The sequence below is a fragment of the Chenopodium album genome, chromosome 6 (assembly GCF_948465745.1).
Source record: "Chenopodium album chromosome 6, dcCheAlbu1.1, whole genome shotgun sequence".
NCBI classification, from domain to species: Eukaryota; Viridiplantae; Streptophyta; class Magnoliopsida; order Caryophyllales; family Amaranthaceae; genus Chenopodium; species Chenopodium album.
In genome coordinates, this window is record NC_137839.1 from 72,824,430 (window position 1) to 72,895,305 (window position 70,876).

General features: G+C 36.5%; 7 protein-coding genes and 1 pseudogene across 9 annotated transcripts; 2 read left to right on the forward strand and 6 right to left on the reverse strand.

The window, feature by feature from the left end:
- The first annotated feature begins 15,199 nt into the window (after positions 1-15,199).
- On the forward strand, positions 15,200-18,431 carry LOC145635210 (transcription initiation factor IIA subunit 2). The gene is made up of 4 exons (XM_081686498.1): positions 15,200-15,288; positions 15,735-15,877; positions 15,966-16,016; positions 18,072-18,431. Exons 2-4 carry the CDS (start codon positions 15,749-15,751, stop codon positions 18,210-18,212), a joined length of 321 nt encoding a protein of 106 aa, XP_081542624.1. The 5' UTR covers positions 15,200-15,288; positions 15,735-15,748; the 3' UTR covers positions 18,213-18,431.
- A 527-nt stretch (positions 18,432-18,958) lies between these two features.
- LOC145635211 (egg cell-secreted protein 1.2 pseudogene) lies at positions 18,959-19,644 on the reverse strand (annotated as a pseudogene).
- Positions 19,645-20,864: 1,220 nt separating this feature from the next.
- LOC145636263 (small ribosomal subunit protein uS5c) lies at positions 20,865-23,758 on the forward strand. The gene is made up of 3 exons (XM_081687774.1): positions 20,865-21,442; positions 21,996-22,198; positions 23,294-23,758. Exons 1-3 carry the CDS (start codon positions 20,978-20,980, stop codon positions 23,541-23,543), a joined length of 918 nt encoding a protein of 305 aa, XP_081543900.1. The 5' UTR covers positions 20,865-20,977; the 3' UTR covers positions 23,544-23,758.
- A 1,348-nt stretch (positions 23,759-25,106) lies between these two features.
- On the reverse strand, positions 25,107-27,479 carry LOC145635212 (uncharacterized). Its single transcript, XM_081686499.1, has 3 exons — positions 26,710-27,479; positions 26,537-26,607; positions 25,107-25,824 (listed from the first exon to the last, which is right to left on the reverse strand). Exons 1-3 carry the CDS (start codon positions 27,177-27,179, stop codon positions 25,424-25,426), a joined length of 942 nt encoding a protein of 313 aa, XP_081542625.1. The 5' UTR covers positions 27,180-27,479; the 3' UTR covers positions 25,107-25,423.
- Positions 27,480-28,793: 1,314 nt separating this feature from the next.
- LOC145635213 (uncharacterized) lies at positions 28,794-30,317 on the reverse strand. The gene is made up of 2 exons (XM_081686500.1): positions 30,045-30,317; positions 28,794-29,242 (listed from the first exon to the last, which is right to left on the reverse strand). Exons 1-2 carry the CDS (start codon positions 30,259-30,261, stop codon positions 28,794-28,796), a joined length of 666 nt encoding a protein of 221 aa, XP_081542626.1. The 5' UTR covers positions 30,262-30,317.
- Positions 30,318-42,005: 11,688 nt separating this feature from the next.
- LOC145635214 (ADP/ATP translocase-like) lies at positions 42,006-47,976 on the reverse strand. Of its 3 annotated transcripts, none has more exons than XR_014113812.1 (5): positions 46,373-47,968; positions 45,599-45,976; positions 42,978-44,942; positions 42,511-42,882; positions 42,006-42,409 (listed from the first exon to the last, which is right to left on the reverse strand). XR_014113812.1 is itself a non-coding variant. In XM_081686502.1 (5 exons), the coding sequence occupies exons 3-5, from the start codon at positions 43,329-43,331 to the stop codon at positions 42,134-42,136; spliced, it is 996 nt and encodes a 331-aa protein (XP_081542628.1). In that variant the 5' UTR covers positions 43,332-44,942; positions 45,599-45,976; positions 46,373-47,976; the 3' UTR covers positions 42,006-42,133. The 3 variants fall into 3 exon arrangements, 2 of the variants coding, with proteins under 2 accessions (XP_081542628.1, XP_081542627.1); XM_081686502.1 differs by having other exon boundaries at positions 42,006-42,403; positions 46,373-47,976; XM_081686501.1 differs by having other exon boundaries at positions 46,373-47,976.
- A 420-nt stretch (positions 47,977-48,396) lies between these two features.
- LOC145635215 (ADP/ATP translocase-like) lies at positions 48,397-50,132 on the reverse strand. Its single transcript, XM_081686503.1, has 2 exons — positions 49,306-50,132; positions 48,397-48,860 (listed from the first exon to the last, which is right to left on the reverse strand). Exons 1-2 carry the CDS (start codon positions 50,101-50,103, stop codon positions 48,579-48,581), a joined length of 1,080 nt encoding a protein of 359 aa, XP_081542629.1. The 5' UTR covers positions 50,104-50,132; the 3' UTR covers positions 48,397-48,578.
- A 4,223-nt stretch (positions 50,133-54,355) lies between these two features.
- Positions 54,356-59,891, reverse strand: LOC145637205 (transcriptional corepressor LEUNIG_HOMOLOG-like). The gene is made up of 9 exons (XM_081688682.1): positions 59,826-59,891; positions 58,944-59,165; positions 58,229-58,370; positions 57,463-57,572; positions 57,212-57,361; positions 56,232-56,387; positions 55,201-55,317; positions 54,862-55,062; positions 54,356-54,502 (listed from the first exon to the last, which is right to left on the reverse strand). The coding sequence occupies exons 1-9, from the start codon at positions 59,889-59,891 to the stop codon at positions 54,356-54,358; spliced, it is 1,311 nt and encodes a 436-aa protein (XP_081544808.1).
- Between the last annotated feature and the right edge of the window lie 10,985 nt (positions 59,892-70,876).

Sequence of the window (70,876 nt, forward strand, 5' to 3'; positions counted from 1 at the left end):
CTTTATTTTAACTTATATATTCTCTAACGTAAAAGTTTGACTAATAGTATATTTAATCATCAATAAATACATATAAAAAGTTGATATTCAAAAATTATATATTGAGAAGATTATAAACTGTATTAACAATTAACATAATAATTATTGTTTCGGGTGAAAACAATGGGACCTTGTCGAAGGTCCGATGAAGTGGTAAAGACTGGATTCGGTCCAAGTGATGTTGGGCCGAAGGTTTCCTGCACAGCAAACACACATAAACTAGCCTCGGGGGGGGGGGGGGGGTTGCCGAGGAAGGCCCCTCCGATGCTAAAGTCAGTACCGTGTCTAGAGAGAGAAAGCTATGCAAGAGATTTAATGCTTGAGGCTTTGTGTGTATGTCTGTACAAATGTAATATTGATGGCTTTTATACCTTTGCATATATGGAGAACTTGGGCCTTGGCCCAATTGACTTGCCTTGTGGACTGATCTTGACTTTAGCACAATTGGAGAGTTGAACCTTGACCTTGGGCTTTTAATTGGATCATTTAATGTCTAGGCCCAATTGGACTAAATTGGACCCAAACAACTTGCCCCCCAGACCCGATTTGGAAGGATGACGGGTCGGGTTTGATTAATCAGAAAAGGAGGGAAGTAAATGATTTAATTAATCCAAGAAATTTGGATTTAAACCGTAATTAATGAAATAACAACGGTTGGGCGAATAGTTGTAGAAGTTGGACGGATAATGGGCGGTTTAATCACGAGGTCGTGTGTTTAACGGTTACTTAGTGGGGTGTTTAAGAGAAATTAAAGCGCGGACTCCCAGAATTCCCATTTCTGGAGATATAATCAGAGGCGCGTCATCTCTCCTCACTTCTTCACCAACACAAACCCAGAATTCTCGAGAAAACCCAAGAACCCGCGTCAAAACTTCGCAAATTCCCCGAGCATTAAGCTTAGAAACTGAGACTCGTCACTACCAATTCGTAAATCGGCACTTTCGCTTCAGATTAAGGTAATTTCCTTTGATTTTAGTTTATTTTTCTTCGAATTTGAACTCTTTCCCCTTTTTTTCGACTTTTTTCTTCGAAACTCATCCATGGTGAGAGGAGTTAGAGGTAGGGCCCGTGCTCCAAGAAGAGCAAGGCCGATTCCCGATCCTAGGAACAGGACTGGGACCTGGAATGGACAGAGAGCAGAGTCTGACCCTGCTGAAGGGATTAGGGTGACTCCCATTTCTTCGGCTCCTCCTCAGGGAACGGAGGGGCCGAGCGTTTCTGGGCGAGATGATGAAGTTCCCGCCATCCTTTGGGATATCCTCCCTGGGTTTTCGGAGTGGGAGGATGCTGAAGTAGCTTCGGCTATGATAAAGAACCGCCCCTACTCGTGGTGGGTAGAGAATGCTGAACAGTATCGGTTTGCCGAGAAGATTGAGTTGCATTACGGCATCCTTGAAGCTGATGGGTATTGGTGCCGAATGCCTGTGGCATCCGATAGAATCCATCGTCCACCCCCGGGGTATGTGGGGGTGTACACAAGACAACTTCAGTATGGGCTGAGGTTCCCTTTGGACGTATTCGTCCGAGACTTGTTGATCCATTATAATATTTCCCTATGTCAGCTAACTCCCATTAGCATCCGAAGGGTGATGACATACTTATGGGTCTGCAAGTTCTTCAGGTATGTGCCGAACCTGCACTGCTTCAAAAAGCTCCATCGGCTAGTGCCAAATATTCAAAGTGGGCACGGAAATCACGGTTCTGGGTGGTACCGGATTGAGTCTCGGCCCCAGTACCTAACCATGTGGCCGAACGACTCTTCAGACAAGGACTGGAGAGGTCAATGGATTTGGGTTAGGGCGCCCACGGACCCGGACCACCCTTGCGTCTTCAGCGCTCCCAGGTATCTTGCCGAGCCTGATCCCGACATGGGAAGCCTAGGTCCCCCCGAAGATAATGGTTCAGATCCGAACCTTAATCAACAGAACATCTTCGGCAAGCTGCCGAACCCGGGGGGCAGCGGTCGAATGCAGCATATCCCGGAGACTTGGCTCCCCGATACGCACTATGTCTTCCAAGAGAACATGCTAGCAGCTGTCGGCCTCAGCCGAAAGTTTAGGGATGGTAAGCTTCTTCGGCTGGGGTCGAGGCCTTTTAATTATCTCTTTTTCTCCGCCTTCATTTCGCACTTTTCTGTTGTGCCAACCCAGCTGAACTGATCTCTTTCCTCTTCTTTTTCAGAGCGGGACGAGACCAACGTCGGCATTAACTACGCTCGTCTCGGCGTCAACCGAGAACGGGTTGTAACTGATCGGGCCCCTTCTATCACTGAATCGATGCATAGGGAAGTTCATCTAGACTCTTCCCATTTCCAAATTGAGGTTGTTGCTCTATATCAGAGGCAGAAGCCTTGGTGGAAGAAGAGGGATCCCTGGTTTCAGTTGTTAGACGAAGAAGCTGAAGCTGCCCGTACGGCCGAAGAGGTTGCACGGGTTATTGAAGCCTGTGAAGGAGGAGAAGGGTCCTCCAGGGGCTGCTGAAGAAGAAGCTGCAGCTAGGGCAGCTGAAGAAGACGAGGCTTTGTTGAAGACTTCGGTGAGCTTTTTAGACTTAGCTTTTCAGCTTTGTTGTTGCTTTTTTTTTTTTTTTTTTACTCACATTCTTCATCCCCCCTGTCTTTTACAGTCCGAAGAGAGTAATAGACAGAGAGAAGGGAAAGCCCCTGCTCGTCCCGAAGACCAGGTATAAGAAGAGTCTGAAGACTCAGACATGGATGAGCAGCCGCTTCAAAAAAGGCGACGAAGAATGGCCATCATCGGCCCGCATGACTTTCAGAGGAGGCCGATGACCATCGGCATCGAAATAAGGGAACCTGAGGAAGGCGGTGGATCGCCGAGGGTTCCCCGGCCGCCACCTCAATCACCTCCGAAGACCCCTCCGCCACCTCCCGAGATGGAGGTGGATCAGAAAACTCCCGATCCTAAGGGAGGGGTTCAAGAGGAAGTTCAAGAGAGTGCTGCTGAGCACAGAGATGAGGATGCTGTGATGCCCAACGCTGAGGGTTTCATAGCTGACATTGCAAGAGAGGTTGAGGCTTTCGTTCTCACACCTGAAGAAGAAGCAGAGGTCATAATAATTGACTCTGCTGAGAAGAAGGAGGATGCCGAGCCATCCAAGACTCAAGAAGCTCCATCGTCATCCTTCCCTTCCTTCCAGACGCTGCAGTCTGGAGAAATGGGTTTCTCGGCCCCCCGAATGCCAATCCCATATCACATCTGGGACCTCATATGGGGTCAGAACCGAGAAGGTGCTGCAGCCTACTTCGGCAACTTTGCTGGCATGTCCGAAGTAGATAGGGCAAGGATCTGGTCGCTGAAGGCCACTGCTGGGATGGGCGAATCCAGCAGATCAGTTCCAGACCCAGCCAGGTCTAACCAACTGCTGATGATGCAGGTGATTCTCCTTCCTTGCCTTTATCTCTTTTTCAATTCAGCTCTTCAGTTTTTTTTTTTTTTTTTTTTTTTTTGGCTGACTTTGTGCCCCTGTTTCCAGTTTTTGCACAATCAGACTCTTACCGTAGAGCTGATAGATACCCTACAGGATAGGGTAGACGCTGCTGAGTATGACAAGAAGGTAGCTGAGGAGGAGCTAAAGCTTGCTAAGCTGAAGCAGGTAGCGGCTGAAAAGAAGCAGCAGAAGGGTGAAGAGTATGAAAAGAAAGCTGCTGAAGCCCTTCAGACCTTCTGCGACGCTATGGAGAAGGAAGTTTTCCCCCCACTGATGGAAGGGGAAAAATTCCTTCAGGAGCACATGGGAGTGGATATTTCCAAATTCAAAGCTGCCATTGGGAGCCGAATCCAAGAAGGAACTGCTGCACAAGCTGAAGTGCAGCAGAAGTTGGAAGCCCTTGAAGCCAGCAGGATGGCTGCTGAAGAGGTGCTCCAGGCTCGGAATGTCCAACTCTCAGAAGCTGCTACTGCCGCTGAAGTTCAACTAGCTAAGCTCCAAGAGGCTGAGGATCAGCTGAAGGCCAAGGAAGAAAAGCTGACCCAAACTCAGACCGAGGCTTCCCATGTTCAGCAGGAGCTAAACGAGCAGAAAGAGTCTTCCTCCAAGCTCGTTGATGAGCTAAAGAAATCCAAGGAAGACTTGGAGGAGACGAAGAAGAAACTGGCTGACGCTGAGGCTCTACTCAAGGTCCGCGTCTATACCCAAGAAGAGTATGAAATGGGTTTCAGAAACGGGTTCAGAGTGTGCCGGAGAGTCTACCTGCATGCTGAGCCGAAGCTCGACTGGTCCAAATGTGCTGAATGGGTCCAGGATCCCGAAGACCCTCACATGAAGTATGCAACTCCAATCGAAGCTGAAATCCTTAAGGCTGAGGAAGCCGAAGAAGAAGCTGAGAGAAAGGAGTTGGAGGTTGAACAGAGGGAAAAGGAGGCTCAGCAGAGTGCAAAGCCTGCTTCTTCTGCTGCTGGGGCTGAGGCCACCATGGGGCCCAACAATGCTGATCAGTCTGATCCTTGGGCTGAAGCATAGGAACTCGGGCAGTCGTCTTAAGAATCTTGCGGTTCATCGTGCGCTCAACTTTAGACTTGCCGCTTTCTGAATTTTTTGCCTTGTTTTTTGCTTCAGCTTGCCTTGTCGTACAAACAGTTTATTTTTGTTTCTGTACGTATTTCGGCAGCTGTTATTTTCCGCTTGTGGGCGGCTGCCGATATAGTCTTTAATTTATTTGAACTTGTAGCTCACTTTCTGAGCATGAATCATTAATCTGATGTTCCTTTCTTCAACTGCTTTGTCTTATTTTGAATGCTTTGCTATTCCTGAACTTTGAAATTTTCGCAAAAATTCGCCAAGTACAAAGCTTTCGGCTTGAAGAATTCTGCTGAACATAAACTTGCACTGGTAGTGCCTCTTGCCCCCCCAGAAATCTAAAGATTCACATCTTTGGATTAGTTAGCTGGGTTTTGTTTCTTTAACTTTCAGATGAAGCTGACTCTTGTCTTTAGAGCACAAGTCTTACTGAAGTTTGACTTCAGCTGAAAGATCCGAGTTCCTTAAAAAGACGAGTATGTCAGCAATCTGAAACCCAGTTACCCGAAGGCGAAGGTTTCAGATGAGGCTGAATAAACAATTTCTCTATCTTTTAAAAATGGGTATCCGAAACACAGGGCCAACTGAAGGCAATGCTTCGGATAATGGCTCTCTGGGATACAAGGCTCGGTTGAGGCAATATCCCAGACTTGTCCATGGACTCATGTCTTTGGAGAACAAGTCTTACTGAAGTTTGACTTCAGCTGAAAGACCAGTGTTCTTTAAAAAGACGAGCTTGTCAACAATCTGAAACCCAGCTACCCGGAGGCGAAGGTTTCAGACGAGGCTGAATAAATAAAAAAAATTTCCAACAGTTGCTATTATCCTTGATTTTCTGTCTATCTTTAAAAAATGGATATCCGAAACACAGGGCCAACTGAAGGCAATGTTTCGGATAATGGCTCTCTGGGATACAAGGCTCAGCTAAAGAAATATCCCAGACTTGTCCATGGACTCATGTCTTTGGAGAACAAGTCTTACTGAAGTTTGACTTCAGCTGAAAGACCAGTGTTCTTTAAAAAGACGAGTTTGTCAGCAATCTGAAACCCAGTTACCCGGAGGCGAAGGTCTCAGACGAGGCTGAATGAAAACCCTTAAAGAGTAGATAGAATAAAGAAAACTTTGAAAGAATAAAAAGTTGCAAATATTTATATAAATGGTGGCTCCAAGGCCCTTCATTAATTCAAAATGTACTTACAAAGATTGTTCTGCCCCGAAGGGTTTACACATGATATTTCTTCAGTACATCAGCGTTCCAGTGATTTTTCAACTCAGTTCCATCCAACTGCCGAAGTCGGCATGTCCCTGGCTGAAGCTCGTCACAGATTTCATAGGGTCCCTCCCATGCGGCTGAGAGTTTCCCATGGATTTGGCCTTTTTGAACTGCAGCAGCATTCCGAAGGACAAGGTCTCCAATTTTAAGAGGCCTTGCATGGACCCTTCGGTTGTAAAATTTGCTGATTCTCTGCTTATAAGCAGCCATTCTGTCTCGGGCTGAGTCTCTTACTTCGTCGAGGAAATCGAGAGATTCCTTCATCTGTTGCTCATTCTCAGCTGAGAAGTGGTGCACTCGTAAACTCTCAGAGCCGATTTCCACTGGAAGAACGGCTTCGGCACCATACACCAGCTCAAAAGGTGAATAGCCCGTTGCCTCTTTTTCAGTTGTCTGAAGGGACCAAAGGGTTCCTGGGAGCTCCTCCAGCCACTTGGACTTTTGATCTTCCACCCTCTTTTTGAGGGCATTTAGGATCTGTTTATTTGCAGCTTCGGCTTGTCCGTTACTTTGCGGGTGGCATACCGCTAAATATGCCAGTTTGATGCCGAACTGATCTGTATACCGCTTCATCGGCAAGTTATCGAATTGCCTCCCATGATCGAAGATAAATACTCTCGGGATGCCGAAACGAGTGATGATATTCTGCCAGATAAATTTTCTGACAGTTTGCTCTGTAATGTTCGAGGCTGCTTCGGCCTCGATCCATTTACTGAAGTAGTCAACACCGACTATCAACCATTTTTTCTGGTACACAGCATCTGGAAATGGTCCCAGTATATCCAGTCCCCATTGGGCAAACGGGAGTGGATTAAGGATCGGCTGAAGATCCCTAGCTGGCTGATGGATAACTGGTGCGAATTTTTGACATTTTTCGTATTTCCGGACCAGCTCCTTAGCATCTGAGATCATGGTGGGCCAGTAATATCCGGCCCTCAATGCCTTGTGGGCTAAGGTCCTTCCCCCGATGTGGTTCCCGCAGATGCCGAGGTGAATCTCCCGTAGGATATAATCTGCATCTGTCGGTCCCACGCATTTCAGCAATGGGGCTGAGAAGGACTTTTTCAGAAGCTCCCCCCTGAAGACAATAAACCTTGAGCTGGTTCTCTTCAGCTTGGGGGCCAAAATTCTATCATCGGGAATCTCTCCCCGAAGCTTGAAAGCTAGGATGGGGTCCATCCAGCTAGGCTCTGGGTCAGCGCAGCACACTTCAGGTGCTTCGTCGACACTTCTTTCTCGACGCACTTCCACATATACAGATCTGTTCAGCTCAGTGAGAGTTGAACTGGCAAGTTTGGAGAGTGCATCGGCTTGAGTATTCTGACCCCTTGGGATCAGCTGAACCTCAAAAGTTCTCAGCTTTGCAATGACTGATTTGACCTTGGCAAGATAGGCTACCATGGAGGGCTCTTTGGCCTCGTAGCTGCCACTGATCTGATATGCAACTAGCTGAGAGTCTGTCTTCAGGCAGACATGCTCGGCTTCCAGAGAGATGCACAATTCTAGTCCAGCGATTGCTGCCTCATATTCAGCTTCGTTGTTCGAAGCCTTAAAAGAAAATTTTAGTGCATACTCAAAGGATTTGCCTTCAGGAGAGGTTATCAATACCCCTGCCCCCGAACCATTTACGGTGGAGGATCCATCCGTAAACACGGTCCAGACTTTCCTTTCATTGTCTAGCGTCTCTTGGTACGAGCATTCGGCTAAGAAATCCGCTAGAGCTTGAGCCTTGATGGCAGCCCTCGGCTGGTAGCTGATGCTGAATTCGGTGAGCTCAAAAGCCCACTTGGCCAGCCTACCAGATTTTTCAACTTTGCCGAGAACTTTTTCCAGCGGCTGATCAGTTAAGACCACTATCTGATGGCAATCAAAATAGGGCCTCAGCTTCCGAGCAGCTACCACTACCGCTGCGAGTCTCGGCATCCGTCAGCGTGTGGCTGACGAAGTAGATCGGTTGCTGAATTTTGTTTTCTTCCCTCAGCAGCACTGCACTGATGGTGGCTGGGCTGACAGCCACGTACAGATACAAAGCTTCTCCCTCTGCTGGGCTAGCCAGCGTTGGGAGTTGAGCCAGATGCTCCCGAAGCTGCTTGAAGGCCTCTTTTTGCTCTTCCTCCCAAACGAGCTCTTTTGTTTTCGGGAGTTTCAGGGCTTTGAAGAAAGGTAACCCCTTATCCGAAGCTCTGGAAATGAACCTCGAGAGGGCTGCCATTCTTCCGGTGAGCCGCTGAACATCCCGCTTTGTTTTCGGCTCAGGAAGGTCGAGCGCTGCTTTGACTTTGGAGGGATTTGCATCGATCCCCCTCTTGCTGACCATGAACCCAAGGAATTTTCCTGACTTCACGCCGAAGACACACTTCTTCGGATTCAGCTTCATTTGGTGCTTTCTTAAGGTGGCGAAGGTTTCAGCCAGGTCCTTAACATGGTCCTCAGATTTTTTGCTTTTGACGATCGAATCGTCAACATAGACTTCCATGTTTCGGCTCTTTTGATCGGCGAAAACTTGATCCACTAGCCTTTGATAGGTCGCCCCCGCATTTTTCAATCCGAAGGGCATCATTTTATAATTGTACACCTCGGCGTTCGTGACGAATGCCGTCTTTGCTCGATCGTCGGGGTGCATGAAGATCTGATGATACCCCGAGAATGCGTCCATGAAACTAAGCAAGGCATGGCCACTTGTCGAGTCGACTAGCTGATCGATCCTCGGCAAGGGATAGAAATCCTTCGGACAAGCCTTATTTAGGTCCGTGAAGTCAACGCACATCCTCTAGGTACCATTGGCCTTCTGAACCATCACCACATTCGCCAGCCATTCTGGATATTGACAAGGCTTGATGAAGCCTGCCTCCAGCAACTTTTTGACCTCGGCTGCGATGTCTCGGTTCTTATTAGCGGAGTAATTCCGCTTCTTTTGCTTAATTGGTCGACACGTTGGGTCAACATTAAGCTTATGGGAGATGAGGTCTGGACTTATCCCGGGCATATCAGCTGCCGAGAAAGCAAACACATCTTTGTTGTCTCGAAGGAGCTGAATAAGTTCACAACGGGTGTTCGGATCAAGGTCCATCCCGATTGTTACACATTTCTCAGCGTCTCCTTCGGCCAGCTCGACCGTTTCAGTCTGCTGGTCCATGTCCATTGCTGATGGACTGGACTCTTCACAATCTGGCCTGCTGTCTATGTCAGCAGGTGTCCCAGACTTTTTGTTCTTCGGCTGGCTCTCTGAGTCTTTCGGCCCAGATGAAGAGCTAGCCTTTTCCCTTTCTGGCCCTTTTTCTCTGGGCACAGATCCTTGGGCCGAAGCACTTAGGCCTTTCGGCTTTTTTGCGCTGGGCTCTCTTTCTTTTTCTTTCTCCTCTTCATCCTTGTCGTCGTCATCTGGGCGACTAGTGGATGGCTTGAGGTAGTTGCACCTTCGGGCGTCCTTTTGGCTGCCCTGGATCCTTTCGGGGAAGTCGGCGTCTGAGACGTAAATCATCAGCTGATGATAGGTTGAGACGACCCCTTGGATCTCGTGAATTATGGGTCTCCCCAAAATCACGTTGTACACTGAAGGAGCGTCAATGACCAAAAATTCGGTCATGACGTTCCTGGCTGCCTCATCGCAGCCGATGGTGACAGGAAGTGTCACCTTCCCATCTGGGTAAGTTGAAGCCCCGTTGAATCCGGATACCGGGTAGGGTACCGGCGTAAGGTGCTTGGGCTTCAGCTTGATCTGATTGTAGGCCTTTCGGAACAGAATGTTTGCTCCGCTGCCGCCGTCAACAAGAACCTTGCTGACGTCGTGGTTGGCCACCGTGGCGATGATCACCAACGGGTCCTCATGAGGGAATGTTACCCCCCTGCAGTCGGCGGCTGTGAACGTCATGTTCGGCACCGGCGACTGGGGAGGCTGAATGTCAGCGTTGTTCACCTGATGGGTCAGAGCCCTAAGGTGCCGCTTGTGCTCCCTCCGAGAGCATATTACTCCCGAGATGACATTGATTGGAGAGAATTTTCCCTCCGCACTTTTGCTGTTCTTCCGGGGGAAGTCGAGGTCCTGCCGAGAGTCCTTTGCTGACTTCTCGGCCTCTTTTTTCTCGCGGTAATCCGCGATGTATTTTTTCAAGTGTCCCCTCCGGACCATGTCCTCGATCTGGTCCTTCAGCTGGATACATTCATCGGTGTTATGTCCCGGTGATTCATGGAACTCGCACCACTGATTTTTATTCTTTCGCTGATACCACTCTGGGAGTGGTCTCGGCTTTCTGTAACTCTGCTCCTCCTTTGTCACGCTGTAAATTTTGGCGCGTGGAAGAGAGAGTGGAGTGTAGGATTCATATCTGCCTGTGAATGGGGCAGATTTTTCCTTCTTCGGCTCGTTCGCCGAAGATTGCTCCGAGGCTTTCGCCTTTCCCTTTGTCTTCTGGCCTTGGCCTTCAGACGAGGGTGTTTGTTTTTGCTTCCCTCCCCCAGATTGAGGTCGGGTTTTTGTTTTGTTCCACTCTTCGGCTCGGATGAATTTATCCGAGGCGTTCAGAGCTTCCTCCAAGGTCTGCGGGGTATGCATGACCATGAAGTCTAGGAACTTCCAAGGCTGAAGGCCATTCTGCATTGCAAAAACAGCTAGCCCTTGGTCCAGCTGAGAGACGCTGGATGACTCGTTGCTAAAACGGGTCAGATAGTCCCGGAGGCTTTCGGCCTCCCCTTGTTGCAGACCCATGAGTTCTGCAGTAGTCTTCTCTCGGCGGTTTGCCGTGGAAAACTTGCTCCTAAATTTGGAGGACAGATCGTCCCACCCTGTTATAGAGCCTTGCTTCACTCCCTTGGAGATCCACGCTTGCGCGACCCCCTTGAGAGTGGTTGGAAAATATTTGCACCAAGTCGCCTCGGACCTGGGGCAAAGATGCATATGAGCCTCATACGAGGCAATGTGGTCCTTCGGATCCGAAGTCCCATCATACGTGATGTGCGACGGTATTTTAACCGTGGGCACGTGCTCTTCCAGTATCCATTGCTCGAATGGGGAACTGGTGGGTAGCATAACGGCCTTGCCCTTGTTCCTGGCCGAAGGGACCGCGCTCTGCCCTCTTAGAGAGGTAGGAGTGGTTTTCGTCCCTGGCTGGGAAGTCTGGGCCTCGGCTGCGGGGAACGAGAGGCGACTGTGCACGCTCGGTTCCTTGCCGCTGAGTCGGTCGAGGACGCTTCGGCGAACAGTCTCAGGTTGTTCTCGGCGAGCAGATTTTGGCCGAGAAGCTGAGCTGCTGCTCTTATGCGTTTCTGGTCGGGAGGTTGAGGATCCTCTGAAAAATTGAGGGTTCTTTTTCCTCTCTCTTTCAGTTCTCCAGGTATCCTCTTCCCACTTTTCCAGTTCCCGGAAGGAAGAAGGTTCCCCACCATCATGGTCTAGCTTCCTCCACTGATGCCGGGTATGCGGAGGAGTTCGATCGCGAGGTGGAGGCATATTTTGTGCCCTCATTGCCTCCATGAGCACTGCCAGCGCTCTCGCCACCTCCTCCGAGCTGGGCCCCGTCAAAGGGGTCCTCGGCTGAGTGTGGGAATGAGAGCGGATGGTCGATGGTTGGCTTTGGGGCATTGAATGAGTCCTATGATCAGACTGACCTCTGCTAGACCGAGAGGGACTCGGCCTATGATGAGAGTTGTGAATTACGGGAGAAAGGGAATCCTCCCTGTATGATCCTCCCCCCGAGCTGGCACCCTTGGGAGAGTTCCGGTCCGGTGAGGGTGATGGTGTAGGAGTTTTAGGCTTTTCGCCTGCTCCTTGACGGAGGCTTTTGCTCTTGCGGTTCTTAGCCATTGCTACTAAGATGATTGCAAGATGATTTTGATGAGAGATTTGGCTTAAAGATTTTTGAAAGTCTTTCCCACAGACGGTGCCAAATTGTTTCGGGTGAAAACAATGGGACCTTGCCGAAGGTCCGATGAAGTGGTAAAGACTGGATTCGGTCCAAGTGATGTTGGGCCGAAGGTTTCCTGCACAGCAAACACACGTAAACTAGCCTCGGGGGGGGGGGGGGGGGTTGCCGAGGAAGGCCCCTCCGATGCTAAAGTCAGTACCGTGTCTAGAGAGAGAAAGCTATGCAAGAGATTTAATGCTTGAGGCTTTGTGTGTATGTCTGTACAAATGTAATATTGATGGCTTTTATACCTTTGCATATATGGAGAACTTGGGCCTTGGCCCAATTGACTTGCCTTGTGGACTGATCTTGACTTTAGCACAATTGGAGAGTTGAACCTTGACCTTGGGCTTTTAATTGGATCATTTAATGTCTAGGCCCAATTGGACTAAATTGGACCCAAACAATTATGTTTACTCATTGTAGGGAATAATTTCAAGCTTTAAATCCCACTAGCTTGAACCCCACTGTGATCATACACTAAAGTACGGTGGCGTCCAAAAGGGAAGAAGATAGAGCAAAAGAGTCGCCAACAAGTTTTAGGAACTTGTAAACCGTTCACGAGGTGAAGGTTACACCCCTTAACGATCCAAGAGATCGTCAACTCCATAAGGTCTAGAACCAAATAAGGGTTTGGGGATGAAGGTACAAATCCAACCTAAAAGAGATTGAACCTGCCCTAATAATAGGCCTCTACTTTATTCAGATCGTATTCATGTGCGCTTTCTGATTAACATGCAATCAATAAGATTAACCCTAAACCTGTTTATCTATGTTGGTTGAATTTAATGCACAAATAAATCTATTATTGGCGATCACTTGAATTATAATCACAATTAACCCTAAACAAGATTATTAATTATCTTATTAAGCGTGATTACAAGTACCAAATTCCCTTTAAACATGCAATAAAAGGCGTGATCAAGCAATAACAATAAAATATAATCAAGCAACATAATAATAATCAACATCACAACAATAAAATTATAATCATCATCAAGATAATAATAATAATAATAAAAATATTCATAATCATCATAAATTATAACAATTATAAACATAATCATATTCATGTTAATATTAAAGCATAATAATAGCAAGATCCTAGGCATGATACTAACAAGATTAATAACAAACCCTAGCATGTCACTAAGCAATAAAAATCAAATCTTTAGCCCTAACATGATACTAACAATCATAAATATTAGGAAGAACATAGGAAGCATCGCAACAATCATATTTAATATTAAAATTACCCTAGACATGATACTAGGAATATCATAATAACAATGTAAACATGATTTCTACATCAATATCAATTAAAACCATTAAAGTACTTACTTTGATGCCTCGTACCTCTTTTAAATAACAAAAATACACACGTTAATAACTTCAAGGAAAAAAATAATCAAACAATTAAATTAAATAATTGAAAGAGAGATTTGAGACCAAACCCTCAGAAATTAAACCTTTCACGTCTAGGGCGAAGGCAACTTCGAATATGGCTAGGTGTATCTAAGTCTTGCGAATGCGGAATTTTGTATTTGAGAAAAGGCTAGTTTAGAAAAAGAGAGAGAGAATAATCAAGAAAATCTTGATGAGAGTTGGTGAAAATTGGTGAATGAAAACGGAGTTTTTAATACGTTATTTATAGAGAAAATCAGCCAAAAAGATAGAATATCAAAACAGAGCACTTGGCGCACGTAAAACGAGATTGGCGCACCTAAAACAGATCTGGCGCCAGCACCAGCTTATTGGCTCCAGGCGCCAATGGCTAGCACCAGGCGCCAATGGCTGGCGCCAGGCGCCAGGCCTGGTTCTAGGCGCTGATTTCAGAAATTCACGCGTTTTTGTTTTTATCATATCTTTTGATCCGAAAGTCCAAATAAGGCATATAATATGTCGTTGGAAAGATCTTAAAGTCTACTTTCCAACCCAATTAGAATCAGATAAAAATATTTTGTAGATAAAAAAATATGGACAAAATAGTGGAAGGGTGTCAGTTTTGGATAGAGTTTCATGTCTCATTCATATCTTTTTCGTTATAACTCGGATTTAATATTATAATATATCATTGGAAAGATAATTTCAAGATCTATCCAACCATATAAAATTTGGATAAATATTATGAGGCACGAAAATAAAATCTGAATATATTCTACTTCGTACAAAACAAGGATTCTTAAAAGGAGTAGTTTTATTCAATTTCAAACTCTTTAAAGCATAATTATCAATCCTAACTCCATTAGGATTTAAAAGAACCTCCTAGAGTATTCTAAAAGACTATAATCAATCCTAATAGCTTTAGGAATGATAATTAATAATAGGCCCTCCTCTAGATCATTGGGCCGCATATAAAAACCAAATCGGGTCCAGTTTAGTATTTTGGCCATAACTTCCTCATTATTCATCGGAATTGGGCTTATAATATATCGTTGGAAAGTTCTTTTCAAACCCCATCCAACTACATTATTATTGGACCCATATCATGGACCAACCAAATTGAATTGACTGTTTTCTTAAAATAATTTTTCAAAAACAGAGAGAAGAGAAAAGAATTAAAACTATCTGCAACACTAGACTTTCCACACTTTTGCTTCATTCGATTATGATTCGATGTGAAAGGTACTCATCACCGGGTTTGGTTTTGGGGAGACACAAATGGGTGTCTACACTCATGGAGTCATAGATGGAGCCAAGGTGGGCTTGGTGGGGGCCATGGTCACGCCCCTTGGCTCAAGATAAAATTTTATTTTGCACTATTTATCAAATGTTTTAGTGTAGAGGAGTTGGTTATTGCCATGTATTACACAAGATGTCAAGAGTTCAAATCTTATAACTAACATTTTGGCCTCTTTTTTATTTTTGTTTTTTTATTTAAGGAAATATAATCAATTTAATAATATATAGTTATGAAATATACATACATAAATATGATTTTGGCCCCCCTACTTAAAAATTCTGGCTCCGCAATGGTGTTTACTCATACCAACTCCGTTACAGGTTATGTGCAACGATTAGACATTTTCCCTCTCTGCTTTATGTCAAATCAATGTACATAACCTGTAACGGAGGTAGTATATACAAAAACAATGATCAAAATGACGTATGTAGCGCACAAAAAAAAACCGAGGGGAATACCAAACAAAGTTAGAGACAAAGAGAATCAATCAAAGTTCCAAAAATGGCTAAAGGCTTAGACAACAAAATTTGACCCAAATATTATATTGATGAATACAAAATTTATTCTTTTCACTAAAAGGGAAAGAAGAAAATAAGCATTATGGCAATATGGCCCAATAAAAAACGAGGTTATTTCTTAAATGGGCTGACATCAATGGATCCAAAGATAACCGTGTCAAAACAGTAATTTATTAGAGCCCATCAAGGGTATTATTGTCCAATAATTACAAAGTCGGTCAGCGCTATATAAACACCAAATCCAGGAAATTCTAGGGTATAAAAACACCCAAATTTCTCCAATTTTCGTACCAACATCTCCAAACAACTTCAGAGCAAATTGCCTTATCTCATTCAATTGTACTTTTCTACTTCTCAATTCTCCAATTTTTGCCTTTTTTTATTCCCTAATTTCTTCATTTTGATGATTTTTGTGTATTTTTTCTCATATTTTAAGCTCTATTTTCGAATGATTCCGAATTTGTGAATGATTAAATCGTTTGAAATCGTTGGAATCAGATGAATGTAATTTCGAATTTCTCATTTTTCATGAATTTTTATGAATTTTTCTCTTATTCTCAGCTCAATTATCGCGAGATTCCGATTAAATTATTTGAAACTGTAAAAATCTCTTGAATTAGATTTCAAAATCTTTCATTACATAGTACCGAATTTCGTCTCACTGATCTTTTTCTCAGTTTTCTCATAATCTGAGCTTAATTTTCGCATGATTCGGCAATAATTTGTTTGAAAATGTTGAATTTGTTACTGATTGAAAGGTGATTAATTGGAGAATTTGATCGCAGATCTTCGTACAAAAATGGCAACATTCGAGCTTTATCGAAGGTCGACAATTGGAATGTGTTTAACAGAGACGTTAGATGAGATGGTTCAGAGTGGTACTCTTAGTCCGGAGCTTGCGATTCAAGTTCTTGTTCAATTTGATAAGGTAGTCAATTCAACGTTTTTGTCTTTTCTTTTCTTTTAATTTTTGTATTTTTTTCATTGACGTTTGATTGTGTTTTGTGTGATTGTAGTCAATGACCGAAGCTCTGGAGGCTCAAGTGAAGTCCAAAGTAACAATCAAGGTATTGGGTTTGATCAAATTATATCAAGCATTACCATTTGATTAGAGATATTCTTAGTAGTTTGTTTATGAGAATGATTTTTGAATGAAATTGCCTTCCAATTAATGAATAGGAAAAGAATGGCAACATTGTATATTGGATATGGAATTAAGTTGTTTTGTATTTGTTAAGATGGTGTCAACAAGTATGGTTAAATTTGTATGGTTTCGGAAGGCGGATTATGACAGCTTAAGTGGGGAAGATGTATAGTTTAGGATTAACTTTAGCTGAATACTGAATGTTAGTGTATGGCTGAGTTGACTTGTCAATTTTTAATGAACTTACTTACTAAGGTAATATTGGAAATACTGGAAATCAGAATGGTGGGTTTTTGATGATGGGTGATGTTAAAATGAGCAGATGATGGTATAAATTACATAAAAAAAATCATCCTCTGTGTATTTTGCTTGCGTGTTAGGGTCCGTGCCTTCGTGGAGGTTAATACCATACAAAATAGGAGTTGTCTTTTAGGTAATAGAGGGAATAGTGTTGAGATATGTACTCGCACATGTTTGGAAAGAAGTGGAGATGAGATGGTTGTAGCCCTTGTAGGATAATGCTACCTCAAATCCGACATAAGGATAATGCTACCTCAAATCCGACATAATGATAATTTGTTTTGGTTTTCCCTTTTTATTATTTTGGATACATATTAACTTAATTATCTTTCCTTATTCTACCAAAACAACATTTGTTAAGTTACTAGTATCTGCAAGAAATTTGATGACATTTTTGGTAGAATTGAGGGAGTATCGTAGCAAACATGTATGACTTATGACTTGCAGAAGGTATAATAATGCCTTAAAGTTGTACTCTCTTTACTCTCTCATAGTGGGAGTGTGGGAGTGCAATAGGTGTTTTTGGAGATTAAATATTATAGAATGGAAAGGATTTAAATAAACAGGGGAAAGGGTAGTGATAAACGTCACCTTTACTATATGTTTGATATCCTAATGTAATGAAAGCAATTTGAATAGATTGCGATTTGAGTAAGAAATGTATTGTATTTCCACTAATTTGTCAAGGGTAACAACTTGGGGGATTTTGTTACCCTCTGAAAACTGTATTTGTTACTATTAACTCATACCAAACAGCTAGAAATGGAAATACTTATTTGAATCCGTTTCATGCATCTAAAATTACTCTACCAAACGCCCCCAAGTCCCTAAGGTTTTTTGAATGGTGAATTTTAGACTATATAGCTTTTATAGAGGTGTGACTGATTTTTTTGTGTACATTTGTACAAGGAAAGTACTGCTAAATTTTGATATACATGTTTTGCGCAAGGGAATGGGTCAGTGATATACTGAGAATTGATCATATACCATGTGGATAATAATCTAGTTGATCCCATGTCGGGATTTTCTGAGTAATGTTGAAATTGAGTGGTTAAGTTTACCCCTAATTGAAGTAGATCCCAGGGTTTGAGATATTTAATCTTCAAATACATCTTTTGTAAAGATTAATCTCTCAAAATGCAGATGTGGATCTGTTCGTATGATTTATTCGATCTCTGAACGAGTTAATGCTCATTTGTAGATTAATCTAGCAAAATACAGATGTGGCTCTATTGAGTACTCAGTACTGCACTACTGCAGGTCTTCTTAGCTTTTGACTGGACATTGACTGCAGCTCTGTACAATATTTTGATTGATCTTAATGTTAATGTACTTTATTAATATTTATTATATATGTTAATGTGATGATAAATCAATAATATGAATTCACCTGCAAATTTGATAGAGCTACAATGGAGCAGTACATTTTAATCTCAACTAATCCTGTGAGTTTGGCTTTAATATATTGATAAAGGCTTTTCTTTATACATGATGTGTAACTTTTGGGCTGCAATATAGGAGGGGGTGGGAGCTTTATGTGGTCATTGAGTCTGGCATTTGCTGGTTGCGGACTAATAATCAGTTGACTGATACAAACCAATTAAGAATACTTGTCTAGATTTCTATTGCTGAAATTGCCAGTAAATATGTCTTATATTTTCTCAAACATATTTTGTAGGGACATTTGCATACCTACAGATTCTGCGACAATGTCTGGACGTTCATCTTACAGGATGCTCTGTTCAAAAGTGAGGAGTTGCAGGAGAATGTCAGCCGAGTTAAAATAGTAGCATGTGACTCAAAGCTTCTTACTCAGTAGAGTGGCAGACCGCAATAACCTTATGATATGGATAAGATCTTCAAATTATTGTGTTGTAGAGTAGTTTGTAGTACTTCTAATTTAATGTGTGAGTGAGCTATTGAGATTTCTGATACTTGGAGCTTCATCATCCATACAACTGCCTTTAATGAGTTGTTGCATGTTTCAATTTATATCAGTTTATGTGTATTAATCCTTCACTTCAAAGATCTTCCAGTATAGCTGCAACGTGCTCCCATAATTTTTATTGTTCCATTTTATTTCAGCTTCCACTGTGACTATAATACTTATAAGCACTTTGATGCACAGAATCTCGCATAAAGTCATTTATTTGAAACTTGGAAATTCAAAGGAAACATTAATTTGAAGAATCAACAAGTTAAGTCTTTTAAGGATAGAATGATATTCTTTCTTACTCTGTAATCTTCTATTCAATGTATTACTGGTCTATTTCTTAGTTTGTGTGCTTCCAACTTCTTACAGTATGAATTTGAAGTTATATTTCTTGTATTTTCCTATTGATATAATGTTTGGGCTTTATCATTGTGCTTTGCTTTAGAGTTACATGATTCATCATGGTAGTTAAATGGATATTTCATATTTCATTTCTCAGTTTGTAAAGCAATTTTTTTGATTTATTTAGTTTTATGATTCGACTCCCCTGCCACTTGGAAGAAGTAGATCTTTGTTGTTATCAGCGGATTAAGAATAGTTAAAAAGGTCACATCCCTGATGTCATCCTCTGAAGTAGTACTGAAACTTTGGGTTGCAAATAATCATATAATGTACTTATAAATTGGGGTTGGGGGTGTTGAAGTTCTGGTAAAATCAGCAACTTGTAGTCTGACAGTCTGTTTTATTTAGAGGCTAGTGTTGCTCATACTAACATCTGATTGAAGTAACATAGATCTTACCAAAAGAAAAAAAAAAAGAAAAAAAAAAAAAAAAACTAAGAGAAATTAAAGGCTTCAGGCAAAAAAAGGAAATTACAGCAAGAAGTGGGAGACTAAAAGTGACTGCCAGTAGTGTTTTTAGTTACAGGTGGTGCACCAGCAGGTGCTGCAGTGGAGTTGTTGCTGCAGTAGGCTGCAAGCAAGTTGCCTTCTTCGGTAGTAAACCCAAGAATTCCGAGCATTGAAGGCCAGCAATGGTTGATGATGACTTCAATGGCTTGGCAGCATGGGGCATCTATGTTGGTGTATCCGTTAAGGAAGAAGCCGATGATCTCATTTGAGCATGTTCTGAGCTCTGACAGGGAACCCCAACAATCAGAAGTAGTATTAGTACCATCAGCACTTAATCGTAATCTTGCTGCAAGGTCTTTGATTTTTGGATCATCAGCAGCAAGAGGGAAGTCTCTTGCTGATGTTGCATTCAGCATCAGGAATAATGCTACGGTTAAAAGAACGAAAACGCTGCTTCTGATGCCCATGCTGAAGTTGATTTTGTGAGATTGGTGATGGTGAAAGGGTTGTAGTCAGGTTGGCTTTTATAATGGGGTGTTAGGAGATGAGAGGTCGATGGTTTATTATGAGAAGAGGAATGGTTTTCCTGTATTAGTTTCTCAGTTGCAGAATTTAGAAAGACTGATAATTATGGTTCTTAATGAATATTTAGGAATGCTTATTGATTAACCACTAATTCAGCTAATTGATTCATCTAATCAAATATCAATAATTAGACTGGACTGTGATGCTTCAGTAGTTCAGTTATTTTGCACGGTCTGATTATCACAAAATGAACTTGATGTGATGGAGCAATCAGTCAACAATTTTTAACTAATACTGTATCAATCTTGTTTTTTTATACAAGTTAAAAGTAAAATATTTTAAGACATTCTTTGTTTTCTGCCCATTCACAAACCAAACAAGAACTCACATGCATTTTATTTATTTTTAAATGGAAAGGTAAATAAGATATTAGGATAGTTTTCTCTCATACTCCCTCTATCCCTAATTGTTTGCTCCACTTTCCTTTTTAAGGTGACCCCAAAAAATTGCCCCATATCACTTTTGGCATGTTTTCCCACTTGCACTCTCTCTATCTCTCTCCTCATTGATATTTGTGTCAACCCATATGCACCATTTTTTACCCAAAGCCTTAATAAAGTAGGTTTATAGTTTGGGGCAAACAATTGGGGACACAGAGAGTATACTCTAGCTTAAAAGAAATTACATGCATGCAAACTCAAGTGTAGCGAGCACGTATTTTCTTTATTTTAAGTTTAACCAACACATTTATCAAGATATAACTTTGACTATAAAATTTGAATGTATTTTAATTGAATTTAACATAATTTAATTTAATTATCTATTGGTAAAAATTGTAAAAAAAATCATGAAAATAGACATTATAACTATAGGAAGTAATATTAAGTAAAAAAAAAAGTAATATTATATCAAATAGATTATTTTTTCTTAAACTTTTTCTTTTATTCTATAGAAACTTTTTCTTTTCGTTCTTTTTTGTTCTTTACATTTTGACTTTTATGGTCAAACTTTTAAAACTATGCTGTATTTATAAAATCAAAATCATGTCATAGTGGTAAAGAATACACATTGAAAAATATGAAATTACATAAAATTCAAAGAGAAGAGAATAAAAAGGTTGAGACTTTTTTTTTTGGTTTTTTTTTTTTTTTTTGGATAGAACACTTGAAAAGTATAGATAAGCCTCCATTCCTTAAGCTTACCCATTGAAGACCAGAAGATACTTCCCTCAACCTCCCATTCCTGCTAGAGCTCAAACCTCCCTTTCTCTCTCCAATGGCGGCCTCTGCAACTCCCTTCTCCACCACCTCCTCCACCCGTTTCTCTCTCTTCCCCAAACCCACTTCTACCACACTCTTCTCTTTCTCAGACTCCTCAAAACCCCTCTTCCTTTCTCTCTCCTCTACTCGCTCATTCCCAACTCAACTCTCTTGCACCAAGAAAGACGGAATTGACATCACCTTCTTCGAACAGGATAACCCAGATGAACAAATCACCTTCGACCCCCCTGAAAAGCCCGAGGGTTTCGTCCCTCCTCGCGCCATTGATGAACCCCCATTTGAGTCGGAGGAGGATATTGCTCGAGCTTATGAGGAGCTCTATGGTCCTGCTTACAGTGGTGAGACTTTTCTTGGGAATGACATTTATGCTATGGATTCTAAGGTTAAGAAGTCTACTGGGTTTGGGTCCAAGAGTAAGAAAGAGAAGATTCGAGATGGGTTTGATGAGAATGTAGTTCAGGTATTTTCTTACATTATTGTGTGTAATTGATTCTATATGAAATGAATTTTATTCAAGTTTTTGGGTGTTGTTGAATGTTTAATTTGGTTTTACTGTAATTGGGTATTGTTGCTTTTTCAATTGAATTGATTTTGGGGTTATTGGGTTAGTCATTTGATGTGTATTTGAATTGAATTGAATTTTTGGGAGGTGGGTTACTGGAATTTCATGGCTATTGTTCCTATTTTGAGTTTATATTCAATCCAAATTGAGAATACATTGTATAGAGTTCTTTGTTAAGAAAGAGAGTTCGAATTTCAGTATGTTGAAATTGGTTTTTGACTTGTGAATTCGAATTTAATTTACATATTGGAAGTGGGTTTAATTGATTTAGGTTCATATTTAGTGGTTTGGATAAGGAATTGATTAAGTTTTTAGGTGATAGTAAGTGATGCTTCTTTGCTCAGTCTTGGAATTTTGTGTATGAATTTGAAAGAGGATTGGTATAAGAAATTGACGGTCTTTCGTGAATTATATGTGTCAGCTGAAGTGGTGATGGTTCTGTACAATGCAGGTTAGAAGAGTGACTAAGGTGGTTAAGGGAGGGAAGCACATGAGGTTCAGGGCAGTTGTGGTGGTAGGTGATAAGAAGGGCCAAGTTGGCGTTGGAGTTGGTAAAGCTAAGGAGGTGATTGCTGCAGTTCAGAAGGCAGCAACAGATGCTCGTCGGAACATTATAACTGTGCCCATGACCAAGTATCTGACTTTCCCTCACAGGTACTGAAGTTTAAACCTTTCCTTTAATGTGACTTTAGCTCTTTGTTTGTGTGTAGTTGTAGAGCAATGAATTTTCCACCTTTTGTGATATGATCCAAAGCGTTGTGCACATTGACCGTTTTTCCCCTTTCTTGTAATTTGTATCTTTGGAAATTTGAGTATTAGCTTTATGTAAAACACCTATCATACATGCTGAATTTTGAGCTGATTAAGTAAGTTATGCCTAGTTACAAGCAATGAGCTTCTAACTTAAGTGGTAGAGGCAGATTCATTATAATGTAGGATATGGGACTTCTGATTTGAACTCTAAAGCTGCAAGGGAATATTTAGTTGCTATTGCAATATATCCTACTAGGAAGTTGATGTCAACACCATATTTTAAGTGAAACTTTTGACTCAGAACACTTTTGAATGCCAAATTCAAGTTGCAAATATGTAAAGAGCTCCAAGATGATATGAAGCTTATAAAGTTGGGGATCTAAATTTGAAGAATGTTTATGAAGGTATAGTTTTGGGAATGCTTGCCAAAAGATGTGCTCGTATATGGGATTTGGGAATGCCTACAATGGCTACAAAAACAACATTTGTATTCTAGTAACATATTAGTTTTGTTCAAGGGTGGTCTTCCTTAAAAGAATTATGATACCAGCTACAAAGCTTCAACTCATCCTGTCCTGGTATATATGAATTTAAGTAGCAAAATGGGACCAAGTTGAGTGGGGGGAGCATTACTACTGTGACTCCAAAGATTGTATAGGATATTTCCTCCAATTCTTTGCCTTCACCCCTCCACATGGCCCGTGGGATTTTGGAGTTCATCTACATATATATGACCTTTGTTTGGGCGGTATTGGTCTCTCTTAGTGCAGGGGATTAACATAGGCTCGAAGATATTTACACTGTGTGACTTTAGCACCTTGCATGATATGTTCCTGACTTCCTTTGGTTCTCACTTATTTTTCTATGCTAGTTTTGGATGTTGATGTATGGGGACGGAGTGGGATATGAGGTTTCTGTTAAATTTATTAAATGATGCCACATCTATGTTGTGGCAATTGTTTGTTGCTGGTGTAATGATATTCAATATCTTGCCAGAAATGAGGCTGACTATGGAGCAGCAAGGGTGATGCTTCGACCAGCAGCTCCTGGTACAGGAGTTATTGCAGGTGGTGCTGTCAGAACTGTGTTGGAGATGGCAGGTGTTGAGAATGCATTGGGCAAGCAATTGGGAAGTAATAATGCACTTAACAACGCTAGAGCTACAATTTTGGCAGTGCAAACTATGAGGCAGTTTAGTGAAGTGGCTCGTGACCGTGGGATCCCCATGGAGGAACTCTGGAAGTGATGCACAGTCTAATGTATGCATCTTTGTTGATTCCTTTCTTACCCATTCTGTTGTTACATCTAATTGTAAATTTATTACATTGTCAATGCGTTGTTCTAGTAATCTGATAGATCACTTTGTTGAACTCCCAAGTATAGCCAGCCATTATAAATTTTGAGCTAAAAGTCTTGTGAGCCACCAATGAATCAATGATGCCTCGAAATTTTTTTTAATCAGACGTTGCTGTTCGTTTTGAAGGAATGTGAATGAGAGCAATTGTATTTGAAGGAACATTTTACATTTTCCTTGCATAATGAGTTCTACTGTTCCCAACTACAGTAACACTCAGTAGTAGAAAAGTCTCTCAATCAATAATAACTTCTATATCAGTATATCTTACATATTGTGTTATATTAAAATGTTCACTTTAGACTCTAATTGGCCTGAACACTCCGAAGATAACTGACATTTGTTTTTTTAATGATATTTGTGTTGACTTGGACCATTAACTTCGCAAATGATATGTTGATATACAATGCAGAAATATCATAGGTCAGGGTAACTAATGCACCTCACAAGAATGGTCATGAGGGGAAATTTTATAAAACCATGTAGGTCTAATGAAATGGGACAAAGCTGAATTGTGTTAACCATTACTGTCAAAAACATATTGTGGAGTGCTCAAAATAAAAATGGCAGCGAATGTTTGGACGACTATCATTAAAGGCTTGGGGTTGAGCAATGGGTGTGATGCAGGAGCTATGGTTATAACCGAGGGTGAATTCAAGTGTGATAGGAAGAACTCACTGCTATGGAGCAGCAAGGATGTGCGACTACACCTAATCACTACAAGTAGTTTCCTATGTCCCATTTGCTATAGCTATTCTGTGACTCCATTACTCTAAATCTCAATTTCCTATAATTCATCCGTGACTGCTAAAAATCACCGCAAGATGTTTAGGGGATAAGGAGTAATAAGCCCTGTGATGTCAAGCATGAGGCTGTCATGGACTGTTAAGCATGTCTGGCGTCTAGTCTCTTCTCGATATAGCATTCACATTGTAAAATCAAGGATTGGACCTTCTTGCTGTATGAACGAGATCAACTAGCAAAGTAGCAAGTGTCGGATCTGAATATTAAGATTAGTGTAGTCGGGTAGAGGAGTAGACTTTATACTAAGTTGGTCAGCTACATAATCTTTGAATAACCAGAGATCGCCAACTTCTGTATATGAGCATTGGATAACTATAAGAGTATAGCCAACTGTTAACCATTTCGGATGGTTATTGGGAGAGAGAATGTGGAAAAATAATTAAAAAATGAAAAGAGAAATTTTTGGGAATAAAAAGCAAAAACTTGGTTGTGGAAATAACTAGGTTATAGCATTCAGAATTTCAGACTCTGAATTCCAGAGTAACCTGCAGAGAATAAAATATCTTGATTGAGATATCATTAGATTGGGGATTTCAACTGGCTAGAGCAGAGAATTCTCTTCTTGGATGGTTAGAAAAAACATCTAAAGAGAATTTGCCTTAAAATATACATGTACTAACCCTGATAATATATGTAGCATTTGTAACAAAATATTCAAATAAGACCATTAGTATGCCATGGAAAGAAAAAACTTTGTATGCCTTGATTTTCGAACTAATCCAAGTTCACAGGCTCATAAATTTAGCTAGCACACACAACTTTGTCGAGCAACAATGCAGATCTAGAACCCATATTCACAACCACAAGAGAACACTACAGCCAAAGACCTAAGATTTTCCAACAAAGGTATAAAGTGAGCAGTCTAAGCACTACTTGAGATTTATAATGTACTCCTATCATTACCAAAATAAGACTAATTAGTTCTTTCCACAAAGCCCTGTATAACTAGAATGCTTCAGCAAATCTCATCACCTGGTCTGAATGCGCGATACATCCCTGACTTTAGGTACTATAACTTTGAGAACTCCATGCTTCAGTTCTGCCTTAACCCCATCAATATTGTACTGATGCCTTTCGACTAAGGTGACCTTAACAACATAGGTATTCAGACAGTTCTCCTCATCTCTGAAGTGAGGGTCCAATTTCCTCACCCCCTTCACTGTCAGAGTGCTGCCCTCCACACTAATCTTGGCATCTTTTTTTCTCACCCCTGGCATATCCATCTTGAAGTACAGTGCATCATCATCTTGCTTGAAATACCATGGCTTCCGCTGTCCAACAGCTTCCGTATCATTGCTTGAGCCACCAGAAGATGGCAGCTGCATCACCGTTCTTTCACCAGCTGTGAATGGCGAGGTTTCATACTTCTCTGTGAATAATTCAACCAAGATAAGATTTAATTCATAAAACTGATCTAAGCAAATGCATACAACCTACATAAGGGTTGAAAAACTTCTAATAATGAGTAAATGCTGTATAATCATGTAGTTTTTGTTGTGATTGAAACTAAACACAAGCTCGACTATTTTCTTCATTCGATTCTTACTATTTCCATAAGACAGTGTAATAATCCCAAGGGATACATCAACTATTCATTTGCATAATGTTTAATGACAAAAGAAAATGGATTGAAATATTCACAACTCAAAAAAGATCAGTCTTAACAAATTGTGCTTGATTTCAATAGCTAAACAAATTAAACACTTTCTTTCCTCTTACTCCATACATCGAAAACAATAATCAACTTCAACATTAGCAAGCTACCACTCTAGTAGCCATGATCGATCCATTTAACCCGTCGATTTAACACCTCAAACTAGATTATTTGAGTATACTGGAATTGCCTAAGTTACAATAACAATATGTACGTGAAAACATATTTCACATGTCTACATACAAAACACTATCAAAACAAAATCAAAATTCCAAATAAATATTGGTTGAAATGCAAAGTTTCTTTCATTTTACCAAATAAATTACAAGCAACAAAACATGTATTATTTTTCTTAGTAATTGAATCAAACAATATAATTTCGTCCAAAATTTCATTTCTTTTGTTTATATAAAAATAGGAAAATTACCAGAATTGGAAACTGGGTGATCCAAAATACCCGAACTTGAACCCGGATTCACCAAAGCCAAATCATCAAAACTGCAAAGGAATTAAAAATCATATATCATCAAACTTTACACCTTACTATTTCTACGTACTACGAATAATCAATAATAATATGGTCGTATATACTATTCAAACCTTGAAAACGGGTGGGGCAAAGTTTCAGAATTGGGTCGACCCGAAATCATCTTCTCCTTCTTCTTCCTAGTCTCCTTCAATTTCCGGTTCCTGTAGAAATTGGAGTGAAGTTGGGTTGAGAAACTCGGGCTACGAACGGGCCTGTACTCGGGCAGAAGGTGGCCCACTCTAAGATAGCTTAACCCACAAGCATTGCAAAGGGTCAATGGTCCCTTGGGTCCTAACCGCCATTGTGGTGTCTCCTGGGTCCCACAGTGGGTGCACTTCTTCCGGGTCATGGGTCCGCTTTGCTTGCCCTTCTTCTTGGGCGGGCCAAATTCCGGGCTTGGTGTTGAAGGGTCAATGATGACGTCGTCTTCATCATCGCCGCCGTAATTGCTGTCGTCATAGGTGTATGTAGGGTCGGTTAATAGTAATGACGGCGGTGTGTGGCTGCGGAGATGGTGGTGGTGGTTTGAATAACCTAACATTATTACACGGTTTTTCTTTATCTTTAAGAAAATAAGTGGAGAATAATTTGGAGAAATGGTTGAAATGAAATGAAAAGTTTAATACCAGTAGAAATTAAAATAGTTATTATAATTCTTAAAAAAAAAATTATTAAATGAATAATAAATAATAGTACGAGTTCCCTCAAAAAAAAAAAAAAAGTACGAGTAACCAAGTGAATTTGGAATTTGATTTTCTGTAAAAAAAAAAAAATGGAATTTGATTGAAGTAGATTACAGTTTTGACTTTTGATAGGTGGCAATACTGTATTGGTTATTAGTACTCGCTTTGTTCCTATTTGATTTGTCCGCGGTTTTCAAGAAACGTCTATAATAGGTAAGGAAACGAATCTAATAAGATGTTATGAATATAGGAAAATAAATTATTTTGATATATTTTCCATATAGATCTTATGATATTATATTTAGGATAATAATATATTTACGGAAGTTTATATGATAGAGTTTATATTGTGTAGGTTATCTGCTATAAATATTAGTCAAGATCATCAATACAATTCAAGCTATTCTCTCATAAATAATTTAGCATAAGACCACTTATGACTATATCATCTTTTATAAATTAAAAGTAAATTATTGTCAAAGTTTTTAAAATTCGACTCTTAAAATGACAATGGAGCAAAAATAAAAGGATGAAGGGAGTATTATAGGGAATATTTTGAAGGTTTTGCAGAGATGGGTGCAATGTATCAGAGATAGAGTTGGACCTATTTTCATGCAAATCCCTTTGATTTGGACGGATATGATGTGCAGTTGGAGGAATCAGGAATGTCCAATTTTTATTGGCCTACCCTTACTCAATTGGTTTTCATGTGTTGGTTTAAAAAAAAAAAAATAAAAAAAATAAAAAAATTGGTTTTCATGTATTTAATTTTGTTGAGAGATAATTTTACTGTACGAGTTCAAAAATAAAATTCAAAATACTTATAAAAATCATATGGTTGACTCTAAAGAAAATTTAACTGTATGAGTTCAAAAAATATATACAAAGTAGTCGATACAAAGGGTACTCCCTAGTTTTCGAGTTTAATTGTTACTAAAGGATTACTATATTGTCTATATACATCTAGGATTCTAGGAGCAATTTTAAATCCTTCAAATAATATGATTTGATCTCCTTCACCAACATCAGATTCATCACAAGCATGGAATGTTCTGACAAAATTCATTAAAGCCAACAGTACATAAGACTATAAGAGGCTATAATTTGCGAAAGGACTTGATTAACAGCAAATCACAGGCAATTTTATGGAAGTTATTGACAACCTTTAAGGGAAAATCAAGTGTGATCAAATCATCTAATCACCTTATCAAATCATGAAATAAAATAAACCATGTATAGCGTGAATAAGAAATAGATCTTTAAGTCTAAAAACCATCCAATTTCATTAGAATCTCAACACCATAAGTAGCACATAACATTGTCAAACAACACCGCAAATTCGACCAAAGTTTTTCTAGCAAAGGCAAAAGATAGGTTCTACTGCAACATTAGAAATCTAGAATTATTTATACTTGTCATCAAAAAGAGTCCTTCATGAAGCCCGTGAACCCGAAACCACTACAAGAATTGATTCAATCGACCTGAACGTGCAACACGTCCATCCTCTCCTCATCCTTGACCTTCGGAACTGTAACCTTGAGCACACCATCTTTAATCTCAGCCTTAATCTTATCAACCTTGTATTCACTAGATGACACTAAGCCGACCTCATAAACAAAGGGTTTAGGACCGGTTTCAGCATCATCCCCGAACTCAGGGTCCAACTTTCTGATTCCCTTCACCTTGAGCATATGAGAGCTGCCTACCACATAGACCTTCACATCTTCTTTGCCGACTCCTGGAATATCCATCCTTAAGTAGATTGCATTATCATCTTGCTTGAAACCCCATGTGTCGGGCATATCCTGATCAGAATCCGAGTATAGATCGGAGCTTGAGTCATCATCCGTGTCACTATAAAATGACCTATTCTTCCTTAGTTCTCCAACAGGTGGGAATTCCGAGCCTCCATGCTTATAAGCTGATCATGTTTGATAGCATTTCGACAAGATTAGAATCGCGAAATTAACTATACAATTCAAGCATTTGTAGCAAGTAATAAGGCTAAGACGTTTCTCACATTATGAGTCTTTTTTCTTCCATTTCCCTACAACTTAATTAGGTATGTAATTTTATGCACATATCAATTAAGGCCCTTAAGTTTATAGTATAACAAATTATTTATGTATTATCTCAAACAAAATAGACCATAATTTAACAAATAAATCCAATGACCCATTTAACCCATTGATTAAGTTGACGGCATGTTTTATCCTCTCAAACCAAATCCACCGTAACATAAATATCGAATCGATCCACATAAAACAAGTAATAATCTAGAATTAGACGACTATTAATAGAGTTGAAATCGGTCCATAACATTATTTCAGTGAGCTAATTATACGTTGAAATAACTCACATTAGTCACATATACATACCAACATAAAAAATCATCAATCACATCATAAATATTTATTTTACATAGATCTTGGTGACTTACATAAACACCGCACAAATTTATAGACATAATATCAGCTTAACATAAAATTCCAAATACAAAGTGTAAGCTTAGATGACAAAAATTCCAGATAAAAGTCATGTATATATGAGCGAATAGCGTATCGTACAAGAAGCTAAATACAAACAACAAAACCCAGAAAATGCAATGGTTTCCAGAATCAGATAAAACACACATATCTTCGATTAATAATGTAATATAAACAATATTTAAACAAGTAAAATAGTAAAAAACAGCTGCAAATGAAAATACAAAGTATAACTACCTCGGAGTATACAGTGAGGAGGAAGGCTGTCAAAATGAGAGATGTTTCCAGAACGAGCAAGTTTGCAGTTAGCAAGGAGGTGACGAGGAATTCCGTCAGCCGTAGAAGGCGGCGCACTGCTAAAACGGCGGTGGTTGAGGAGGTTGTTACGGCAGAGAGAGACTCTTCCTGCCATAGAAATGGCCATTTTCTGAGCTTGAAGAACACGGTAACTCATTCTCTCTCCTCTTTTTCAAGGTGTAATAATGGTGTAGTGAGAGAAAGTGAAAAATGGATGAATGAGAAGATGGTATAAATAGAGCAGAGAATATGAAATTAAACCATGGTTAAAGAGCTGGGGTTTATGATTTGACTAGAGTTAGAAGGATGAGTTAAGGAAAGGTTGTTATGATTAGTGAGGTGGCGTCATTGGATTGGTTAGTGGTTACTGATGATACTTTGGACGTTGCAGAGAGAGGGAGGGGGGTGGAACTTGGATGTTGGTAGGGTGAATAGTGCAGGAGATCATAGTACCACTTTTTTCATGCAAATCTTCTTTTTTGGACGGATGTGAATGGGTGACCGGGAATTTGGCATTTTATGATGATGTTGCTCTTTTCGGGTTGTTGCGTGTAATATAATAAAACACTTGTTTTGTAAAACGTTTTGGATTAACGGTTTGATTGTAAACAAAATACAATGTATATACGAAGTAAATATTGAATTATATTTTTTAATAAAAAAAATAGCATAATACGTATCTATTGTTAAGATATGATCACCAAATTGCGGAAGAAGACCCTAGAAAACTTGTGATGTTCACTTATAGCTTGAATTACGTAAGTAATACGGAGTCATTAATCTTATACGAAGTATATAATTATGAGATAACAGTTGCATTGATAAAAAAAAAAAAAAAAAAAGTAAGTGTCACATGCTCGATAAAATGTATTATAACGATATAAAAACTTGGAAAAATGTCAGCATTTGAATAGGTTATCCACCAAAATGTAACAATTTTTTTTCCAAATGCCAAAGTGTCTTTAAATTGGCAAGAGTGATTTTTTCAATACCAGAATGGCTAATTAGGCTGCATTTTGTACCTTTTCTCGAAAATCAAAATAATATTAATGAGCAGAAGCAACAAATGATCAAACTTTTTTTTTTCCTCAAGAAAAATTATCTAAAATACAGAGTAAAGTTGAACAAAACTCAAATGCTCAAAATATAAACATTGATCTCATAGTATCACTTTTTTAAAAATTCTAATGTGGTCATTCTTCAAATATGACCATCACTATTCTTAAATTTTATTGGCTAATCTTATCTCTCCTAAAATAGTTGGTCAAACCCTTTTTTAATTTTTCCTATTTTAAATTCATTTCTTTTTCTGAAAATTAATTTTTCTTTTTTCGAAATTCTATTTTATATTTTCGTAATTATTTTACAAAAATCAATTTTATTAAATCCCAAAATTAAATTAAATTAAAAAATCAAAAATAAAAAAATATGTTCTTCATTGTTCTTCGTGTTCTTCATTCTTATTCAATGTCCTCCATCTATGGTTGAATTTAACATCTAATTAATGTTATGTGTCCTTTAGTCTCATTTGCGCAACGGTTGAAATCAAAGACATGGCCAGATTCAAACACTATACTTGAAATTTATATTTATCCGAATTTCTATAATGAACGCAATTGGGATTGATTTTTAATCCTTGAATAATTAGTTTTTATTGTACAAAATCCTTGAATTGATGCGAAATATCCGATTTGATGCAATCGAATTCAATAGTTTTTACGTTTTTCAAGAATCTGGGGTTCGACATGAAATTCTAAGAAGAAACCGATAACATTTTTTTTTCGAAACCTGTTTGATCCAAAAAATACGCTTATGTTAATCTAAATTTTGTTTGTGTATACGTAAGTAACACAAATACATATTGGTCATTACCTGTATGAAACATCTCTATAATTTATTTGGTTACGATCATACGTGACAATGGACATTACCTAATACTGTTTTTTAATTTATTAATATTTTGTTATAATATTAATTGATAGTGAATATGACTTTGGTCTTCACTAGACAATCTAAGCTGTTTTTTTTTTTTTTTTTTTTTTTTTTTTTTTTTTTTTTTTGTGTACCTGTAATTAAAACAAACAACACATTGGACATTACCTATATGAAACATATCTGTAATATATTGGATACGACCATACATAACATTGGACATTACCAGAAACTGCTTTTAAATTCATATATATTTTGTTATATTATTATTTGATAGTGAATATGAATTTGGACTTCAGTAGACGAATCACATTTTTTATGTTAACAAGCTAAGGTTTGATGTAAATGGTAACTTATACATCTACTTTAGCGGTTTTAATTCTGTAAGCATATACTTCAACATAAGTAATTAAAACATCCACCTATCTTCAACATAAGTAATTAAAATATTAACCTGTAGAAAATTCAATTCCATGGGCATAATCATTTTAGAACTATAAATAAGTATTTAGTCATTACATTTATAAATTTTCCACATTTGATTTATACATAATGCTAACTATATGTTGTTTAAGACCCAAAGCCTAAGTACTAAATTGTTATTCACATAGACCTTAGCTGTAGAAAAATAGTTTTTATACACACGGGTAATGACTCAAATTGAGTTAGGGTAAAACTTATTACATGTACATCAATAGACAATAAGTGGCGGTATCATTTTCAATTAATTTATGCGTTGAATTTTTCAAATTACTTTCAAAATTTTCAATTTGACCGCCCTTTATTTTCGGAGGTTAGTTTTTAAAAGCTCAATTATATCCTTGACCAACTCTCAACCTTGTACTTAACACAAAAAAAACACACACACACACAAAAAAAAAAAAAAATGGGATTCACAAAAGTCCATTTCTCGAGGTTCATCTTCTAGTTTTGGAGGGGTCATGGTGAAATGTGGATGTGGCGTTCCATCTAAGATTCGAACTGTAAACAAGCCTAACCATAATAAGGGAAGGAAATTTCGAGGTTGTGGAAAATATCCGGTACTTTTTTCTTAACCCATTTGTAATTTCATTACAATTTTAATGGATATGACATTTGAGTAAATATAATAATATTTCATTAGGGTTCCAAGTAACATTTAGGGTTTATTTAATTTTTATAAATTGCAGAAGGCTGATTGTGGATTTTTCAAATGGTTGTATGATGATGTCGGTGGATGCGTCGACTGTGAGATGATGTCAAAGAGATTGGATGCAACCGAAAAAGAAGTTGAATCTCTAACTATGAAGCTCACCAAATTGAAGCTTAAAAAGTCACAGTTTCAGGAACAAATATCCGACTTGAAAAGCCAAATATGTCAATAAAACATGGAGAAGAACAGATATATTGCATACACATCTATGACTTTGTTTGCACTGGTTATTTCATGGGCAATGTTTGTGGTTAATTATTAGAATATAATTAAATAAAATGCAATGCAGAATCACTTGTTTTGGATTTGTTTAATTCAAAAATATTATATCTTTTGTTTATTTTTATATATTTAAGTTACAATTTAAAAAAAAATTATCATTACATACATCAATTCAAATTCTTGTGGCTAACATAGTTTTATCAGCACTTGTATTATTACTAGCCTAACATAGTTTTAGATATAATGGAATATTTTCATATCCTAACTAAGTTCACATAAAATGGGGAAATCAATTGATATGTTTCCAATTTTAACACATGTTAATTAACTTTATTTGGTAACTAACCTTGCAAATTTAACTTTTTCACAAAATTTAATAATAAATTCATGTAAAAATAGAGACCCCTTTAATACTTAGAATAATCCCCTTAACAAATTTAGAAATTAGCTACGTAGAAAGTCAAAGTTCAAACACACCATACATTACAAATACTAAATATGTGACATGCTACCATTACAGTTTCGCCACATTGGGCCAAAATACATGATAGTAAACACAAAATATTTATCTACTATAAAATTGTCTTAATATCACAGTTGATAAAACAGAAACATAAGGATTAGAGTATATAACTCCATAGCATACATAGATACATAGACGAAGCCTAAGTATCAAAGAAGGTATCCATTCCCGAATCATAACCCGGTTCAACACAAGGCGTCCGTACTGTCTTAGATTTGCCTCCCACACCTTCATCTACATCTTCATCACCATCATCTTCATCTTCCCAACCAAAAACAAATTTAATTGTGTTAATTGTTTGTAATGAGATTGTAAACTGTATTATGTATTAACACTAAACTCAAAAGGTTATTACCCATGATTATAGAAAAGAGATTTGTTATGTAGAATTCAGCAATATAAGTACACTTCTAGATGAACTTGTTCAATTATATAAATGACAAAATAGGTGTGTCAAAACATAATTTACAGAGGACACTATGTATAAGGTCATTTAGGATAAAGTCAATTAAGGTAAAAAAAAATACCAGAATAACACTGAAGATGTAATTCACATCAAAATATAACAGGTAATTTCCAGAATATTATTTGTTCATTACCCGTTTAAATTAAAAAAGAGAATTCATATCATGCATTCATCAATATAATTAATTTCCAAAAACAGGTAATCACCAATGACAAAACAGAGAACAGCCTGATCACAAACATAATAGGCATTTTAATAAAACATATAATGTTGTCACATATAGGATTGTAGATGAATTTAAAGTCATCAATTTTTGAAGTGTCCATATAAAATGAAGCATAAGGGGAATATAAAAAGACAGTAACTTGACATATAGTTGGTCATTACCCATGATTTAACAACATTTTATTGTAACATGCATTGATCATTATAGGTTATAACCCTATATGATAAAGTATAATACCAATGACAAAAGAGAGAAAAACCTTAACATCACAATACATAATTGGCAACGTACAACAACATATAATGTAATTACAAATGGAAGTAAACATGAAATTAAGGTTAACAATGCCATGAATTCAACAGAAAATAAAGCATAAAGACAAAATAAATACCAGAGTTGTCATTAAGGGCATCTATTCGAGACTGTACAGTCTCTTGGACCTCAAGCATAACAGCATCAGTGAAGATTTCCGGCCTCATGCGCTTAAGCATTTCTTGCACAGTCATGCTCTCACGCATGACAACTTCAAAGGATGTCTTGTAACGGTTTCCCTTACCATCTTCACAAAAATCATCTTTTACTTCTTCATCTACACGTTGCCGCTTTCGAACAGGAGCACGTGGTACCTCTTTATTTACCCACCTTTCATTGTCGACATCATATACGTAACCCAAAGCATTATGAATTGTATTTGAGCTGAATGGTTGTTTTGGTACATCCACCACTTCATCTGATAAATCAACCTCAAATATCTCAAACACCTTGGTCAACCACATACCATAAGGAAGGAACAACCCTTCCTTTGTTCCCTTTTGAGCGGCAATCATGTAATCAATCATCATCCTTGGCATATTCATTTTCACAGAGTCGAGGACAAAGTACATGACCAACATGTCTAGGTATGTTAAGGAGGACAGTCTCCCCTTTTCTCATAAGAAAGGACTTGAAGAGAATCAAGTGCAATAGACGAACTTGTAGCGGCAGTTCATACACTTCTGGCTTTTTATCTCTGCCATAATCATCTTCCATAAGCACAAGGTTGAGGCATCTCTTAACATCAAATTCCGGCTGTGTACTCCATTTTTTCCCCGGGAGCTTAGCTTGCACCCCTTGTTTGGGAATCTTCAAGATACTGCTCAAGGTAGCTTCATCCAACTTTATCTCCTTCCCCTTCACCCAAGTGTATATTACTCCTTCTTGTTTGTTTGCATGATCGAAGTGGGTGTAGAATTGTCGAACAAGGTCGGGGTATGTGGGGTAATTTGCTGAAAGCAACTTGTCCCATCCTTGGTGTTTAAACCACTTTCTTAAAAAAGTAGCATGGGCTACGTCAAGGGAGTCAAAGTCTACATGTTTCCCTTCACATATTTTTCGTTTCGCGAATGTCTTAAAGTACAATTCACGATACAGGGAGGACTTGAACCTTTCATCATCAGTTGATGTTTGACCTCTGTTACTACCTTCTGCAGCAGGAGAAGGTGGGGTAGTAGCGGCCGAAGCTTGACTTCTTAACCTTGATCTAGGAGAATCAGTTGGTTGAATGCCTATGATTGTATGTTGCCCTCTTCTCCGAGGGGTCTGCCGCCTTGCTGCTTGCTTCACTCTAGCCATTCTACTGGAAAAAAATAAAATAATAATTACATGTATCATAGTGAGAAACAAAACACATTAAGGAAAAATAGAAAGGGCCAAAGATAATTAAATGATCATACTAAGCATAACATAAGATGTATTTATCCTGAAATTTTTTTTATATGTAATGACAGGTATTCACCAACATATATAAAGGTTATTGCCAACACAAACATAAGATGTATATACCCTGATATATATTCTAAAGAATAACAGGTATGCACCAACATACATAAAGGTCATTACCTACAAAAACATAAGATGTATTTACCCTGACATTTCTTTTATATGTAATCACAGGTATTCACCAACATATATAAAGGTCATTGCCAACACAAACATAAGATCCTTATATCCTGACATTACTTATAAAGAATAACAGGTATGCACTAACATAAATAAAGGTCATTGCCAACAAAAACATAAGATGTATACATCCTGAAATTTCTATTATATAATGACAGGTATTCACCAACATACATAAAGGACATTGCCAAAACAAACATAAGTTGTATATACCCAAAGATAAAAGAAGTTCAAGTCATTACCAAGCAAAAAAAAAAAAAAAAAAAAAAAAAAAAAAAAAAAAAAAAAAAACACAATGTGACTGTTAAAGGTAAATTAGTAGTCAGTATACACAAAGATGCAAAAATTAAGAGGTCAACAGACTAGTAATCACCATAATACCAAAAGATCATCTCCAACATAAACATAAGATGAGTATTACCCAAAATACAAAGTTTCAAGTCAACAAACTACATTTTTTATTTTCCAAACAGGTGGAGTAAAACTATTGTCAAGTGCAAGACAGTAGAATACATTTTTTGTTGGAAACACACCAAAAGCAACAACATATTAAGCCTTTTTTTTCTAAATTGAGAAACAATTAGCATAAGAAAATTTTAAAAAAAAATGCACATTTGAACATGATACTAATCAGTTTATTTATTTTAAAAGGAATAAATTTGGGCACTAAACTTTTTCAATCGACATGACAAATTTCACTAACGCAATTAAACATATGAACTACAAAAGTAATCTATAATCGGACCAAAAATTGTTTTTAAATATAAAGTTGGACATATTCAATAAGCGAACATTGAATTTTTTTCCTCTACCTTTAATACTATACTGGTATTCTGTTGAATCTAAAATTGTTTTTAAATTATAAAGTCAAGTTTTATAATAGAAATTATCTTATGTATTTCCTGTCACTTTAAACTTGTATTTTTTTTAATTGATAATTTAATCGTATATTTTATTTAATGTAATGCCTATAATTAAAGAAAAAAAATTTCCAATGCACGAACAGTTAAAAAAGTCATTATTCATTATATAAAATAAAAATGTATTGTCAAATATTTAAACAGGACAATACCTGTTACATGCATAAAATATAATTTTATTAGATTATCAGTGCTCTAATAAAATTATTGAATAACTTGTCAAAGTAGAAGTTACAATATGAATACGAGTACAGACTTGCATAAATTAATCTAAGACTGAACAGTGTCAGCTATAGCTTTCATATTCAGACAGAAGTATGACCAATCAACCTCTCGATGTTACTTTCAATATTGTGTTCGCTAAGAAGAAGCTTTGCCAAGTACTTTAATCGTTCAACACGCATGTCAGTAGTCTGGTCAAGTACACACAAAAAAAAAAAAAAAAAATAGCAAGGGAGTTATAAAATTTGCAATAATGGTAAATGTTATATTTAACAAGTAGTAAAATTTCATCCATACCGTGTAGGTAATGTCCTTCATGGCCCTGATATCACCACACTCGATATATTTCAAGACATACATTCCACAATCATGACTGAATAACAAAAAGTAGTTAAATTAGCTAAAGATTAGAATAATCAAAACATTTAGATAAATGGAAAGATGTTAGATATACCCATTTGGTTGTTTCTGATTATCTATAACTTCAAATACAATACTTTTTGAGTTTTTGAAAAATCGACCCAAGGGATTTCTCCGCATAGTAATGGCAGCAAATTTAATCTAATCACAAATTCCGAAAGACGTTCAATTTCAGAAAAGGTATCTGGTATCTTATGTTAGTGGTAGTTACCACATTCAAAGTCAGATAGTTACCATATCCATAGCAAGACGGTTTCGTTCCACAGTCATCTTTAGCGAATCAACAATGTATACCTTTGTAATAGAGACATGATATACCAATAGGAACCAATGATTCGCAAGAGATTCTCTAACGGGTATGAATATCTGATGACCAAACACATTTGGAACAGTCAGATCATCAAAGCCATTAAAATTTTAGGTTGGACAAAACTTAGATTGCATAACTCAAATATCTCCAACCTGTTCAACCTTGTTGAGATCCACAAGCTTTAAAAAAGCTTCATAAATTTTTGAACAGTAACTGAGAATGGATGGAGTTATGTAATGTTCGCATCGTGGATCTGACTTCAGTACTAAAGTCTACAAGCAGCATACATAATCCGAAATCATATCAACAATGCAAAATAAACACCATGTACTGGAAATATCCTACATAAAGTTTAGCCATTACCTGAAATGATGTTGGCAAAATGAGCATAGTTTTGTCATTTAACCCCAATAGCATATCATACAGATAGACATTTATGAGCTGCAATTGAAAATAAATAAATTTCATGTTCCCAAAAACAAACTTAATTAGGAATTTGTAACAGTAGTATACCTGATTACTTAACCACATATTTGGATACAAACACCAAGATTCACCCACAGACAACCTGATCAATGTTTCATCTTTTGTACAATAGAATGTATCAGATTCTTTCGCTTTCTCAACCTGTATACATATTTGTTTCTCCAAAGGTGATAGCTGTGATACATAATTAAGATATAATGGTTGTTGTAAACACTCTTCCTGTAATTGAAACAAACCCCCATTATCATCACCACTATGTACTTTAATCGTAGTTCTTTGTCCCTGAGGATGCAAAGGACTTCAGAACACACATAACTATATATACATTGCTTATAGGTAATCACTCATTAGCTTTTATGTCTTTGCCAAATAACAATATCAAACTAACAACATATCACCTCTTCAGTGATTGCTTCTGATGTGCATTTCTTAAGCCTCCTTGATTTTGATGATTTGGCCTACAGATGTTATTGTTAAACGTTGTAACTCGCACCAGAACATTGATCAAATAAGTAAGGTTTTGGTAATTTCCTTACCATTTCAGAGATAGTTTAGTTTTCATTCTCGGCCGAGCGTGTTACTGCTTTTGAATGAACAGGTTGCTATAGTACATGGTTTAAAAAGGGCTATGATATTAGTAACAACTGATTGTGTAATAACATAAAAAATTATAAGTGAATACCTTTTGCAAAGTATTAATAAATAAGGTTTTTAGCAAATATTCGAATTAATATTGATGGAAATTACCTTTGCACCTTTTGCTTTTGCATTACTTTTCTTCTCCTTTTTTGGCTTTGATGATGATGACGGTACCTGTGACAGTAAATGGGGAGCAAAAGTTTATACACAGTAATATTTGAAGCTTATATATGTAATAACGAACATTATATTGCAAGATAACCAATTATTTACCTTTTCCAAAATCACAGTGCTATCTATAATTTGACTCAATTGTCTTTGCCTTGGCCTCCTAAACGGCCTCTTCTCCGAGTTTGATTCTGATTCAACGTTATCAGTCGTTGTTATTGCTTTTGACTTTGGAGTTTTCACTTTGATGTCAGGGCTTTTCACTTTCTCTGTTTTTTTTTTTGTCCTTCATTATTTCTTCATCCTTAATAAGGTCCTTGAGTGTTTCCAGACCTGGGGGAAATTGTGGCTCAGTGAAGCGGATATTTCTAATGTCCGAAGGAATCAACATCGAATCCTGCAAAGTGTTTTTCTTCGACCTCAACTACTTCGCCAGTGCCATTCACATCTAGCTTCCGTTTAGTGGTGGAGACACGTGAGCTAACCATCATTTCACCATCAGGGCTTAAGAAAGGAGAATAAGAACGATTTCGATACGGAGTTTTACCGACGGTATCGCCTTCTTTGTCACTCTTACAATCAGTTGATTCTGGAACCTTTGATATACTCTGTGATATAGTAGCAACTTTGGCTACGAGTTTATCCAATTTTAACTCAATTTTTGACAATTTGGAGTGAATATCTTTCTCCATTGCACTACTTTTCTACAATGAAAAAGAATAGATCACGAGTGATTTAAAGATGGGGTTTTACCATTATATATTAATTAAATTGTTTACAATATAAACCCTATATCCAATTTTGATTCATTAATAGAGGATTGCATATTTATAACAAAATTGTATAGTTTGTTCAAAAAATTACAACATAAAACCTATATAGATGAAATTAATATTCTAAATTACTACATTCAAAACATAAAAACTTTTAAACACATTCATAAATGAAAAATTGTTCAAAAAATTCAAATCAATTTAGAAAATACTTACTTCTGCTTTCTTAACCATGATTTGAGTTCCAAAGGTAATTTTAATTTTGCAAGTTCTGAAACAAATTCGGTTGAATAGTGTGCCAGAATGATTCAGCGAAAAAAACCTAATGATAATGTTTAAAAAGATTCTTAAAATTTGAAAGATAATTTTTTCAAAATTCAAAAGATAATATTTTAGGAAAGGATATTGATGAGATCCCCGCACATTATAGGTATTTCCTAATATTTGACTAAAATTTCTTTAGTTAAAACATATTGAGATCGTAATCTGTTATTCGAATATTTATGTAAGATTCATTTAGATAATTTGGCTAGGTTCAGCGTAAAATACGTACCATTTAAATGAAATTCAATTCTATTCATTAGTAATGTCCAATGTTACGTATGGTCGTAACCCATTTATATTAGAGATGTTTCATACAGGTAATGTCCAATATATATTTGTGTTAGTTACGTATACACAAACAAAAGTTAGATTGACATAAGCGTATTTTTTGGATCAAACAGGTTTCGAAAAAAAAATGTTATCGGTTTCTTCTTAGAATTTCATGTCGAACCCAGATTCTTGAAAAACGTAAAAACTATTGAATTCGATTGCATCAAATCGGATATTTCCCATCAATGGAAGGATTTTATACAATAAAAACTAATTATTCAAGTATTTTTCACCAATATCGTTGCCGATAAAACTCGGAATTCTAATAACTTGTAATATCGAATATGATGTTTGGATCAGGCCCTATTTTTGATGATAATCGATGCGAAAGTAACCCTGTGGTTCAAAGATTATTAAGAAGAGGTTAAATTCATCCATAGGAAATGAATAAGAATGAAGAACACGAAGAACAATGAAGAACACGAAGAACAATGAAGAACATATTTTTTGATTTTTGATTTTTTAATTTAATTTAATTTTCGGATTTAATTAAAGCTGATTTTTGAAAAATAATTTCTGAAATATAAAATAGAATTTCGAAAAAGGAAAAAGTATTTTTCAGAAAATAGAAAAGAAATAAAAATAGAAAAATAAGAAAAGGTAAGTTTGACCAACAATTTAATGAAAGAGATGTTAACCAATAAAATTCAAGCATAGCTATGGTCATATTTGAAGATGACCACTATAGAATTCCCCATCACTTTTTAGAGTCATCAACACATATTTAAGGACCTTGGGCTACTAGCAAGCAAGTTTAAAGTCCATTGCTCACTGCAATGCAACAAGCAAAATATGATACCACCAGAAAAACTATTACAAGGACAATTTCAATTCTCTCTTCTTCAAGAAACAGACTAGTTCACAGATCAGGTGAAGTGCTGACTGGTTCACAAAAGCATGAAGTACTCAAACATGGATCACTCTACTACTCGAATTTATTAATGAAGTAATTGTAGTACGAGATTGTGTGATGCCTTGATTGCAAGTATCCTTGCGAAGCATAAGGTCATTCCTGCAGTTACACCCTTGTACAAAGAACAGAAACCTTCATGTTTCACAATCTCACGAAAAGCATGCATCGAGTTCTTGTATCTGGTTGTTGCTTCCCCTGAATTCATCATCATCCTTCTACTTACACAAGTTATTGGAAAGAGAGCTACCGGAAGACTACATACCATGGCTATAGGTATGAATTTGTCCAACAAAGTCTGCTCCTGCACAAAGTATGAGAATAGGTAAGCTGTAAGCATGCAACTGGTGTACAAATATTAGTATGAAATAGTGAGAGGACTGGAGTCTTTAGGTTTCATTCTACCTTAGTCACTTTTCGAGTCTTGATTATTTTGTGCCTAGCCGAATCCCATGCCAAGACTCCAAGGAAGCTCGGGTTGTATCCTCTGTAGAGTCCACGAATGCCCTCCGTTTTAAGAGTCTGTTTGCATACATCAAACATACCAGTGTACTTCCTAGATCCAAAATCCTTCCTAAGATTTTTTTGAGCAGAGTCAAAGGAAAATTGAAGTCTTCTGGCAGCTTTGATATCATTGGCAAGACATGTACGAGCGTAATCCAGTGGATACTGAATCAATGTTGCAGATATAACAGCAGCATCAAACTTAAAATTACCATAATCATCATTCTTAGCCACTCTGTACCAAGAGTTCTTATAGATAGCAAAAACTAAAGCCTGAATGACAATTGACAAGTTAAGAACTGTTAGAACACGAGCTAAATACACTCGATTTAACAGATTTATACATCACAAAAGCGGGTTTAATCTACCTGCGAAGTAAAGACTTTGAGAATGTTCACACTACTTCCTCGCCACAGGGAAGTGATGCCTTCCTGTTTGATTGTTCGGCGAAAGCAGTTCCTAATGCCCTTGTAAGGAGTAGACAGGCGGCCTGATTTTATCAACTCATTCTGATTTTGTATCAGGAGATGGACTCGCTCAATAGGCGCCACAGCTGTGCTGACAGCAACAGCGACGAGGCCATGCAGGGCTGTTGCGTATTTGATTGCTCGACGACGCACAGCTATTGGTACAATCCGCGGAGGTAGAGGCAGTGGATGTGACAACAGGTTGTCATTGTGACGTGCAATCACAGCAGTCACAGTGCCTTTGTTCACAGTCATTTCAACACCAATTCTTCCTTAAGCCTACCAAATGAATGTCATATTCAGCTGTTAGTTTCATACCAATCAGTTACAAACCTTAGAGTAATTATCAGTGAGCAATTGATGAATTACTTGCATACCAAATAAATGGGTTATCAAAGCCCAATTCTATGTTTTAACTTCCAAGCAATTACCAGTGTTAAATACTTTGACACTCGGACATGGATATGACACAATGCAACATACTTACGTCGGACACTGCTTGCCAAGAATCAGGTACATAGCAGATGAATAAACTAATATAGGGTGATTAGCTTAAAAAGGGTGGAAGACCCAACCATGCAATTTTTTTTTGACACAACCATGCAAATTTATTACTAGCAAACAAAATTACACAAATGAGCACATTTAATTTCATTGTACCTCACTATAAACATGAGCAACATGATTCTCAATCTCTAAGCCAACATACTCTAAAAATCCAATATACGTAGTTAGATTTCCAGAATTTTCATTTCAACTCTGTTTTTTAATTTTTTTCTAAACAAAACTAATCATTAAAGTCACAAATAGGATACTGCTATCTAGAAGGCCCAAATGGATAAAACCCAGATTCCTGGTTCAAATAAATAAATATTCATCAATAATAAAAATAAAAAACCAATTTGAAGCAAAATATGCAAGGAAAATCAGAGGAAGTCAAATATTTACTTGGTCAGCAAGCTAAGAGACTGGAAACACCCTCTTCGATTTAACAAAACAAGAAGCTTAAATGGCTGAAATCATATAAAAATGGCTAATAATTATGGTCTTACCACCTTTATATTAACCCCAACAATAACATGAACATGAACATGAACAATGCTTATAAATTAAATGAATGATGGACAAAATATATTACTGTAATAAAAATAATAATGGGTATTTTGATTTATGAACATGAATTATTGCAAAGATGAGTTTACCCAAATGTAGAGGGATTGCACCTATAAGTATTAAATCAAGCGCCAAGATTTGTAGGCCAAAAGAGCTTTAACAAACTCTATTATAGAGCTACTATAACAAAGAATTATAAACTGCTTTAATCGATTAAGACCAACATTTTTCATCATACTCAGCTCCTTTAATCGACTGATTAATTTATTTTGAAAAACAACTCATGCATAAGTTTAATAAAATTGCTATTACATGGTTAACTTATGAAATATTCCTAAGGGTAACAATCTAACCAAGTAACAACTGGAAAAACAAGCTAATGCTTACACAAAAACATGGGGAAAACCCCATGAGTTTCATTCTAGAGTTTCAAAAAATTACTGGGTGCATTTATACTATTGCTCGACATCATTTTCTAAGGTTATCAATTTTAGAGTAAGCCAAGTAAACGAAAGCAAGAACAATGGCATCTTTAGCACAGCAATAGACTAAATATGCACCCAAACCCTTATACAAGGAAGAAGCTCCTTCGTGTTTGACAATTTGACAGACGGCGTCCACAGCACCCTTGTACTTGATTACTTCGCCAGAGGTCATCATCATTCTATGGCTGATAGTTAGAATAGGGTAAAATATCACAGGGAGACCCATGAAAATGATAGGTGCAATCCTAGCTGAATACGTATGTTTTTCCTGTATATAAGTGACAACCATTCGAGGTAAGTCAAAAGGGCAGCAGATTATAGAATAGATATATAGAAAGCCTATGTAAATTTTACAGTGGCCAACTCTAAAATAAAAAGAAACAATCAATGAGAAATATAAGAACTCAATTTTTATCTTATCTTAATTTATTTTCAAAATGTTCCTGAGGAGAATCACTAAACAACTTAAAGTAGTCCTACAACACTCCTACTCCTTTAATCAACTAACTAGATAGAATTTATAGCTAACAGCAAATTTACTAAACAACTCGAATACTTTCGGTCCAAAGAGCAAAAATCATCCATTACAGCGCTAGTAAAACCAGCTAATTTCACAGGAAGATAACAAACTTGTTGCAGTTTATACAATATAAGATACCCACAGGACAAGAAAAATCTCACACTCCTTAATATATTAAAACTACAATATAAATAGTTAAATACAGAATACAGAATCCTCCTAAACACTAATCTATCCATTTATTTAATTTTTAATTAATTTTTTGTTATGCCTAAATTGAAGTGTGTGCATGTCAAAGCATTATCAAAGTGGCTGAGGACCCAATAAAAACTGAAGATGAAATGAAATTACATAATAGTTTGATAGTTGTAAAAGAAATGCTGTATGAAAGAAACGCATTGAACCTTTGTTAGTTTTTCTCTGTAGTAAGATTTAAACACAGTTGAGGCCTGATATGCAAAAACACCAACGCATGCAGCAGTGTATCCACGGTAAAAACCAACTATGCCTTCCAATTGTAGGGTCTTTCTACAAACGTCAAAAACACCATTGAACTTCCAATTGCCAATGGCATTGCTGATGTTTTTGCCAGAAGAATCAAAAGAAAAATGTAGTTGAGCAACTTTGACATCATTCCCAAGGCGGATTCGGGTGAAATCCAATGGATAACGAAGCAGTAGTCCCAACATTCCACCAAGAGGTAGAAACCATAAAGGTGGTTCATGAACCTCCTTGAATAAGGTACTATTACGCCTTAAATGGGCAAAAGCAAACATGGAGGCCTGAATAACGAGCAAAAACATAGTTATAATAAAAGCAAATTGTATTTATCTGCGAATTTTGTAAGATGCTAATCATAAACAACTATAACAAGATCCTCCCTAATCTACTAAAAACATAAGATAATCAAAAGAACATGAATAGTTGTCCATGGTAACCCTCTAGTCTGTACCTGCAGGGCTTTTTTAATCGAAGTATCTAGGACTTATTTGACATTCTTCATAGTAACTTTGAACTCAAAAGCCAAATTTTATTGAAGAAAATTGAATAACTCCGTTAAATTGGAAATTGGCTTATTATATACTTGTACATTGTTACCAGTTTACCACAAAAAAATTTCTGGGAGGAAAAAAAAATCAATATCAGCAAAAAATAGAAAGTTATAATTGGAGAATCACCTCAATTGTCAAGGGTGTGATCACATTCATACTGTTACCCCGCCAAAGAGAAAGGACACCTTCATTTTTTATTGTTCTGCTAAAGCAATCCATCATTCCTTTGTAAGGAGTTGAAAGATGACCATATTTTAGCATCTCATTCTGACATTGCATCAGGCCATAGACCCGTTCAATAGGAGCCACAGCTGAGGCTGAAAGAACCTGAGATATTCCTTGCAGGATAGCATATGAGCCAGGATTTTGTTCCCTTGGGTGTACTTGCTTCTTTGGAGTAATCACAGAAGAGGAAGACGTGTTTGGGGATGGTTGTAATGAATTTCTACATACCAACAGGGCGGGATCTCTGAGTAAATTTTGAGCTACAATGGTACAACCAATGCAAACCAATGCAAATCTGGGAACATGGAAGTATGTTCACACCTGTCTGCCATTTCAGATGAAAGTGTTGCCTGCAAGAATGATGTAGAATAGTAAGACAATGTTATCTGAATGCAGCTGTAGATAAGAGCAAATTTTTCAATTTGGATTTCCAAAAGGAGACGGCTTTGGGTATGAGTGTATGACCGAAGCCAAGTGTACTTATTTTGTACAGGTATAAATCATATAATCCTCATTTTGGCAGAGCTCTTCCCCTAGGGGGTATTTTTTTCCAGCAAGGCCTTTCCTCTAATAGTTGCCTTAATTGAATATCTCAATGATGGTAACATAGTAACCATCTCGGAAGTCATCATAACAAGGGTGGCTGGATACTCACAGCCAAGGTACTCAAGGTAATTTCAAAAAGCTACATACCAATGTGTTCAAGCAACAAAAAAGACAAGATGACACACCTACAGTTGATAATATTAAAAAGATACAAGACTTCAGCTATTTAACTACAAAGAGATCTCAGAGAGGAACTTCCATGAACAGCTAATAAAATTGTATCTAGATAGTAGGGTTTGAAGAAAGGAGAAAAGAGGGTGTTAACACCATTTTCCTTTACTTAGATACCATTTGTTTAAAAAAAAAAAAAAAAAAAAAGCAGAGAGAACCAAAAGATCCAACATGCTAAACCAAATTATTTCGATTTTGAGAAAATCACAAATTTACTTCTCCCTAGTCTCTACCCTTCCTTACTCTCTAGGCCTCTACCACTGTTACCCAAACACACTTACACACTGCAATGCTCTCACCAAACAACCAAGAACATATGAAACAGATGTGCCATCAAACTGATACACCTTTCAGTATGCAGTATCCATCCTCACATATACTTCACACTATCCTTTACAGAATGTGCTAAAATATTCCTCACACTTAAATTCCAAGTGATCTGTATAATTCATATAATACTTTCAGTATTTATTTCTCCATCCCACCAACCATTTTCAGTCTCCTTCACAATACTGTCAAACATATTTCTGTCCTTACTCAATTATAAACCTTTATTCAAATTTACCAAATATTATAAAAGCGCGCAACAAATCGAATTATAGAGTTAATATCTTGGGAGCAATATTACTCATTTACTTCCTAGGCATATAAACAACATTGTCAATAAGGTATGTCAAGGTATGACCCTTTTACATGATTGTGCCCTATAGTCTCAATCAACAAACTTTAACTCCAATAACTCTTAAGATTAAGGGCACCCTACTACAGTACTACCCTAGATATAAAATTTTTGTAAGTCACCTAAATCAAATTATGCTGTGATGTTTAAACAATGAAAGGATAATTTTTTTAATGATTATATCAAAAATTAACAATATCAAGCTAAAGGGTATAGATAAATTCATAAAGAAAACACAAAAAAAGTAGGAATTCAGGAACAGACACCCCTGACTTTCAGTTCGATGCAATGGAAAAGTACATGCATCAATGTGAGACAGTTACCAAACAACAAACGCAATAGATGTGCCACAATACAACCAAACTGATAGACCCTCCAATATGCATACAAGAACATCATCATATACTATCCTTTTTGGGATGTCTCGAAATAACTACTTCGTATTTCAAGATGAAATAGTTCTCAAATTAAAAAGGCTATTAACATGCAAACAATAAAAATAAAATTAATTTGAATTTTCTCCAACAAATTCAGTATCAATAAAAACCTTCACGGTTTGACTTTCACTAATGAGATAAATACCTTGAATTTCATCTCAATACATGCGGAAAATATTGTGCGAGTAAATGGACCATGTAATGAGCTATAACATCATGTTTGCATTTTACGCGCAAAAAACCTTATAGCGTATGAGTAAGTGAACGAAACAATTGAGAGATGGATTAGGTATGGAGTAAAGCCCTTATACAAGGAAGAGACTCCTTCATATTTAACTATTTGTCGAACTGCATCCACTGCACCATTGTACTTAGTATTTTCGCCGGTGGTCATCATCATTCTTCGACTTACTGTAACTAATGGGTAACGTAAGACAGGAATACCAATGACCGTCATAAAAGCAGGTATGATGAAAATCTTGCCAGTCTTTTTCTCCTGCAAATGCCAAACAGTCATATGTAAGTACGAGTATATCATATCAAAGCTAAGAATGGTTAATGAACAAAGCTATCTTCTAAAGACACTAGTCATGTTAATTTTGAAGCGTAACTGAAAACTAATTTTTCGAGTTTTCAAACAATGTAAGGTCTTGAAAGCCATTTTGCAGACTTATCTTCAAACACTATGAACACAATCCATGGAAGAAAATTACAACATATATTTTCCCTATGTCAATATCCTATGAAAGTGTCAATTCGATTACCAATCAACTGAACCAAGGACTAGAATGAAAAACCCATGCAGCATGGATTTGACAACAGTAAAGAGAATTGATAGATAGTCCTCAAAATTTCAAGTAAAGCAACTAAAATGAAAGAATGCTTAATGAGGTAAAAAAAAAAAAAAAAAAAAAAAAAAAAAAAAAAAAAAAAAAAAAAACCTTGTTCTGCATCGCCACAGATTTGACCCATTCACCACACAGATATGATCCAAAAACCCCAAGGCATGCAGGAAGGAATCCTCGATAGAGACCAACTATGCCTTCCGATTTAAGTGTCTTGTAGAGAACATCAGAAGCACCACTGAACTTCCTACTGCCAACACAGTCATTGCTGAAACTACTTTTAGTGGAGTCCAAAGAAAAGTAAAATTTTTGAGCAGCTTTGACATCATTAGCAAGACGAACTCGAGCATAATAGAGTGGATAAAGAAACTGACAATTCAACATCCAAAGTGGCAACTGCCAAAAACGTGGTGTGATTGGGAAAACGACTTCACGAGTCAAAAAAGCTGTCAAGCTTCCTATCACACTTATGCTGCTGCCACGCCAAAGGGAAAGGAAGCCTTCATTTTTTATGGTTCTCATAAAGCAGTCTTTCATTCCCTTGTAGGGACTAGAGAGATGACCATATTTTATCATCTCATTTTGACATTGCATAAGGATCCAGACCCGTTCAATAGGAGCCGCCACTATCACTGCAGCAACATGGGAGGCACAGCGAAATAATCCAACAGGCACGGATACATGATTCTGTTTACGAGGGTTGGAGTGTGTATTTGGAGCAACCACAGAGGAGGCAGGCGGTGAGTTTGGGGATTGTTGGGAGGTGATTTTGTGTGCAATAAGGGCAGGATTTCTTGGTAAGTTCCAAGACAAATTTTGGTACGGTATAGAAGAATAGTTAAGTAGACTATGCAAATCCGGTAACATGGAGGTATGTTTTGATCTTTCACCCATTTTCACAAGAATACTTATTGCCTGCTTCCCTGTAAGAGTACAAGACTGTAAGCTTACCTGCTTCAGTGAGAGTATATAATGGTGCTGAAGAAAAGAAACAGTTTACATAATTATATACCATGAAAAAAAAGGAGAGAACAGAGTGGTTAAACATTCATACAATCAAGATAGTATCACAGTTTATATCTAGTCATTTTTGGATGAATAGATGTTGTAAAGAGTCTAACATAAGGACATACAGCATAAGCACAATAACATCAAAACAGTAAAAACAATTCAAGTGCAAATGTTTTCAGCCATAGTGTTTTTTACTTTTAATGGTTCATTCGGCCGGCAAATGCAGTAATTTGTATATAAATAATGATAATGGAATTACAGTACACACTACATAATATACAACTTTACATGTTGAGTTTTTACAAGCCCATGTTCATGATTGTTTGCTTCATTATCATCTAATATGGAGTAAAACTTACTAAACCATATCCATATGATAATATATATCCATCTACGGTTTAATAGTAGTATTAAAATTAATAAAGACAAATGCAAGTTGTGTTGTAATGACACATTATTAAGGATATTGACATAAATTTATCTTAATTTGGTTAATAATTTATTGCAAAATGTTAATTGTCCACGGTCTTATAAACTCCAAACAATCATAGGAGATATTCATATCCAAATTCAAAGCTGCATAACAATCCTATTCAATACACCAGTTGTTAATGATCTATAATCCCCAATGCTGTGGTGATTGAACAGAGCAACCAGAAAACAATTTCCCTTCTAGATTGACACCGTAGTTGTACAAGAAAAACACTAGTAAATGACGGGTTTTGCATTCAATTCAATGCAATGGAAAAAGTACAAAGTTTCAATTTAAGACTGTCACCAAACAACAAATAAAATACAAGTGCCAATATTCATTCATTAACATTGTCACACTCATCTTATTGGGATGTCCTAAAACAATCTTAACATTATTAATTCACCTAGTCAAGTACTACCTAGTTAAATTTGAAGCTCTACTTTTAGCATTTCTTTCTCAATCCCACCATTCCTTTTTTTGCCTCCATCCTAATACATTCACACAATTATCACTACCTGCTCATTACTAATCTTTTCAGTCACATTTAACACCCGCGTAGTATATAATTAATCAACGCGCCAAATCAAAGCACAAACTTTATTTATTGGCAGAGGGAGTAAAACAATTTGGTCAATTTTCTTCCTAGGAATGTAAGGAGCATTGTCAATTCTGTTAAGGATTCAAGATATGACCTACATAATTGTGCCCTGAAGTCCCAATCAACAAACATTACCAATAAAGCCAAAAGAGGACTCCTAAACAAGGCTTCATCTAAGATTAAGGGTACCCTACATATATAAATAAGACACCTAAAGTTCAATCAAGGTGACATTATGCAATTATGAAATGCTTGTATTTTATGTTCAAGCCAAAAAAAAACTATTGCAAGATTCAATAACTCCCAAATTAAAAAGGGTATTGACACATAAAAAAACAACATTGTAAATGAATAAACCTAACAAATTCAGTACCCAAAAAAAAATAAATAAATAAATAAAAATAAAAAAACATGAATTTTCAGATAAAATGTAGCAATCATTCAACTCTAATTACTAAATAGTAACATTGATTTTCCTACGATAAATTTCTGCTGCTTAAATATCTAAATTATATCATTGATCAAAACCCAAAAAAAATATGGAATAAAAACCCCAAATAAAAGAAATGACAGTAATTAAGAAAATAAAGAAATGTACCTGAAATTGGTTGATTGTCCCACATTAATGGAGTACAAATGTAACAGTAATCAAGAAGTTATAGTACTCGTATTGTGCATTACTTGCTTCGGCGAATTGGCGATGGCCTATTATATTGTTTGGAAGGTTCCGATGTTGGAGGCGTGAATTGATCATACATTCATATATATTCCGTACTATGAAAACAAAGAATATGAATATCTTAAAGATGGTCCTCAATCCTCATTACCAATATTATTACATAAAGTTGTTCTCTTCCTACTTTTTTTTAGGAAGATGGCCCAATGGCTTGTGAAATTTGTACATTTAGAGAATCTAGACTAAAGAGTTGAGAGTTAGGTGCTTCATTCATTTGATAATTTTTGCATACTCCCTCCGTCCCTTTTTTATAGTCTAGGACAAATTTTTTGTCCTAAAATATTCGCCCCATTTGCGTTTTTCAACAACCATTATTATTAATTTTTTACCAAAATTTCTCTAATTTGCAGCAATATTTGTGCAAATTTAACTTTTTTAGGTAAATTTTGTTTTCCCAGGTACTTTTATTACTTTCTCTCTCTACTTTTTTGCATACCCAATATCAATTTACCTTTTCAATGTACTTTAACTATTCTTATTTGTGTTTATTAATTCCCGTGATAAATGCCCATAAGGAACTATCAAAAGGGGACGGAGGAAGTATTTAATAAGTTATTTGCGTGGGGTACTCACTACTCAAGGGTAGAGGTGTCAAAAAGTAATTTGATCCAAATATTGACTAGTATGGTTAAATGGTGTATTACGACTCAGACTTCAATTAAACCTGACTAGACCTGAACTAGAACCAATCCAATCACCCGATTTAACACCTCTCATGTGTGAAGTAAAGTTAGGGTCTGTTCACTTCAGCTTAATTTCAGGGCCTGTTCATATTTACTAAACTGAGCTGAGCTGAACTGAACTGAAAAATTAAAATGCATAAAATGAACTGAACTGAACTGAATTGAACTGAACTGAACTGAATTGAACTGAACTGAACTGAACTGAACTGATTGGAGCTGAACTGAACTGAACCGAACTGAACTGAAAATAAGTAAATATGAACAGGCCCTCAAGCCAGTTTAGTTCAACCCCAATCAGTTCAGTCCAATTCAATTCAGCTCCTAATTTCCTTCTCTCATAAAACATTCATTTCAGTTCTATTCAGTTCTATTCGGTATAGTTCGGCTCCAATCAGCTCAGTTTAGTTTAGCTCAGTATGTGAACAAACCCTTAGTACGACTTGTATCCATCTTACCTTGCCCCATCCCGCTTCGCCACTCAAGCTAATAGTCTAGAGGTGTCGGAAATTGACTCAAAGTCAAAGTAACATGATCTAGATATCTACATATGTTGATATAATAATATGTATAATAATTTAGCATGACCCAATCTAAAATAGTCAATATGAGCCATGGGTAACCCGAAAACAATCTTAGATAATCCCTTCAGAATATATGATGTAATATTTTTGTTCGTGGAAATGTATTTATTTTTGGACAGATCACTTTTGAGATTTGACGATGAATTTGGAGATTTTTGGGGAGTAAGTACAATTTTGAGTCAACTTAGCTCTACAATTACAAATTTGTTAAGGGCTATCTAGGAAATTAGTAAAGCCTATGCAACTCGGGGAACGCACAAGTATGTTTAGACTGAACATCTATTTCACATGAATTGATTGCCTATAAAACTTCACACTTGAAGTTGTCAAGGGGAAGTGAGAGATCCATCCAACAAACACCACCTACGGAGTACAATATTATTTCAAGTATAATAAATTTCGATGTTAGGCATTCCAAAATAATGTATCAAGTAAATTGGGACGAAGAAAGTAATTGGAAATTAAGCTGAAGTTGAGACGGTTTTCAAGTTCAATTAGAAGGTCAAGCTTAAACTCTACTAAATTAAATGAGTTCAAACACAACTCAACCTAGCTCGTTCACTTAATGACTTAATCATGCTCCTAAACGAATACATAGAGCATGAAATATTTACAGGGAACTATGAATAAATAAAATAAAGAGCGAATAACTAAACCGTAGCAAGAAATAATTTCCAGGTAACCATCACTGATTAAAAGCCGATTGTGCCTTTAATAAAAGAATGGGGGTTACATTATACTGTATTTATATATGTAATATATATAGTTTTTTCTATTTTTAGTTGTAGTTCTCCTAATAATTAGTTAACTTACATTCAAAAAAAATTTGTATATCCATCCTTAAACCTCCAAATTTCACAGCAAGTTGTGAGAGTCTCCAAAAGCACAACTCAACCTCCCCCTTACTCAACTTGCTTCAACAAAAACTTTAGTATGTCATACTAATCAGTAATCACCATGCTACGAACCCTTGTTTTTTTTTTTTTTGAAGAAGCTACGAACCCTTGTTATTTACAGTAGACCACCCAAAAAAACAAACTCCAAAGTGTCGATGTCTGCTCTTTATCTCCATAACTTAACACTCTGGTCATGACTAGCTGAGGCTATCAATCCTGTTGTAGGCGAGCTTGTCAATGCAGAAATGAGGCCGCTGTGTGCCTGAATTGTGTTGATTGTGCTGCTTTGTGTAGGATTCCACAAACCAAGGAACTGCAACCAAAAAGCAGCAATCAGAATTACAGAGAAATTTGTCAATGCATAGAAAGAGTGCTTATGCTTAGGGCTCAATTAATTAGTGCACTCCCTTGATTGAGCAACTGATATTCTGCAACCAAGCACCCAAGACTCACTTTTCAGCTACAGCCTATACAGGATTGGCAATATATACTACGTACAAGAAAAGAAGTATAAACAAAAATGAGCATATTTTCATCAAAGAGCAGATTCATGCACCAAGCATATTAAGTTCCATCAAGGATCTTTGTGTAACAATACAACAAAAATACCACCGGAAAAAAATCTCTCCAAACCTGCCTAGCAAAAATTTCAACAAATATTTGCAACTATACCTGGTAGCTTCCTATGATCAACAACATTGGATCTCCTGGGTGAAAGGTGCATGACTGAAAGCTGTGGCCCTTTGAAAGCAATTCATAAATGCATCTCCCACCAGACACTATTGACCACAGCCGCACACTTTCTTCACTAACAGAAGCTAGGTAATTTCCAGTCACATCCCAGCAAATAGAGCGAACTTCACATTGATGTCCCTTAGTTGACAAAAAAAAAAGGGGGGGTTAGAAACATCATTACCATGTATAGCAAGGCTGAACATATGTGAAGCAGCAAGCCAGAAAAGGAGAGAGTGATGAGAAGCATCAATGAGACAGATTATATTCATGTTATACCTTCAAGTCAAACTCAAAAGCACCAGTCTCGACATTGAATATGTTGACAGCATTTCCAGATGCTGTGGCCATAAGTCTTCCCGACTGAGGTTGGAATCTAACCTGTCTGATTGCTCCCTACACAATGCCATAGAGAAAAGAAGTTAAGCATCTAAGTCGATGAGTAGGTAACTAAATCCAAAACCAAGCAAAGAGATAAATCGTAGTTGGGCTATCTTTAGTTATATTAATTATAAAAAGTAGATGTGATGAGTGTGTTGTTATTTTCAAGGAAAGGACTAGGTAAGAATGAACATAGATAGTGGTTCCAACTTCCAAGAGGAGGAAATATGAAATAACCCCCCCCCCCCCCCCCCCTCCAAAAAACAAAAAAAAAGAGATTTAAAAGAAAAGTGTTCAATTGAATCAAGGCCAAAGGAGACTTTAGGATGAATCCCCTCCAATGCTAGATGTTAATACAATTCAGCCTTCTCCCCTCCAATCACGATTCAGCCTTCTCCCCCTCCCATTGCACTCTAAAATATTATTAACATCTAACCATACAAGATTTAACCACTCAGGCCTCATTAGTTATTTAAATATCCCCTGTTGTAAACCCAACTTTGTGAATCAAAACAATTGGAAACTCTTGATTCCAAGCTCACATATTTTCTCTCAACACTTTCCCAAACGAGGGCTTGGTAGTATTTGGGATATTCATTCTCTCTCCAATAACAATTGTGAAATTCCTAAAAGAAGTGAGAGCATGTTATCAGTTGACTTTCAATGTGGAGGAAGTCAATATGTACACATTTTATCCCTTGCCAATCAAGAATATTAGAGAACCATGGTGAAAAAGTTTTCAGGGAAGTACCAAGTAATGAAGCAAAACTCGACAGATACCAAAACTAGAGATATTAAACCAAGGCTAAGTTGATTTTAGATTCTCTCAGAGGCCAAGATAAGTGCACTCGGAATATCAAGGATCAAGATATTGGACTGTTGTAGTAACTTCCCATACTGTTGAACCTACGTAGACAGTAAAAAATTACCTTGGAGACTCGCAAACAAGTACATGCCTTAATATCCCATAACCGAATCTCATCATTGCTGTCACTTGAGCACAAAAGATCCATCTGTCTTGGGTGAAAATCCACTGACATCACATGATCACTATGCCCAGCTAGTGCAAATAATGATTTGCTTGGCTACAACAAAGACATTTAAAAATAAGCAATCATATTTCAGTTCATGGAGTACAATCCGAGCAAGTGAATGGTAAGAAAGAGAATTCATTTCCAACAAAAACAACATTTGTGAGAAATTTTCTGATTTGGATTGTAATAAACTAAATTATGGTTTAGCAATTGCAATTTAGCTGTCTAGCCCCTACATCTTCAAATAGCTTCCATAAAATAAGAATTGAGGCCTGAAAGAAGGGCTAATCATACACAGTTAACTGAAGGGCACACTGTACACAGGAGAAGTAAGAAGAGCTTAAAAATGGCTTTGCATATTTATTGTTGTTCAACCATGGAACCACAAGGTAACAAATAGCCCTTCTATGAAAGCAACAGGAGCCTTGAAGAGATTAGCTTATTATTGCAAGCAGATGTAGAAAAGATTTTCAAAATGAATAGCAATTAATTAAAGTTAATAAATAAATAAAATGAACGAGTTCTTTGTGACTCATTCTAGTACTCAATTAATGAAGAAACTCATGCATATGGAAATTGGTTTCCATTCATATTAGATCTCAATGTCAACTTAGAAAGCCGATACTTTTAGTTCCTACATATAGTTAGTCAAGCACTTCACATTGAGTATTTAGTGCAAAATTCATGTAAAGCAGAAAATAATAAGTAAACAAGAGAACATTAGAACTGAATCAAGACATGACATCATGAAAAACAGAAAATTAGCCACCAATTACAGGGTAAAACAAAATTGGTGAAGCTGAAATGCATGATATGCATCACAAGCACTTTAGAAGAGCACAATTGGTGACTTGTCATCGGTTATAAGCACTTACTCCAGCTACATCCCATATCTGCACTGTTTTGTCAAAAGAAGAGGTAGCAAAAAACTCTGAGCTTGGATGAAACCGAACATCAGTTATCAGATGAGCATGGGTTTCCAAAGAACTGGTGTGTTCTAAAGTATCCATATTCCAGATCAAAGCCTGCAAATAATTTAACTTTATTAGTACAGCCAATCAAATAATCATAAATCACAAAAAACTCTTTTTAACGCTTTATGCATGAACCATACATAACATCTCACCTTCTTGTCATATCCAGCACAAACAAGCAAATTTCCATTCGGAGAAAAATTGCAAGAGAATAATTTTGCTTTACTTGCATGGAGACTTCCAACTTCCGTCAAAGAAATACCTGTAAACATGCACACATATTAATGTGAGCCAAGAATACCCCTAATATTTACACTTAAAAAAATTAATAGCTTTTAACATCTTCCAAGTTATGTAGTATACTAGAGAGGTATTATCGGCATCTGAGGATTAAATACACATTGTCAAAAAGCTCCCAACCTTCACATCCTGACACAATTTGGCAAAATCCAGGAATTTTCCATGCTTTCCTTTACAGTAATTCATAATTTAACAAAATAGCTAAAAGATGGATTCAAGATCGTGTGCCTTAAGAGTGCATGCATAATCATGTGCATATAATCCATGAGGAAATGCAGAGTGGCCTAGAGAGCTTCAAGAAATGAAAATCTACCCATAGCAAAGTCTATGAAACAGGTATCGAATTGATCTCAGCCCAGCCCATCCCAGCCAAGAGCTGAGCAATCAGTTCAGTAAATCAGACAGGCCCTAAGTATTGGTGAGGATATGGCTCCATTATGATAGTGATTAGTGACACAATAACCTTTACCTGATCTTCGTTTAAATATTTAAGGATGATGATATTAGTAATGGTGAGAGACTATCTGATTTTCATAGCAAAAAAAAATCGAGCAAAAATAAATCAAATGATTCGATAATGGTTTTGAAAGATTAAAAGGTGGCAGCTATAGCATTTACCTGTATCCTCCCTTTTTACATAAGACGCAGATGAATGATGGAGAATGCATGGAGCATTAGTGCAATCACCATGGTCATCATATGGTGAAAAGTACATGTCAACACTTTCATTTATCTCGCTAGCTTCTTTATCTCGGCCAACCTGTACAAGTACACAGAACAATATAGTACACAAGCAAATCTTCAAAAAAAGCAATATACAGTGCACAAAAAGTCAAGAAAAACTAGCCTAAATACAAAATTTATTAGCGAATATGATGGCTCTGGGCATCATAAGCAACAACTCCTCATGTTTGAACCTGTTGTTGATTAGAATTTAGAAGACAAGTCCCCAACATCTTAAGACTACTGAAGAATACCAAAACCACCCATTCTTTTAGAGTTGAAGTTGTAGTACCAAAGTCTTTCCCCCACTAAAGTCCAGTATGGCATTTCACTTTTCTTAGCAAGCACAAGGTATAAATAACCATTCTGATAGGAAAAGAAAAAAAAAAAAAAAAAAAAAAAAAAGCAGCTTTTGGTGAAAATTTACACCAAATACTGTTCTTTAAATTGTCATTGCTATAACAAAGTCCTTATGCCTTCATCTTCTAACATTTTGAATTCACACTTCATAATGATCATTGATTTGCTATTTAGAAATTTGAATGTGAAGACAAAATAAATCAAAACAGACATTCCTCACTTATAAATCAAAACTTCCTCAGTGACTAACCTGGCCATATGTCCTGTCTATCCCGTTTTTCAAAAGCATATCTGAATCAGAAGTCAGTGGAAAATACGGCAATGTTTTTGCTGATGTACTTGCCAGAAACTGAGCAAAGATCTCTTGCTGACTCTGGGACAGGGGCATGTCAACCTGTGACTGGTTGTGGGCTGACTGCAGATATGAATTTAACACCTGATGCCCCAGACGAGGTGAAACCTGATTAGCACCCTGCAAAATATATCAAAATAAATGAGATTAACAGATAATTATTCAGGGACACCGGGGAGGGATTGTTGTAGTATTCTGAATTTGGTTGAATAATTTACTACTACCTAAAGCTGCTAGTCTTCTCCTGATCTAAAGAAATTAATATGAAATAGAATCCCATAATGAAGACAAAGCATTTCAATTTGGCAAGGAAATGAAAGTTCATTTTTATTACAAATGACCAAGAAACAGAAAAATCAATACAATCAAAGCAAATATATAAAGACTGCTTAAAATTTGAAAACAAAAAGATCCAGGTTGGCAGTGCTCTGGGAGGTCTAGAATTGAACAAACTTGCTCCTAGCTGGTCCAAACTAGTATAGAGGCCAAAGCATCTAAGGCTACTATGTTTTCTAAACATTACAATGGGAAGGTAGCAAAGTGAAGGTATGTTTTGTGTGGGATTTTTAGTGTAGAACCAAAATCTTGTTGACCCTGTTTTGCACTCCTAATTCAATTGTACCTCAGATATTTATAAGTGAGACCAAGGAATGTCACTAATATCAACCAATGATAATGAGGTGCTGTAGAATTCAGGATTTCCAGAGCAATTACACCAGGTCAATCTAGTTACCATAAGAGGTGCTATTCCAAACAGTAAAAAGCTAATAAGGCACTCACCATCAGCGGCCATCCTTTCAGCGGTGCAGAGTTGAGCGCACTGTCCGACCCTGCAAGAGTAATCATTGATAATGATCAGTGTAAATTAAATTTTGCAGAAACAAGTTACCAAAATATAACTTATTAACATACTTTGACACCACATATAACTATATGCTTTAATCAATTAAGTCTCCCACTAACATTCTCCAGCTCCATCTTGGATCATAAACATATAACTTATTAACATACTTTGACACCACATATAACTATATGCTTTAATCAATTAAGTCTCCGACTAACATTCTCCAGCTCCATCTTGGATCATAAACATATAGGCAGTTCAAGCAGTTCAAAGGTTACTCATCTTCAGTATCATAATTTACCATCCCAATTATCTCAAATACAATGCTTAAACTCATAATTTATGATCTAAAGGTGTAGACTTCTTGTATATGTTTTACTTTCCAATTTATGACTGAAACCAAAATGAACATATTTATCAAGTTTCTTCAGAAATCAACAGGTGCATTGGTTCAGTCAAAGTCACTAGTGAGTCAGCCATAAATATGAAGATACAAAGTTGGTTATTATCTCAGTCTACAACAATAATAGCCATGATATAATCAATGCTATAACATATAAGAATTCAGAACCTACTTAATGGTGAAATAACATTTAACTTATTCCCTCCCATCACTCAAACAGACACAACAGGAAATTAGTAAAGCCTTTGGCAATAATGTAGATCACTAAAAAGATGCTGACTAAGAAAGGTAGAAAACACGTAAATATTAATCACATCAGCAACTAACCTATTGTTGTGGACTCTGCATGTGTTGATGAGCTGATGGGAGCGGTTCCATGACTAGCACCACGTTTTTTATCCTGCTGCAATTAAAATTATAGGGAAGTTTAGCACTCTAAAATATTATACTGGCACCTCAACGCTAACATCATATACCTACTTGCCGCTGTTGCACTTGTTTACGGGAATTTTGCTGAGAGTCACTGTGATACAATAAGAACAAGAAAATGATGTGAGCAAGCATAGCAAATGGTAAAGGGAAATATAATGAATGCATAATAATAATGCAGCTCAAGCCATCATTTTCACAAAACAGATTATAAATCAATGTCAGAAGAGGTAGAGCTAAACATAGGGTAGTATAAATAAATCAATCTACCACAGAACTGACCTTGGACTGTTTCCAGCTAACTTGGAGCTACCCCGGGTTTCAGTATTGACCTGTGAGTTTGTATCAGTTTTTCTAGTCATTCGCTTATGATTTGCTCCGTCACAGGGTTTTTTGGACAGTTTTGTTAAAATGTTATCACAATTACTACCAACTGGGAGCTGCACAGAACTTTGTGGATTGATCACAAACTTTGATGCCTCAGAACATGGACTGTGTGAAGTGGTTCCAGATACTTGTTTGCCCTGAAAATTGGAAGTGACCTTAACTGATAAGAATAAGAAACGAAACAAAGTACAAGATTTTCTTTAAAATACTGCCAGATCACCTTGTTTGACACCGTCTCGGTAGCTTGTGCATGATGAGGATACATATAGAAATACACATCATGAAAGATTGACCACCATTCAGCTAAAAAGCCTTGAGGAGAATCAATTGCTGAAACTTGAAAAGAAAAACCAACTCATCAACTATTAGAGACAACAAAGAGAAATGAAACACTAAAAGATAGGTTGAGGTTGACAAGAAGCTAACGTCAACAAACACACCCAATAGGCCAATATGTCATAACTCATAAGAAGCAGCAAAGAAGTATGATAATTAACCAAACATAACAGAGTTCAACCTCAAAATGCATAATTCTAGGAGATATACACCAAAACAACCCCTCACTATCTTACTGCAGTTCAGCTAACAATTGTCCTACATGGCCACACCACCACTACATTGAATGATTTCAACAATTCACATTGCTTAGTCTTTTCTGGTTTTGGCCTAACTAACGTTATCAGTATCTCACGCCTCGATACAAATGTCAGAACAAGGATCCTTTAATAAGGAACGAAGTATATGAACAATTTAGGTTTCCAACACAGTCATGAGCATAAACATCAAAAATAGCATCCACATACTGAAAAGCCTTGATCATTGCCTTTCCACTGACATAGAAACAATATATGAAAATTAAAGCAATAATCAAACAGCATCATATAAAGTGGATGCCAATTAGCTTATTCGGCTAAAGTCTTGGGTACAAGACCCAAGACCTAAAGTAAATCTCGTCTACATCACTATCCTTCATGGCTCTCTCGACGGCAAAAACAAGCATCACAATCCATTAATTAGTCAGGAATCCATATGTTCACCCATCAATACCAAATCAATAGAAAACGTTAAAAATTGTGAAAAAAAAAAAAAGAAACCCAAGCAAGCTATGATTAGGACCACATACCAACAGAACAAACATCAGCATTTGCCTCTTTTGCGAACACCTCAGCAGTCTTGTGCATGTTCTTCTTCACCATATAATCGTACAAATACTTATGAAAACTACAACACCAATCACAATCTCCCCAATCAAAATCAAGATTCAGCAAAAAAAACACACAAACCCAGAAAAATCAGAACAACTAGCAACAAATTTACAAAACTTACATCTCCTCAGCATCCCAACCATTGTTAGAACCCATCACCGTCTTCTTACTCTAAACTCCAAAAATCACAATCTACAAAATTTCAAAGTCAAAAATGCACAAATTAAAGATTTTCAACAATTTTCACACAAAAAAACAAACGATCAAAGCATAATCTGAAATGGGTACTAAAAAAAAAAAAAGGCCAATGCACAGAATTTCAACAATTTTACCACAAAACAACCCATTGGGCAAAACCCAGTTGAAATTAAACAGAGAAAATTGTACCTGATCAGAGAAAACGAAAGGGACAGTGCCATGCAAAAGAAACAATGAAAAATAAAAATAAAAAATTGGGTTTTTGGAATTTTGCAAGAATAATTAAAAGGGTAGAAGGTAAAACGCTACTTGTTTATATCTAGGCAACAATGCTGGGGTTTGCTGCACATCTACTGGGCTACTGCGCGCTGCTGCTGTGCTGCTGCTGCACTGGGTGCCATGAACGATGAGAAGAAGAAAGGATTCAAAGTGCTTTTGTTTTCAATGCAGCAGTAATTGATGTACGGAGCAACAAGTTTCTATATATTTGTGGGGTCCTTGAAATTTCTTCTAGTACTAGATTTTGCTACAACTATACTTTATTTTTCTTGATTAAGACGTATAAATGTATGGATTCAATTTTTTAGGGGAATGGTGTTATTGGTGTGGTACATGAAACAAGAGTACTTGTAGAGTGTTTGATAATTGTCATAATTTATTGAGGGTACATCAATAAAGGGAGTGTGTGTTTGAATAGTACTTTGTTTGTAATAGACAACAACATGGCTTTAGTGGGGGTGGGTGGTGAGATGACTTGCCTCTAGTCGGAAATAATTGTCACATATATTGGTTTGTACTGCGTACGATGTTTAGAAAAGTTGTTATTGGTGATTGAATGAATATGGAAAGTGCGGAGATGGTTTAGCTGTTGACAGTCTATCATTAACGGCTTTCATGTTTAATGTATGATGTATTGTTTACTTAATTATGAAGCATGAGGGATTGAGGGGTGGGACAATGTGACTATGATATTCAGACAAATGGATTGGTATTCCGTTAGAAATGTGGAAGAGTTGAAATGTGTAGCGTCTTTGTCTGGATTGTCTCTATTCAATATTATTATCAATAATAATTACACACTTTATTCCTAAATAAAAAAAATTAATTTTCTTTTGAAATTATATCCTTAATCCCTAATCCTTATCCCGAATAATAATAATAATAATAATAATAATAATAATAATAATAATAATAATAATAATAATAATAATAATAATAATAATAATAATAATAATAACAACATTTAAAAAGTATGAGAAAACACTTATGAAATAGTGTGAGGATTATAATATCCTTATAATTTCTGTAAACCTATATAGCCCTATTGATAATTTGATATGATATTAATTATCTCTAACCTTTTCCTGGTATGATTTAACGATTTAATGTTGGACAATTATATACTCTAAAATGTTTATTAAATTATTTGCCCTCATTAATGTTGTTTGTCTTATTTTAACTCTTATGTAGACATTTATACTGCTAAAATATTGTTTGCATATTTTCCTGCATATTATGTTGCCGACTGAAAGAGTTTTCCAGACATGACTAGCTATGGCACACGCATCGTGCGTGCGGCTTAAAAATAGAGATAACGACAAGTTTTGTGTGTGATTAGCCACACTGTGTGGCATATTGATGTATAAGAGTATTTTTTTTTAATCGTTTTTATAAGTAATTAGGAAAATAAAAGGTTGAGAATTGGAGTGACCAACAATCAAATTGTTTGGGAGACGAAAAGAATGTTTCTTTTTTCAAGAAAAAATCCATTAATGTGTTTTTGATATTTTGATGTTCACATTTTATATATTTTATTTATTTAAATAATCATCTTTCTTATTAAATTTGGATTTTGTTGGAAAGGAAAAAAATAATGATGTCATAAGCAATTTTAGAGAGAGATTTTTTAACGAACAAACGACATGCGTACAGAGATGATGTTAGCGGTTTTTACTTTAGTAAGGTGTCGCTTGGTTGACATGGAAATTAAATTCCCATACGCATTTGTATTTCATTGGAATCAAATTTCCATATCAAATTTCCTAGAAAATGGCTAAAGTTGTATGGTTATTATGAAGACATTTTCATATTATGGGAATTTTGAGTTACTAAAGAGGTTTGGTAATTTAATTCCCTTGTTTTGTACAGTGGGAAAAGAAATTTCCCACATTTTTCCTTTTTATGGTCAACCAAACTAACCTTTTATTTCTCACTTTACATAAATTTGCAATTCCTCCCTTTTTTTTTTTTTTTTTTTTTTATGTAACCAAACAACACCTAATAGATATTAATTTAGTCATAAAAGCTTTTTGGGAAAACTTCCTGTCAATTTACTATTCCAAGCCTTTTGTCTAAATAAATGATGATTAGTAGTTTTTTTTTTTTATATATACTTTCTCTATTTCTTTATTAGATGCATCATGTGTTGCACAAACTCGAGTTTGAGTGTTGTATTCAAGTAAGGATCGGATAATCCGTTCCTTCTATTCAAAAAATAGCCGATACAGGATACGAAACAAAAGAGTGTCTTGACTAATTTTTTAGACATAGCTCAGGAAATTTTGTAGATACTTCATTAGAAAAATAATAGTAATACTTATTAGTTAATATAAGGTAACAAAAAAAAGGGTAATGATTATAATTGGCATTGTTGTAAAAAAAATAAAAGCCCGAAGTTGTTGAGTAGGTCTAAGCCCACTCACATATTGAATAAAAAACCTAGCCGCCATACTAGTGTAGAATAAATAAATTTTAATTTTTTTTTTAAAATAACACCACATATTTTAAAAAACAATTATTATAACACCACATTTCCTCAAACTTTAATTATAATACCACAAAAAAAAAATTCAAAAAATTTGATTTCACCGCCATCTAACGGTTTTGTGGATGGAATCTGTTAGTGGAACCCACAATGAACATGTGTCAATACGACATTGGTTTAAAAAAAATTAAAATTAAAACAAAAATAGAAAAAGAAAAAGAAAAACTCCTAAACCCTAACCCAGCCACCAGCCCCACCACCGGTGGTCGTGACTCCACTGCCCGAGACCCACACTGTCGCTGGAAACCTTTCCTTCACCGGCAGAATCACCGGCCATGACCTCCACCGACGTTACCCCCCCTAAAAATCCCGTTCTCCTTTCCCTCTCCCTGAAAAATCACCCCCAATTTGTAGTGGTGGTTTCCACTAATTGGTGGCTTTTTCGGTGGATGAGATGATTTAAGGTCGACTCCAGTGGGTTTTTCAGTGGCTGGGGCTGCCGACGGTGGGGCTGGGTTAGTTCATGGTTGCCGGTGATGGGGCTGGTGGCTGGGTTAGGTTTTCGGAGTGTTTTTTTTTTTATTTTGTTTAAATTTTTATTATTCTTTTTTTAAAACCAATGTTGTATTGACACGTGTCCATTGTGGGTCCCTTTAACGGATTCCATCCAAAAAAATCGTTAAATGGTGGTGAAATCAAATTCTTTGATTTTTTTTTTTGTGGTGTTATAATTAAAGTTTTAGAAAATGTGGTGTTATTATCAACATTTTTTAAAATTTGTGGTGTTATTTAAAAAAAAAAATCCTAAAAATTTAGCTTTTAATGTTACTTGTAGTAACTTACTGCTATATGAAAAGGAAAGAGAAAAAACTTTAAAAGCTTAAGTAATTAGATGCACATAAAAGAAGAGACAGAGAAAAGAAATGGATTGGCCTGGAAATGTCGAGAAGCAAGCGATTGAAAGTTGCAGAGCTTGAACGATTATGTTTGCCTAGTCACAACCACGAGACACCACCTGTCGCAATCAAGATCCCAACACTCACTTTAGGACACTTTACCGACTCAACCCAGGTGTGTTGTGTGTCGTATCGAATCGACACGCAATATTCCGGGAGTCTAGGTTGACGAGAGTGTCGAGGTAACACATGATGCATCACTACATTTTAAAAATCTAAGTTTTAATTTAGAAGCATCACTTTCCTTTTTAGTTACAGAGTAATCTTTCAATCTATCTCCTATCACATGGGGCCGTCTTTATTTTTTTTCTCTATCTCTCTCCTCTCAAAATATTATCTAGGAATCCACTATTATAAAAGTGATGCATCTAAATAAAAACAGAGAAAGTTTAGAAACCGACATTTGGGTAGTCGTGGTTTCAAGTTTCCAACGGTTATTACTAGGGGTGAGCAAAAATTCCGGGTACCCGAAATTGGAACCGGAACCGGCGGGTCCGGAACCGGTTAGGAACCGACGGGTCCGGAACCGGAATTGGACCCAGTGGTTCCAATTTCGGGTAATAAATTAAGGACCCGGTTATAACCAATTCCAATTCCAATTCTCAAATTTTTGGAACCGGAACCGGTTGGGTACCCGGTTACCTAATATATGCTAAACTAAATAAATTTTAAATAATTAAAATATGTTGAATGTATCTAATTTGTAAATTTAAAAAGTATTATTAATACCTAACATAAATACAAATAGCTTAATGCATATATAAATATAAGTATTAAACGCTAAAAATGAACCTAACTAAAATAAGAATTATAATTTGTATTATATTTTAACAATTACATACATAAGTGGATACCCGGAACCGGTACCCGGTGGTTCCAATACCAATTCCTAAAATTTAGGACCCAGTTGAACCAATTCCAATTCCGGATCCGAATTTTAGGACCCGGTTCCAACCAATTCCAAGTCCGGGTCCTAAAATTTTGACTGGGTACCGGTTTGCTCACCCCTAGTTATTACATTAGTTACAGTTATAGATAGATAATCTCAACTACTCCCTCATTTTAGAATATTTAACACATTTTCATTTCTATCACAATTTTAGGGATGTTTTAAGGGCTTATTTGATTGCACAAAGAAAATAAGGGAATATGAAATCATGAGAATTTGAAAATAGATGAGTTGTTTGGTTGATATTCACTTAGTAATAAAATGTGTGAATGTGGGAATTGCAAATTCGTAGGAATTTTGACTTCCCACAAAACATGGGAAGTTATTACCAAACCCCCCCCCCCCTTCAATCTCTCTTCCCTCTCTTCTCTATTCTTATCTCTAAAAAAAACTCTAACCTCCATTGTTGATTTTTGAAGGGGCTCCAATCAGTAACACCGATGGATCGGAAAGCCCTAACCTTTGTTTCTTTATATTTTGTTGTTTGTATCTTAGGTTTATAATAATGATTTCTCTCTCGAAAGAAAGAGTTTTTGATCTCGTTTGAAAGGCAATATGTTTTTTATCTCCTTCGAAAGACAAGATTTTTCAATCTCCTTCAAAAACAAGGTTTTCCCCATCTTTTCAAAGGGGAATTTCTTTAGCTTAAAGTGTGAGATAATAGCTAGATCTGATGGATTGCCATGACATTGTTGGGTTGGTAAAAAATTATGCGGAGTCGCAAAGGCCAGGTTATCAATTTTTCGAATACTGTCAATGAATCCGATGGAAATCATCCTCATAACTATAAGGAATCGTTAGATTGTCTTTCCAACAAGACTGTTTTTTAATTAATGTCTAGCAATATAAGTGGGAGATATTCCACATTGCAAGATCTGTTCAACAATCGTAGTGTGTATGAAGGAAATTTTTATTTTATTCAAATTATGTTTTTTTTTAAAAAAAAAAAATTGATTATCGTTGTAGATATCATATGACTTTATTAATAAATCAATTTTACTATTCCAAAAAAAAAAAAAAAATTCAATCCCCATTGGTAAGTCAAAACTCCCACTATTTGTAACTTCCTTTATGATACATTGTCAACCAAACAACTTTAGACAATTCCTAAGAATTTGATGTAGATATTTAATTTTTATGGGAAGTAAATTCCCATATCAAACAAACAAGTCCTAAAAATCACTATCTTAAATCAAACAACTTTAGATTCCTAGGAATTTGTTGTATTGTAGATATTTAATTTCTATGGGAATTAAATTGTCATATCAAACAAACAAGGCCTTAGTATCACTCCCTTAAATTATGTATTTAATTTATATAATTTATTAAAAAAAACTTGATATTTCAATAAAATACACTAAGAATATCAATTCTATAAAAAATAATTTCAGTTCAGTAAAAATAAGTTCAGTTCAGCCAAAATAATTTCAGTTCAGTAAAATAATTTAAGTTCAACAAAAATAATTTCAGTTCAATAAAAATAATTTCAGCTAAGTAAAAAATGATTTCACTTCTACAAAATTAAGATAAAGTGAACGGGGACTAAGATACGATCATACTATTTTATATAATAGCAAAAAAAAGTTCAAATTACACAAAAGTCAAGCGTGTCAGATTTCAGGAACAGTAAGAATACTTCACATTCGTATAATACAATTAGAGTTTTTTTTTTTCTTGAGATTTCTGATCGAACTAGTGAACGAATTCAAGGAAAGACGCGAAATCATACTATTTGTTAAATAGAGGACAAACTAGTTTTTGGCCCGGGCAATGCCCCGGGTCATGTATATAAAAAAAACTAATAAAACAATGTAAAATGAATTGGTGGTTTCATATATATATATATATATATATATATATATATATATATATATATATATATATACTTGTTATTTTTTGCAAATATTATTGAACATCAAAATTATTTATTTAATAATATGTGGTAACCTAAATGTTTTATCTGTATATATTAGTCTATTTAATTTATCTGTTAAATAGATTTTATTCTTTAATTGTCATAAAAAAAATTCCAACTGGGACACGTTTTGACTTTAGCACTACACACTCCCCTTTGACCATGTTTTATGGTTTATACATGATGAAAATTATAGTCATGTATGATCTTATTAGGTTCGTCACGATATATATTTTTTTAAAATAAAATTTTCATAATTTTTGCTTATCGGTAATTAGAGATATGAATGGTTGAAGTTGTGCGTTGGCAAATGTGACTAAAGAAACATGTCAACTAAAAAGAAACAGAGGAAGTATATTGTACAACAAATATCAGATCGATAAGCTAGTCAATGACATTTGTTAGTTCCACTAACGTGTTATGGAGTAAAACCTAACCTAACCAACCCGAATAATGTTCGAGTTAGATTTCAACTCTGGTTTAAATTAGACTATATCAGATCTGACCTCACCGAACCCGACTCAAACACTCGAAATTGACACCTCTAACCTCCACATTGATTCGCTTGTCATAATTTTTTGGCACAATTTATGCTAACAGATAACTTTCTTCTTTGCAAAATGATTAATAAGTAATTCGCATTTATTTAGCATATAATCTCAAAATATCCAAAGTCATATATCTAATCGATAATTATTTAGCTCATAATGTTGGAAGCCAAAAAAAAAAAAAAAAAAAAAAACTCTTGATTCCTTAAATAGTCGTTTATAACGCAACTACTTAGTAAAGAATCAAGAAGAATATCATACATTAATAATATTTCGAAATATAAATAGATGATCTGCATTAGGTCATATACAAAATACAAATATATAAATAGAGTAATATTTCTATTTTCAATTATTTGAATTTAGTTACTATATATATATATATATATTATTGTTTTACTATATTAAGAGAAGCGAATCAGAGACAGACACTTGGCGGCGTTTGATTTCGAAGGTCGGTGCTGTTATGGTTGGTTAGTCCTTGGGTAGTTACTTTGATGGTCATCAATTTGGCGTCGGGGTTCCTTTAGGTGGTGAGGCAATTCTTCATGCCGTAAATCGGTTGGTTGAGGATCGTGGTTCTGATGTTGGTCTTTCAATGTTGTTGGTGGATTTTCGAAATGCCTTCAACCTTGTTGATCGTGCGGTTATGTTACGTGAAATCCGTCGTCGTTGTCCGGGTATTTCGCGGTCGGTTGAATTCTGCTACTCTAATCCAGCTAGATTATATTATAGGGACCACACCTTATGGTCGTCTCAAGGGGTGCAGCATGGTGATCCCCTTGGTCCTCTCCTTTTTTCTTTGGTTTTACAGCCTCTTGTGTGTAAAATCAGAGATGCTTTTGAGGTATGTCTTCAGGCGTGGTATTTGGATGACGACACTATTATCGGCGACACTTTGGTGGTAAGGAAAGTTCTACAGTTGATTATGGAGGAAAGACCTCGTTTTGGATTGCATCTCAACGTGGAAAAGACTGAAGTTTTTTGGCCTACAGAAGACCCTCGAAGCAGGCTTGTGGATGTTTTTCCATCTTCTATTGCTCGACCTTTGCATGGTGTTAAGCTTCTTGGTGGTCCCGTTAGTTCCGATTCCAGGTTTAGTGGCGAGCTTGTGATGTAGAGAGTGACCAAGACCATTGCGCTTATGGATAAGGTTGTTATGCTGGATGGTCCTCAGTGTGAGCTGTTGTTACTTAGGGCATGTACTGGAGTTTATGAACTCTATTTTGCCTT

Excerpts from the sequence above, each read along its gene's own strand:
- LOC145635210 (XM_081686498.1), top strand. The coding sequence starts at position 15,749 with ATGGCAACATTCGAGCTTTATCGAAGGTCGACAATTGGAATGTGTTTA. Across the intron at positions 15,878-15,965 it reads TTCTTGTTCAATTTGATAAG|TCAATGACCGAAGCTCTGGA; the intron begins GTAGTCAATTCA and ends GTGTGATTGTAG. Across the intron at positions 16,017-18,071 it reads AGTCCAAAGTAACAATCAAG|GGACATTTGCATACCTACAG; the intron begins GTATTGGGTTTG and ends CATATTTTGTAG.
- LOC145636263 (XM_081687774.1), top strand. The coding sequence starts at position 20,978 with ATGGCGGCCTCTGCAACTCCCTTCTCCACCACCTCCTCCACCCGTTTC. Across the intron at positions 21,443-21,995 it reads TTGATGAGAATGTAGTTCAG|GTTAGAAGAGTGACTAAGGT; the intron begins GTATTTTCTTAC and ends TGTACAATGCAG. Across the intron at positions 22,199-23,293 it reads TATCTGACTTTCCCTCACAG|AAATGAGGCTGACTATGGAG; the intron begins GTACTGAAGTTT and ends ATATCTTGCCAG.
- LOC145635212 (XM_081686499.1), bottom strand. The coding sequence starts at position 27,179 with ATGTTAGGTTATTCAAACCACCACCACCATCTCCGCAGCCACACACCG. Across the intron at positions 26,608-26,709 it reads TTGCCCCACCCGTTTTCAAG|TTTTGATGATTTGGCTTTGG; the intron begins GTTTGAATAGTA and ends ATTCCTTTGCAG. Across the intron at positions 25,825-26,536 it reads TCACCCAGTTTCCAATTCTG|AGAAGTATGAAACCTCGCCA; the intron begins GTAATTTTCCTA and ends AATTATTCACAG.
- LOC145635213 (XM_081686500.1), bottom strand. The coding sequence starts at position 30,261 with ATGAGTTACCGTGTTCTTCAAGCTCAGAAAATGGCCATTTCTATGGCA. Across the intron at positions 29,243-30,044 it reads TCCTCACTGTATACTCCGAG|CTTATAAGCATGGAGGCTCG; the intron begins GTAGTTATACTT and ends AAACATGATCAG.
- LOC145635214 (XM_081686501.1), bottom strand. The coding sequence starts at position 43,331 with ATGACTGTGAACAAAGGCACTGTGACTGCTGTGATTGCACGTCACAAT. Across the intron at positions 42,883-42,977 it reads TCAAAGTCTTTACTTCGCAG|GCTTTAGTTTTTGCTATCTA; the intron begins GTAGATTAAACC and ends ATTGTCATTCAG. Across the intron at positions 42,410-42,510 it reads AGACTCGAAAAGTGACTAAG|GAGCAGACTTTGTTGGACAA; the intron begins GTAGAATGAAAC and ends TACTTTGTGCAG.
- LOC145635215 (XM_081686503.1), bottom strand. The coding sequence starts at position 50,103 with ATGGGTGAAAGATCAAAACATACCTCCATGTTACCGGATTTGCATAGT. Across the intron at positions 48,861-49,305 it reads CTGTGGCGATGCAGAACAAG|GAGAAAAAGACTGGCAAGAT; the intron begins GTTTTTTTTTTT and ends TGGCATTTGCAG.
- LOC145637205 (XM_081688682.1), bottom strand. The coding sequence starts at position 59,891 with ATGATTACTCTTGCAGGGTCGGACAGTGCGCTCAACTCTGCACCGCTG. Across the intron at positions 55,318-56,231 it reads CTTGTTTGCGAGTCTCCAAG|GGAGCAATCAGACAGGTTAG; the intron begins GTAATTTTTTAC and ends GGCATTGTGTAG. Across the intron at positions 55,063-55,200 it reads CTTTTGAGTTTGACTTGAAG|GGACATCAATGTGAAGTTCG; the intron begins GTATAACATGAA and ends TTGTCAACTAAG.